Source organism: Peromyscus maniculatus, chromosome 5 (assembly GCF_049852395.1).
Source record: "Peromyscus maniculatus bairdii isolate BWxNUB_F1_BW_parent chromosome 5, HU_Pman_BW_mat_3.1, whole genome shotgun sequence".
Lineage (NCBI taxonomy): Eukaryota > Metazoa > Chordata > Mammalia > Rodentia > Cricetidae > Peromyscus > Peromyscus maniculatus.
In genome coordinates, this window is record NC_134856.1 from 88,513,473 (window position 1) to 88,584,434 (window position 70,962).

General features: G+C 37.3%; 2 protein-coding genes across 3 annotated transcripts; both read left to right on the plus strand.

Annotated features, from left to right (window-relative positions):
- Positions 1 to 11,849: 11,849 nt before the first annotated feature.
- LOC121820821 (estradiol 17 beta-dehydrogenase 5) lies at positions 11,850 to 26,249 on the plus strand. 2 transcript variants are annotated; one of them, XM_006987835.4, is made up of 9 exons: positions 11,850 to 12,007; positions 14,608 to 14,775; positions 16,953 to 17,069; positions 18,356 to 18,433; positions 18,816 to 18,938; positions 21,272 to 21,381; positions 21,656 to 21,821; positions 23,332 to 23,414; positions 26,002 to 26,249. In XM_006987835.4, exons 1-9 carry the CDS (start codon positions 11,924 to 11,926, stop codon positions 26,042 to 26,044), a joined length of 972 nt encoding a protein of 323 aa, XP_006987897.1. In that variant the 5' UTR covers positions 11,850 to 11,923; the 3' UTR covers positions 26,045 to 26,249. The 2 variants fall into 2 exon arrangements, with proteins under 2 accessions (XP_006987897.1, XP_042134118.1); XM_042278184.2 differs by having other exon boundaries at positions 11,950 to 12,060.
- A 332-nt stretch (positions 26,250 to 26,581) lies between these two features.
- On the plus strand, positions 26,582 to 45,745 carry LOC121820827 (estradiol 17 beta-dehydrogenase 5-like). Its single transcript, XM_006987836.4, has 9 exons — positions 26,582 to 33,927; positions 34,812 to 34,979; positions 35,903 to 36,019; positions 37,149 to 37,226; positions 37,633 to 37,755; positions 41,881 to 41,990; positions 42,237 to 42,402; positions 44,118 to 44,200; positions 45,501 to 45,745. Exons 1-9 carry the CDS (start codon positions 33,841 to 33,843, stop codon positions 45,541 to 45,543), a joined length of 975 nt encoding a protein of 324 aa, XP_006987898.4. The 5' UTR covers positions 26,582 to 33,840; the 3' UTR covers positions 45,544 to 45,745.
- The last annotated feature ends 25,217 nt before the right edge of the window (positions 45,746 to 70,962 follow it).

Genomic DNA, 70,962 nt, shown 5'->3' on the forward strand with positions numbered 1-70,962 from the left:
AACTTGGAAATATAAAAAATCCAATTGCAATTTGCTAATTAACATTGCTTAGTACTTGGATGGGAGACTGCACAGTCTCTCTTAAGAAGTTGTTTCTGAAGCAATGAAAGAAACAGCAAGGAAAAGAAATAAAATCTTGGAGCACCTGGACCTCAATTCACTACAGCCTGAGTCTGTGTGAACTCAAACAAGTTCTGTGTGAGGTTAGAGATGTGTGATCCCAATCACAGTCCATCCTCAATCTCTCTCAACAACCTTGTTTTTCTCTTACTACATACTAGGACTCTTACCTAAAGCCAGAGACTAACTGTTATCTTAGAGCCTCTATCTAGTAACTGATGAAAGCAGATGCAGAGATCCACAACCAAGCACCAGGCCGAGCTCCTGCAGTCTGATCAGAGAGAGAAGAGGGATTCTTGTGTGTGTGTGTGTGTGTGTGTGTGTGTGTGTGTGCGCGCGCGCGCACGCGCGCGCACGCACGCGCTTTTATTTGGTTACAGCTCGGTATTTTACTTTTTTATTTTATTTTATTTTACAATACAATTCAGTTCTACATATCTGCCACGGATTCCCTTCTTCTTTCCCCTCCCGCCCCCCTCCCCTTCTCCCCAGCCCACCCCCCAATCCCACCTCCTCCAGGGCAAAGCTTCCCCCAAGGACTGAGATCAACCTGGTAGACTCAGTCCAGGCAGGTCCAGTCCCTACCTTCCAGGCCGAGCCTAGCGACCCTGCATAAGCCCCAGGTTTCTAACAGCCAACTCTTGCAATGAGCATGAGCAAGAGACATCAAGATCATGATAGGGAAACCTACAAAGACAACCAAACTAGTGGGAACCCATGAAGCAAGTGCCCGTGGAAGCCAGAAGAGGGTGTCAGATCCCCTTGTAACTAGAGTTAATGATGTTTGTGAGCCCTCCATTATGGTTACTAGGAACTATACCTGAGTGCTTTGCATGAAGGTGTGGTCTTATCCTTTCAGCTATCTCTCCAGACCCCATCAAATTTATTAATGAGAATAGAGAGTATAGAAAAGTAACCGGTTTATGTTAATATTTCATCCGGTGCTATCACTGAATTTATGACTTCTAGTAGAATTCTTGATAGAAACTCTTGGATTTTCTTTGTATTAAATTGTATTAACAAATAGAAAAGGTTGGACTATTTTTCTTCCCTCTCCATTTATAATTTCGTTTCTTTCTGTTTCCTGACAAGATTTTGAATATTTGTAAAAAGAGGCACACATTGTTCTTGAACTTGGAGGAATGAGTCCCATCATTTTGCCATTTGGATGATGTTGGAACTAGAGAAATGCACTTCCCACAGATGGGACTGAAAGGTTTCCTTCTTCTCTATTTTCTTTCCTCCAAGATTGTCCAACTATTTTAACATTTAAGGTAAAAAAGGTATCTAGGTTTTCCTCTTAGTAACATTAGGAAGTGGGTGGATCATATTAAATATTCATCTGCATTGTGGCTCATTAGTTATTGAAAGTATGCATATTATAACAGTTGAAGGGTGTAATAAACTCCAGCATTCCGACTGTACTTTCAAAATCGTTTGTGCTCTGCAGCCTGCTGTATTGTGTTTGGATTGCACAGTTATTATTATTGTACCTTCATCCAAATGTGACAATTACAAAGCCAAAAAAGGAAGTCCATTGTTTTCCAATATGAAAGATAAAACATTTTTCTCTTAAAAATATTAGCTCTTGACTTCTATTGGATGATAAAATTTTGAGAAATACCCAATAATCAGTATTTATTACTGTGTATACTACAGGATATTCATGGATTCAAATAATGTAAGATTTAAAAGCTTTCTAATGTAAAAAGTTAAAAAAGAATCAAGAAAATGGGAGCCTGGGTGGTTTTAATTTAACATAATTTTAATAATTAATCTCCAGAAATTTTGTGACGTTGCTTGAAAAACTAAAGAGCAGATTTAGTTTAGCTAATATTTTCTGTGCCATCATACAATACTTTTTTTTACAAGTCGTCATTCATATAAAATAACATTTATTTTCATTTGTTCTCAATGTGGCATACTATTTAATGTCTCTCTTTCCACAAGTTGAATATCATACAATTAATAAGAATCTCAATTTTCTCTTTTTTTGGGCCCCATGAAGGCAAGAGAGGAGCAGGCTGTATTAAGCCAGATGAGTGACAAGCAGTGAATTTCACATATTAGTATATGGAACCCAATACTAGCCACTATATTCATTTCTGTCTTCAGCACCTAAGAACCCGGAGAGGGAATGACAGAGGTGATAGGAATGAGGATATAAAAAAAATAAATTGAAGACGTTTGTAGTCAATATGCTATGTCCATCACCTACCCATGTAATTCTGGAAGCCTCATCTGGTTTTCAGTTTCTGCAGGCTAAAGATATTCCATATTAAGAGGTAAGATAGTCCATCCTTTGCTTGGCATAAGTATCTGATTATACCATCACTTGTTGATTATTTTGGGCATGGCACTTCCTCTATTCGAGACTGCTAACCATGATAGTGTTAGAAATGAAAGTGGTCTGGGCAGTCAAGAACATTGCCAACCTTGTGTGGATTTTACTTGTAGTAGGGATGTCTTTTCTGCTTTTGAAATTCAAGAATACTTTTTCATTTATTTATTTTTTATTTATTATTTTTCATTTTTTGTTTGAGACGGGTTTCTTTGTGTAGCCTTGGCTGTCCTAGAACTTGCTTTGTAGACCAGTCTGGCCTCAAGATCACAGAGATCCACCTGCCTCAGCCTCCCATGTGTTGGGATTAAAGGTGTGTGTCACCACTGTCTGGCCTCTTTCTAACTTACAAAAACACAAGATGCACAGCTATCATTGTGGCCAAATTTACCAGAAATAAGTGTTAACTAATGACAGCTAGGGTGTTGCTGTTCTGCTCTGAGGTGACCCTTTGCATCTCATCGCAAATACTCAATGTGGGCTATTTAGAAGTTTTTAAGGGTGTTGCCACATTCATCTGTGGGGAATTTGTGTGACTATACATAATTACTTCATGATAGGGAAATGGAACTTGATAAATGTATATGTGAATTCTTGTTCCTTCTAAATATGTGGTGGACTTAAAGAATAAAGTTATTATTGGTCCTCTGAAAGGAAGTGGGTAAAGTGGAGAATTCACTAGACCTGAAGTAAATTTCTTCCTATATTATCTGCAGCCATCAAGCTATGTCAAGGGACTAGTTTCTGTTCTTCACTTCATTAAGACATAAGGAAATATCCAAAGGACATTAGCAAAAGATATGTGACAGAACTTCAATATTGGGCAAAATAGTGTAAAGTCATGTTACAATTTAGTTCAGCAATACAGCCTCAGCCTTGGTGAACCACCAAGGGGCTTTCACCTAGGAAGGTCAGGAAAGGAAGATGGGATTCAGGGTTATTGTTGTAATTTCATGCTAAAAAGAAAGATTCTAACCTTCTTAAAATAATTGAAAAGTGTAAGTTCATTTTACATTTTTGTTCCTTAGCAAACCAACAGAATTTCAAAACATGATCCTAATTTAGATCTCAGAGCTTTAGATTTGACTGTAATTAGTTCATGATTCCAATAGCTGTGAATTAATAGCAGACTGTATCTATGTGCTGAAACATTTGAGTCCATTTAGAAAAAAAATCACAGAAACTAACTGTCTTGGAATCCTCTCACATAACATCTACCTCAGACCAAGCAGCTGACATTCTGGTGGACATAAGACAGATATCCAGTCCCTCCCCTTACTGAGGGGCTGTTTGAAGTTGAGGGTTGCTGGGGAAAAGGGAAAACGCTTTTTAAAAAATGAATGTGACCACTTGTTGATTCCTAGGCTCAAGTGGATGGCCTATATTGGCAGCACTAATTGGACTTAGTGGGTTGTATATAAGAAGAAAGGACATGAAGATGGATTGGTGACATGTTGAGGGAGATATAGAGGGAAGTTTTAGGGTTAAATGGTAGACAGATTTTCTTATATTTCATTGTATATATGTATAAACTTCTCAAGAATACAGAAATCTTAATAAATTACTGTAGTTATATAACTGTATTTGCAATAGAAAGGTCTGACTTAGTTCTTTCATGCAGAGTTAATGATTGTTGAGGAGAGAGTTAATTGAGCTTACTGTCACCTGTCTGTCCACGGGCCTGTCAGTAATCTTATTGCTTTAGAATCTAGGAACTTTCAGCCTTAACCAGATAAGGTCAGAGGCTGCCCCTGAACTGCTTGCATAAGCAGGGTAATTTGTGTATACTTGCTTTCTATTGCAAGAGTGTCCTTGCATGCTCCAGTGAAAATCTTAGAAAATTATTTCAATAGCTTTTCTTGTAGAAAACAATTTCCATATGTTTTAAAAATCAAATGCAGGGATATGTTAGTGTGCCTGTGTGTCTTTCCTAGAGAATATTTACAGAATCATTCTCTTTTACTTTTTCTTTTCTATTTTCTTTTACTTTTTGAGATTAGAATTATAACATTTCTCCCTTCCTTTTCCTCCCTCTGAACAAGTGGTTCTTAACCCTTCTAATGCTGTGACCCTTTAAAACAGTTGCTCATGTTGTGGAGACCCCAACCATAAAATTATTTTTGTTGCTATTTCATAATTTTAATGTTGCTACTGTTATGAACTGTAACTGAAATATCTGTGTTTTCTGATGGTCTTAGTTAACCCCTGTGAAAGGATCATTCAACCACCTAGGTGTCATGACCCACAGATTGAGAACTGCTACTCTGAACCCTCCAATATATTTCTGCACTCTCCTTTAAATTCATGTCTTATTTTATTAGTTGTTATTGCATACATATATATTCTTAAATAAAACCTTCTCTGTCCATATAATGCTATATATATATATATATATATATATATATATATATATATATATATACAAATTGTCACTGAATAAACAATTGTGTGACTTTCCCTGGAGAAGACCAACTTTTACTTTCCCAGCTTCCCTAAGTTACCTGTAGATCTTTGTGTAGGGGTGAGGCCCCATGAGCTTTTCTCTGTCCACTTCAGCATGTCTGTTGGTGTCATTCTTGTTCAGCTCATGTTTAGGCAGTCATGTTGGTGAGACTTTATGGGTTTAGTCTCTGACATTACTAAGAGATACAATCTTATAGTAAACTCCATGATCCTCTGGCTTTTGAAGTCTCTGCCTCATCTTCTTCAATGTTCCTGAGCTTTAGGTGCAGGTGTGTTTTGTAGATGTGTCTGTTGTTACTTGTATCCATAATTCTTAGTTTTGGTTGTAGTTTTCTATAGTGATCTCTATCTGTTGCAAAGAGAAATTTCTTTGAGGAGAGGATCAAAGACAGATACACAAAAATTTAATAATTTTTTACTATTAAAAGAATATCCCTTTTGCTGAAGACATAAATTATTCATGTCATTACACATGGATAAATCAAATGTGTGCCCAGCCAGAAACTTCACCCTTACAGACTAGCCTTCAGGGTACTGGAAAGTACTTTGTGTGCTACCAGAGAGGAAAAGTATCAATATCACCCAGCTACAAATCAGTGACCTGCCTGCAAGATATATTGGTGCAATGATGGCACAAATGTTATGGAAATAATCAACTGCTTTTTAATAATTGGATTTAAGGTCCACTCTATGAGATAGAGCCCATGCTTGGCACTGTGAAAGTGGACAAGAATCTGCAACTAGATAGGTGCTACGTCCTGGGGAGGTAGAATCTACTATTATTTTGCTATAGGAAGACAGCAATATAATGATTTCTAATGGAATATTACTATACTTATAGATCAGTGTATCACTGAATTTTCATCAGAGAAGCTTATTTATTTTTTTAGTAGGTGGTAATTAGCACAAAGACCCAGATCGGTGTGAAAGATGAGGAAGAACGATTACAACATCCATTGGTGATAGGTGACTCCAAGAAAGCAGTGTTTTCCTCACACAACAGAGATAATGCACATATAAACTTACAGAGACCATGATAGCATGTACAAGATCTACACAGGTTCAAACCAGAAAAGCTTCTAGCGCTGAAAAGAGGAAGTGGAATTGTAGTTGGAAATTTCTCTGTGTCCTGGCTGGTTGGCGGTAAGGACAAATCTCTCCCACTGGTGTCCCCCAAGTAAGCACACAGAGGCTTATAACTGTTTGGCCATTAGCTCAGGCTTATTACTGATTAGCTCAGACTTATTACTGGTTAGCTCTTACACTTAAATTAACCCATAATTCTTATCTATGTTTAGCCATGTGGCTTGGTACCTTTTCTCCATTCTGCCTTGTCATCTTGCTTCCTCTATATCTGGCTGGCGACTCCTGACTCAGCCTTCCTCTCCCCAGAATTCTCCTCATCTGCTTGCCCTGCCTATACTTCCTGCCTGGCTGCTGGCCAACTAGCACTTTATTTATCAACCAATCAGAGCAATACATATTCACACCATGCAGAATGACATCTCACAGCATGGAATAATTTCTATACCTAACCAAGAAGCTGTTTGCAGTTGTTATCTGTTGGGAAAGGGCAAATCAGTTTTCTCCTATGGAGTGTCACTGGGTACATCAATCACACTCCAGGCCATCAGACTCTATGCCCAGATGAAGTTAGTCAATCCCGAACACATTACATTTATGTGTGTGTATGTGTGTGTGTTCTTTCTTTTATTTTGGTTTTGTTTTGGTTTGCTTGTTTTGTTTTGTATTTTTGACTTCTCTTTTCAGAGAGAAAGAGTGTGGGAGAGAGAGATCATGAAGTTGGATGGATAGGTAGGTGAAGAGGATCTGGGCATAATTGAAAGAGAAGAAATAATATGATTAAAATATATTGTAGGAAATATTTTTAATTTAAAACCTCTTCTCCCTCTGGAGACTGGTAACTGCTCTTATATCCCTGGGGAGGGTGGAGCCTCCTAAGCCCCTCCTCACCTCTCTAACTGGATGTTAAAAGACTCAGTATTGTTCAGTCAGGTCTTTTGTAGTTGATCACAGTTGCTGTCTTCAGGGGCATTGATCTTGTCATGCCCAGGTCTAATACACTCCAACCAACAATATATAAGGGTTCTCTTTTTGCCACACCCAAGTCAGCATTTACTGCTCCTTCTGTTATTCATGATGGCCATTCTGAGTGGGGTAAGAGGGAACCTTAAAGTAGTTTTAAAGCTGAACATTTTAAAAACATTTACTGCCAATCATAGTTCTTCGTTTGAGAACTTTCTGTTCAGTACCGTTTGGGAAGTTTGTTTTCTTGTTTGTTTTTGTTTTGTTATTTCTAGACACCAATTCTTAGTCATATATCTAATTACTATAGATTTTCTTCAATTCTATGGACTGTTGCTACATTTGACAGTATTGTTTGCTGTATAGAGGCCTTTTAGTTTTATGAGATTTCATTTGTCAGTTGTTGGTTAGTTTAGTTTTAGTTTTCCCTCAAGCTAATTGGAGTCCTATTTGAAAAATTGTTATCTTGACTATAAGTTAAAATTTATCCCCTACTTTTTTTCTCTTGCAGTTTCAGGGTATCAGGTCCTATATTGGGGTCTCTGGTCAATTTGTAATTGATTTTGTCCAAGGTGAGAGGTAAGGATGTAGTTTCATATTTTAGAAGTTGAAATCCTGTTTTCTAAGCAGTACTTGTTGAAGAGGCTGTCTTTTCTCCAATATATGATTTTGGCATCTTTACAAAAAGAATGGTAGCTGCTGTTGCATGGAATTATATCGGGGCCCTCTATTCTATGTGTGTAATTTTGTGTCAGTGTCATGACTCTTTGTTAGTATGAATCTGTAGCACAATTTGAAACCAAATCAGGTATGGTGATATGTCCAATAGTATTCTTTCTGTTTAAGATAGCTTTGTCTATTGTTGGCACTTGCACTACTATAAAAATTTGGAGATTGTTATTTTTCAATGAACATGAAAAAAATGTCCTGATATTTTAATGAGGTTTGCATTGTATCTGTTGGCTGCTTTTAGTAGAATAGCCATTTCATAATATTAATTCCTCCAATTCATGAACATGGGGGGGGGGGTCTTTCCATATTTTGGTGTCTCAGTTTTTTCAGTGTCTTAATGTGTTCATTGCAGTGTGGGGCACTTACCCACCAACCCCACAGCTACCCCAGAGTTTTCTTGAGTGTGAGCTGTTGTGGATATCGCTCTATATAAATAAAACACTGATGGCCAGTGACAAGACAGGAAGTATAGGCGGGACAAGGAAAGAGGAGAATTGGGGAAACAAAAAGAAGGAGGAGAGACACTGCAGCCACCGCCAGGAGAAGCAGCATGTAAAGACGCCGGTAAGCCACCAGCCACGTGGTAAGGTATAGCTTTATAAAAATGGGTTAATTTAAGATATAAGAACAGTTAGCAAGAAGCCTGCCATGGCCATACAGTTTGTAAGCAATATAAGTCTCTGTGTTTACTTGGTTGGGTCTGACAGGCTGTGGGACTGGCGGGTGACAAAGATTTGTCCTGACTGTGGACAAGGCAGGAAAACTCTAGCTACAAATGGCACAACAAGGTATAGATTTATAAAAATGGGTTAATTTAAGATATAAGAACAGTTAGCAAGAAGCCTGCCACGGCCATACAGTTTATAAGTGATATAAGCGTCTGAGTGATTATTTTATACGTGGATTGTGGGACTTCGGGGCTTGGTGGAGAGAAGCCCTCCAACAACAGTGAGCAAAAGGAAATATTAGATAGAAGGATTTATATTGCGGAGATAAACAGAAAGAAAATAAAGTATAGCCTCCAGAGGGCCTGGAACCTATTCCAACGGGCCCCGAAAGTCTCTGCCACAGGGTATTTATAGAGATGCCAAGGGGTGGAGCAAAAGACCTCCCCACTAGCACAGACAAGTGCAGACCATCTCAGACACCTGCACTCAGGCCTGTGGTCCTAATAATCCTCTCTATGCGGACCTGCTGGGTAAAGCCATGAAGAATCTGAAAACAGGCTCCCACATTGCAGAAACCTTCTCCTTGGTTCAGTTTATTCATAGATGTTTGCACGTATGTGCATGAATGTGTGATGTGTGTGTGTGTGTGTGCATGTGCGTGCGTGTGCGTGCGTGTGTGTGTGTGTGTGTGTGTGTGTGTGTGTGTGTGTGTTGTCAATGGAATTGTTCCCTGAATTCTTTTCCAGTAGTTTTGTCATGGGAAGATTACTGATTTTTTGAATGTTACTTTATATCCTATCACCTTGCTGAATGTATATCATCAGTTCTAAGGGTTTTTCTGATACAATATAATGAAATTATAAAAATTTCAGGTAAATGGATAAAACTGGAGAAAATTGTACTAAATGAAGTCACCCAGGCCACAAAAGACAATGCTGCTGATATGTCTCTCTGCTGGGCCCTAGCTTAAAATCTTTCATTTTGTGTGTTCAACCTAGAGTTCATGTGGAAACTAAAACACTAGAAAGTTCACTATCAAAAGTATGTATTTAGGGAGGGAGAATGACAGAATGTAGGTGAAATTAGAGAGAGGAAATACTTGGGAATAAAGATATGAGCATGTAGTACAATAATGGGGAAGGGGAAAGAGGAGCCAAGGGAAGAGTTAGCCAAATGAACTATGCACAAAGAGGTTACTTTGGACTTACAATTCTGCAGCACAAGTAAAAATATACTAATAGAATAATGGAACATGTGTCATATGAAAGAATGGAAGGTGAATACAGGAAGTTCAATATTTAACTGGGAAAGGGAGAAGACAGCTAAGGAGAAGGAAAGTAAGGAAGTATAATAACCAACATCAAGTGTGTAGTAAGAGACCCACTAGTTTATAAGCTAATTAGAGGTATAATTAAAAAGTAGAAAGGCATTTGAACAGAGTAGTGAACTATGAAGACAAAACAAAAATCTCAGTGCTTAGCACATTGACCTCCTTATGAGTTGTTCAGGAAGTTCTCAGAAGTACCCTGGAACAATACAAGCCATTGCCAAGTCTCCTCATTGTCTTCTTTAACTAGATGGTAAGACCCTATTAATGAATATACCATATGCTTCGGCTACAGGGCATAGAGAAATTAGTTTTGAACTGTCCACAGACTTCTTTCTCTGCTAGCTAGCTAATTTTAACAGTGCTGGAAGGTGCTATGTAGGCGGCTGGGGAAAAAAAAACAATGTTATTAAGTACTGGATGCTGAAGGTTGCAATACTGACCTGCCAGGCAAGATATGTCCACTGGTGCAAAAGTGGTCAGATTGTTTATGGGGGGTAATCAGGCTCTTTCTTGATTGTCTTTGAAGCTGCCGCATAGGAGGGAATTCACACCTGGTACAATAAACCTAATCAAAGCCTGTGGCTAAGGAAGTTATAGGCCCTAGATGAACATCTACTGATTTTGTTTTTCTCAGTGGTTATGATGTGATGTTACCTTCTGAATATTTATGCTTATGTTTATATATTTGTGCTACTTCCTACCTTGGTCTGAGAAGCTTTTTATTGTAGTGAGTAGAGGTTTAATACAGAGATTCATAACTATTCAAATGCTGAGAATAAACACCTCCCCTTTCCTCAGGCTCAGGGAACACCATCAGAAAGATTAAAAATAAATTGTGAGCTAGAGGATAAGGAGAATTTCAGGGAAATGCTGTCCTCTGGATAGGACATGGTGGTTGCATACATGAACCAGGAGTAGTTACAGTTAGCTGCACAAGATCAAGCCAGTTAATAATTCCACAATTGAGGGACAAAGGACTTTTGAGATTCCACCCAAGATAAGAGCTATTGGTAGCTGATGTCTGTGCTGTGAAGGCCAGACACTTTTCTTTGAGGATGTAGCCAGCACCTCCTCCTCCCCTCTCTCCCAGATTCACTGCTCCTCTGTCTCTCTTCATAAAAGAGCAGCCATCCTAGGGATATCAACTGAACATGGCATAACAAGATGCAATAAGACTGTGGATACACTCTCATATCAAGGCTGGCCGAGGCAACTCAGTAGGAGGAGAAGGGTTCCACAAGCAGGCAAATGAGTCAGAGATACCCCAACTCTCATTGTTAGGCGTCCAACAAAAACTCCAAGCTAAACAACCCTGGCGTGTATGCAGAGGGCCAAGTGCAGACTCATGCAGACATCGTGGTTGCTGCTTCATTCTCTGTGAGGCCCTGTGAGCTCTGCTTAGTTGGTTCTGTGTGGGCTGTGTTCTCCTAGTATGCTTGGACTCTCTGGGTCCAATTCTTCCTCCCTGTTTTCGGCTGTGTGTCCTAGCTCTGCTTAATGTTTGGCTGTGGCCTCTGTATCTGCTGCTATCAGCTGCTGAGGCAGCCTCTCTGATGATGATTGACTCCCTAATCTATAAGTATAGCAGAAAATTACTAGGAATCATTGTATCGAATTTTTTGTTCTTCAATGCTGTTTGGTTCTACCGTAGGTCTCTGAGCCATCCAGCTTCCAGATCCTGGAAATCCAGACAATGTCAAGCATGGGATGCCTCTTGTGGCTTTTGCCTAAAGTTTGACCAGTCATTGGCTGGCCACTCCCACAAGTTCCAAGCTACGATTGCCCCAGCACATCTTGCAGGTACAACAGATTGTGGGTTATAGGTTTTGTGCCTGGGTTGGTGTTCCAGTCCCTCTACTGGAAGACTTGCCTGGTTACAGAAGACGGCCAGTTCAGGCTCCGTATCTCCCATTACTAGGAGTCTTAGTTAGGATCACCCTTGTAGATTCCAGGAAGTTTCCATTACACTAGGTTTTTACCTCACCCCTGAAATGCCACCCCCGCTCCGTTTCAGTCATCTCTTCCAGTACTCTCTCTTCCTCCCTCCCCCTCACCTGATCCCTGCTGTTCCCATCCTCCCCAATCCACAGTCCACCTGCGAAATTTATTTTCCCTTCCCACTGGTTACTCATTACAAGTGAGCTGGGGCTGGGCCAAGCCTGTATTTGGTGTCCTGTGAAGAAAGAAGAAATAGTAACCTCTCAGTTGGAGGACCAAGAAGCCATGAATTCTAAACAGCAGACAGTGAAACTAAGTGATGGTCACTTCATCCCTGTACTGGGTTTTGGTACCTATGCACCTCAAGAGGTAATGGTAGCAGAAGGGGCTGAGGGTTCAACAAAATAGAGAGCTTGGCTTGGGTAAGTGGGGCTGATATGATATATGCAGTCATTTAGTTCTGATGTGATACTGTGGGGCCAATCTGCTTCTCCATTTCACCAGGCTAGAGCTATTCTTTGTGGGAGGACAAGGCGGACTGCACTCATCACCAGGACTGATGCACAAACTAGCTCCAGATTATTGAGAGCACTAGTTTTTCTTTTCATTTCTCTCTATCGAAATTAGGCAGAAAGAATGAAAAGAAGCCATCAAGAGCACTGCATGATGACCAATGATACTGAGTACTGACTATGTTTTTTCTTTAATTTTTTATTTTATTTTAAATTTATTTGTTTATTTTACATCCTGACTGCAGTTTCGCCTCTCTCTTCTCATCCCATTCCCTCCCCACCAACAACCTCCTGCCCCCCACCTCCCAATTCACTGCTCCTTCATTTCTGTTCAGAAAAGGGCAGGCCTCTCATGGATATCAATAAAACATGGCATATCAAATTACAGTAAGACTAAGCAACTCTCCATGTATTGGGGCTCAGCAAGGTGACCCAGTATGAGGAATAGAGCTGGGGCTATTGATCTCTGCATCTGTTTCTACCAGCTACAGGATGAAGCCTCTCTGATAACAATTGGGCTTTTAAAAAGTGTTTGTTATCCACCTCCAGTTCTTATATTGACATGTGTGTTTATATATTTACTCATTTTAAAACTGTACTATTCTTTTTCATGTGTTGGAGGGTTTTATGCCAAGTTGACATAAGTTAAAGTCATTTGAGAGGAGACAATGTCTAAAGTGTTAGAGACAGCCCCTGCTCCCACTGTTAGAAATTCCCTAAGAAGACCAAGCTACACAACTGTCACATATATGCAGAAGGCCTAGGTCAGTCCAATGCAGGCTCCCTGGTTCAGTTCAGACTCTGTGAGTTCCTGTGAACCAAGGTTATTTGATTCTGTGGGTTTTCTTGTTATGTCCTTGATCCCCCTGGCTCCTACAATCTTCCTGTCTCTCTTCAGCAGGATTCTCTGAGCTAGGGCAATTGGTCTCTGCATTTGTTTCTACCAGTTGCAGGATGAAACGTCTCTGATGACAATTGGGCTTTTAAAAAATGCTTGTTGGTCTCCCCAGTTCTTCTATCAACAAGTGTGTTTACATATTTACTCATTTTAAAACTGTACTGTTCTTTTCATGTGCTGGATAATTTCATGTCAACTTGAAATAAACTGAAGTCATTTGAGAGGAGAGAATGTCAGTTAAGAAAATGCTTCCATAAGATTTGGCTGTAGGGAATTTTCTAAATTAGTGATTGATGTAAGAGAGCCCAGTCTACTGTGGGTGGTATAATCCTGGGTTTGTGGTTTTGGGTTCCATAAGAAAGCAAATTGAGCAAGCCAAAAGGATTAAGCCATTAGGCAGCAATTCTCTCTGGCCTCTGCATCAGCTCCTGCCTCCAGTTACCTGCCTTGAGTTTCTGCCCTGACATCCTTGAGTGATAGAGTGTGACCTAAAAGCTGTAAGGTGAAATAAATCCTTTCCTCCACAAGTTGCTTTTGGTCAGGGTGTTTTACCACAGGAACAGAAACTCTAACTAAGACAATGAACATTGTGGAAAATATCTACTTTTTCCTGAATTTCCTTCAATTTTCCTATATGTTTACTATATCACCATTTCATTTTCATCCTTTAATGCACTTCTATATTTTAAATTAAAACTTAGCCAAGCAAAGGAAAAACTTATTTTTAGTTATATCACAACTTCCACAAAATACAAAATTGTAGCTTAAAGGAGGGCATGTACCTGAATATTTTTCTGTGTGATATCCTTAATTTACTAGGTATGAATCTTTGAGTACACATCTTGCTGATAGTTTTTGTTTTTGTGCAGATAAAATGGCTGTGTGAAAATAATTTACATCATACTACTGTCTACTCAATTCCTGTTGACAAACTCAACCTTAGATGATCCCTGGGAATGTTGACATCTTCCCATTTCATAACAAGGATGAAAGCTTTCCATGAACTGCCTATGCAAACAGTAGGACTCACGTGTATATGCTTTCATCTGGGATGCACTAGGGGTTGTTTAACAAGCTACAAATGAACAGCTTAGGAATGGAGACTCTAAAAAGTTTCTGTTTAAACTCTTGTATTTTGTAAATTCAGTGTTAGGGACTTTGATGTATTCTCTGTGACTTCGCTGGGAGAAGGCTCATCAGAGGTTCTATAGTGTTTCTTCTTTATGTGATCTCATGCCCCTTTTCCTGTATAAATTTTATGGATTCATATACCTAGGCATCCTTCTAGCACATAACAGTTCCTGAGGTATCAGTGCGGACCCTAATGCCAATGACTGACCTGTAATTGACTGGACAGATTGACTGGTTCCTGGGGTACCCACTCATGTGACTCAGTGGGAGAGGTCCAGATAAACTTGGTTGGATTCTTTTCTGCAAAAGGACACCTCACTGAAGACACAGGGAAACTTGATGTGGAAGAAGATGTTTCCTTTGTTCTTGTACCTTAAAAATTCTAAGTCATATCTATCTCTAAATGCTGCTTTGGGTTGCTCTTTTAGGTACCCAAGACTAAGGCTACAGAAGCCACCAAAATAGCTATAGATGCTGGTTTCCGCCATATTGATTCTGCTTCTATGTATCAAAATGAAGAGGAGGTGGGACTGGCCATTCGAAGCAAGATTGCAGAAGGCACTGTGAAGAGGGAAGATATATTTTACACAACAAAGGTTGGTACAATATACAAATTGACCCTTATTATTGCATACAATGCTAAACATAGAGAAAGCTTTAGCTTTTTTATCAATGTCTTTAAATTCATCAGTGGAATGTTAACTATCTTCTTTTTCTGAGTGTCAGAGCATGATTTAGAATGGACTGAAAAATTGGCTTTTTTGGGGGATTGCGTGAATAGCTATAAAACTTCTCATTGTTATGAAAACTACTTCTCTTTTTCAACAATAAGATGCACTATTATAAGAAAACACTTTTGGTGTTAAACAAGATATAATTAATTCTATAATATATGATATAATTATATAAGTAAAGTTATACAATAATCAAATACATTATATAAATATGAATATTTAATATGTAGCCATAACCTAATATGTATATAATTCAATAATGTGTTCCTTCTCCTATAACTAGGATATAATTGGATATTCAAAATATTTTCCATTCAGATATATATAAAAAATAGACATGAGTTCATCCCCTTTGAGTTGATGGGATAATCACATTAGATTTTCATTTTCTTCAGTAAAGATTTTGTTTCTATAAGAACAGAAATACTATGCACAGTAAGAAGTATATGAAATTACATTTATAAGTTATTAGCAGCTATAATCATTTATTATTATGGGCTATATATAATTGTGTATGCTATACTTTTCTGAAACTGCTACCATCACCACAGAGCTCAGTAGTACATTATGCTATGCCATTATGATGTCTCTGAAGTCACTAGGCAATTGGAGTAGTTCAGCTCAGTAATAGTCTATGGAATACCATTGCATGTTTGGTTCACTGCTAAACAAAACTTTGTTATGTAGCACATGGCTATGTGTTATATATTTGTATTTTGGTCTTTCTTTCCTAAGTGGTTTCCCATAAAAACCAAACTACATTTTTAAAATCTTCACATTTCCAAATGAAGATATTGAGGGTTGTGTTGTTGCTGAAGGCAATGATTTCAGTGTGAGTGGTCAGGCCATGTAAATATTTTGATTTTTTTCTTACTCTGACTCAGTTAAAAATATCTTAGAGATGATACTGTTTATTATGTAACTTTACGAAGAGGAAATTGAAATAAAGAGACTGGAAATATCTACAGCTCAGTATTAACTTACAATAATATTTTACAATACTCTTAATGCATGTTCCCCATTTAGTAAAATTGTCCAGCAAATCAATTTACAGGTTATATTGTCTTCACCCATGTGTACCCACAGAGACCAGAAGGGGGCATCAGATCCCCTAGAATTAGAGTTAAAGAAGATTGTGTAGCTGCCATATGGGTGCTGGGAACCAATTCAGGACTATCTACAAGTCCACTCTTGCTAACACATCTCTCTAACCCTCCATGGGTTATTTTGAGTTTGTACACTTTTATTCAGCTTCTCTTCAGGTAGGCACAGCAGCATTGTGCCTTGTTCCTGTGATGATTAGTGAAGATTGAAAGTGCACATGGCAACAATTATTCCTTCATCAACCATTTTACTAAAAAGACCTGAGACCCCAACTAACAATGCAGAGTGAGCAAATGTAGACCACCCAATTTTGTGGTTGTTAACACAATCTATCTTTCTGGAACAATTTTAAATGGCTATTTAGACCTAGGGAAACACTAAATAAGATGTTCTAGAGAATAATTCCTTCATTGCTGCTGTTTTTTTTTTTTTTTTTTTTTTTTAAAATAAAGTAGCTGTTCTCTTAGCGTTCTTGGGAATCCTGGGACATCCTGAAGAACTTTACATAAGGTTAATGAGATTATTTACATTACAAGCAATAGTTATGGGTGAAGTCAGAGTTACTTCACATATGTTAACCTAACACAGCACACCACAATGAATTATATGCAAGAACAGTTATAGTGTATTAGACTCTTAAAATGTTTTATTGATTTAGCAAAATATAATTTTGATGATTATTATTGAACATTATTATTACTTAATGAAAGTTTTGGAACTTGAGTAATTTTCTAGATTAACTTACAATGAATAAACATTTAAAGGAGGTCTATGGCTATATCAAATGAAAAAAAATTCAAGAGGAAGAGGAATAGTTTCTCCTATGGTCATCAATGTCACACCAGTAGAAAAATGTTTCTGTATTAGGTAAAGTAACACAACAAATTCTTGAAATTTAATAATTGAATGTTAGTTCCATTCTTTACCTTTCATAGCTTTGGTGTACTTTTCATCGTCCAGAACTGGTGCAGTTTGGCTTGGAACAGTCACTGAAGAAACTCCAATTGCACTATGTGGACCTGTACCTTATTCATTTCCCAATATCTCTGAAGGTATGCAGTTTGGATTACCAAAAATTTTTTATCTTTAATGTTAACATATTCCTGGTTGGTTGAATTCAACTTCTATAAAGTTTTAAAATATAATTCAGTTAATTTTAGAAAATACTCCAATTGTTTTATGCAAAGGAGTTGCTAGGATTATGTAAACAAAGACCTTAAGCCATAATAAATAGATTTGATATTATAAGTAGTCTTAAAAAGTGTCTCTGCTTTTCAATTCCTGACCTGTGTATTACTTTAAATTTGTATACTTTTTTTAAAGTTATTTTAATTTTACTTTATGTGTATGAGTGTTTTGCACTATGTCTGTGTGTAGTACCCAGTGAGTTCAGAAGATGGCATTGAATCCCTTGGGATAGGAGTTATAAACAGTTAAGAGCTGACATGTGGGTACCAGGAATTGAATCTGTGTCCTCTGGAAAGCAGCAAGTGCTCTTAACCATTGAGAAATCTATTCAGTTCCAAATTTGATTAGTTTTTTTTTTTCCAGCAATTTCCACTGGTGACAAATTTAGCCTTGAGGAAGTTTGAAGTTCTAGTTCATTGACAGGTGTTGGCTTCTCTGTATTTTACATCACCAAAACAATCTTGAAAGTATACCAATCTAGGACTGGAGAGATGGTTCAGTGGTTAAGAGCACTTTCTGATCTTACAGAAGACCTGAGTTCAGTTTCCAGTTCCCACTTAGGCAGTTCATAATTGTCTATAACTCCAGCTTTAGTGGACCTGACACATTTTCTAACCTTAATCAGCACCTTCACAGTTGTGAAACACACACACACACACACACACCAAACAAACAAAGAAACAAACACAAAAGAAAGCAACACAACAAAATATAACAACCTTTGTCTCTTCATCTTTTGTTCACTTGCCAGGCTTGAAGTATTCACAAGCAAGGAAACATGGGGGAAGATTTCTTGTTTACCATGGGCCAAAAATGGAGTTTATTGTTGGTGGAGATCACCACCATATTCTTGTCCAATTCCTAAGTGAAGGTGGCATTGAATAGAAACACAAGACAAACAAGATAGTGTAAGGACCCAGAAATTAGTTCTTTATTAAAATTTAATTATGTATTTTTTAAAGAATTATGGTGTTCAAGGACATTCTTTACAACTCTACATTCATAACATAAGTATTACATGAAGTATGATCCACCCATCTGCTGGAAGTCCTATTCACAACCTTCTATCAGCGAGTTTTGCTATTGTGAGGAATAGCTCTCAACAGCTACAGCTGTTGAGAGATTAGTTTAACATTTGTCTCTATTCCAGCCAGGAGAGAATTATCTTCCAACAGATGAGAATGGAAAAACCATATTTGACACAGTGGATCTCTGTGCCACCTGGGAGGTGAGTATTTGGATTAGAGGGCACAATGGGAAGTACAGAAATGGAGAGTAGGGTAAGAACTCCACTGTGAGAGTGAGGTATGCATTCTGTGTTGTAAAAACTAATGGTTTTATAAGGGCTTGTTTCTTAAGATTGGGGACCATGCATGACAGTGATATAGTAGTAACGAAGGGAAGGTTTGACTAAATTGACAACAAAGAGTCTGATTGACCAAGGATAGCTCAGGGTCCTCTTCATGGATGATACTATCATTTTCCTTACTCTTGTTTTTCCTAAGGAGTAATGCCAAGAAGTTTCATTTTCATTTTCTTACAGTGTTGTTTCTAATGTTATAGTCTTCCATTTATATTAGTTTATATTTTGGCATATTCTTTCTGTCTAGGCCATGGAGAGGTGTAAGGATGCAGGACTGACCAAGTCCATCGGGGTGTCCAACTTTAACCGCAGGCAGCTGGAAATGATCCTGAACAAGCCAGGGCTCAAGTACAAGCCTGTGTGCAATCAGGTGGGGATCCTCAGTCCCCATTCTTTCCCATTTATTCCTTTCTTTCTCTACTACTGCCAGGTGCCAATTGGAGGGAAGAAATAACATTAGAAACTTAGAACGAAGCTTTAAGATGATCTTATTCCCTAGCATCTTTCAATTTTTCTGATTTCTGCCATTAAATAAAGCGTGATAGCAAGTTCAGTGTGCCATGCCTTGTCTCCTGAGTTATTTTTAGCAACATTAAGGTAAATGGTAAAGTTTCTTTATTATAAATAGTGACCTAAATTCTATACATATTTGGTACATGTTTCATTACCAATTTTCATGTCATATTTGAGAATCCATCAATGATTTTTGTGTAAGTCATCAATTTTTGTGGTTTGGAAATCATTATTTCATTTTTAGCTACTCTGTAACATTTCTTACCTGAGGCATCCTTTGAAAAATTCAAACTAGTAAAATTATTTCTAGAAGAGAGACTAATCTTTTATAATTTTCATTATCAGTGTTTTGAGAAAGAAAGCTACTATAATGATTACCATTGACAGGGAACTCTGACTTTCCTCTTTACATGTTTATCTTCTCATTTATTCCCTTCCTTTTCTTCCCACAAACCCTCCCATGTGAAGGCAGAACTGAGAAAAGGTACCAAGCCATGTGGCTAAACATAAATAAGAATTATGGATTCATTTAAGTATAAGAGCTAGTCAATAGCCTGAGCTAATGGCCAAGCAGTTTTAATTAATGTAAGTCTCTGTGTGTTTACTTGGGTCCAAGCAGCTGCAGGACTGGCAGATGAGAGAAATTTGTCCTGACCACGGGCCAGGTGGGACACAGGAAAACTTCTAGCTACACTCCCATGCACCCCTTTTCCTCTTTCAAATTCAGTTCATAACCTTTATTTTGATTCATTTTTGTTATAAAAATATATTTATGTGTGTTTGCACATACATATTTACATATTTATAAATTCATGAATATAGGCTTCTCAGTCTACAGAATGTTACTTGTATATGTATATGTTTTTAGGACTGATCAGTTGGTACCACATAATCGATTGGCATGCCCCTACCTGGGGAAGACTGTTTCTCCTACTCTCAGAATTCCTTAGTTGCTTGTAGTTCTTTTTGCACATTAGTAAGAAATTATTCATTTTCATTTTCTGTAAATATTTGCTCTGAGTTTTCTTATTTTTCATTTTAATATCAAGAGATACATAAATGACACTATTGCCATGTTCACATACCTGTTTCTTTTCTTCCCCTTATGGATTTTTATGAATTTTTGTTTTAGTTTTCTATTTAGTAATCAAAATTCAGTATGTCCATTTTCTGCTCCACATCTGGAACCAGTGATGACTCACCATAGCAAAAACTAGTATTTACATCCATCAAGTAGGATATAGAGTTCACTCCCCTCAGAAATGTTACTTCCCCAACTGTTACTTCCCTTCAACCTAAGTTCTAAATTTAACCACGTAAATCTGGAACAATTAATGGGAGTAATACATAGGTAGAGGAGGAAGTGGAAGAAGGGTGAATAGGCTCAAAATGTATGACATATTTATGAAGATGTATCTGAAATTCCTCACTATGTGCAATGAATATAAACCAATTACTTTATCTAATCATGGACCTAGCAAGGTGGCTCAGTGGTTAAAAGGTCTTACCTCCAATCCCTTTGATTTTTGGGACCCCATGATACAAAAATCTTTTTTTTTCTTTTCTTTTCTTTTCTTTCTCTACACGTTTCTCTGTGTAGCTTTGTGCTTTTCCTGGATCTCGCTCTGTAGACCAGACTGGCGTCAAACTCATAAAGATATGCCTGTCTCTGCCTCCCGAGTGCTGGGATTAAAGGTGTGCACCACCACTGCCCGGCTCCACACAAAAAACTTTTAACCTCTATATGTTCACTGTGACATACACACAAATAACTACCAAACCCCAAATACATAAATAAATGTAAAAAAAATCTTACTACAAAGATGTTTATATTTTTTATTTTTTCCTTTTTGCCCTCTTCCTTCTTCACCTTTTGATTCTGTGTGTTTGTTTGTTTGTTTTGTTTTGCTTGTTTTATAGACATAGTCTCTAACTGTAGCCCAGGCTGGTCTGAAACCTATTATAGACTAGAATGACCACAAGTTCATTGCAATCTTCCTGTCTCAGCTTCCTAAAGTGTTGAGTTATGGGCATGAGTCGCCACAACAGGCCTGATAGTGATACATTCAATTCAAATTTCATTACATAGGTTAAACTAGCACACATTTTAAGTATTTTTTAACATTTCTTTGTAACATTAAATATGGAATTTTATGTAAATTAGTATGTTTCTATTTCATCCATCTATAGGTAGAATGTCATCTTTATCTCAACCAGGGAAAACTTCTGGATTTCTGCAAGTCAAAAGACATAGTTCTGGTTGCTTACAGTGCTCTGGGAAGCCACCGAGAAAAAAAATGGTAATATGGACAATGAGAATAAAACCAAAGGAAAACATGGTTGGTTAAATATTTTTTTAATCTTACAACACTTTTTTGGAGTTCATTATGTAATGAATTGTAAGCAGGGAGAATTTTCATTTTGGGGAGAATAAAAGACCATAATGGTTTTATAGTTCCATGCATTAAATTTGTTAAAACCCTGGTCTATATATCGATCTTCCTATGTGTTAGAAGTCTTCTAACAAATGAAAGAGTAAGGAGAAGGAATTTAACATTTCTACCTTCCCTCCAGGGTAGACCAGAATACCCCCATTCTTTTGGATGATCCAGTTCTTGGTTCCATGGCAAAAAAATACAAGCGGACTCCAGCCCTGATTGCTCTTCGCTATCAGCTGCAGCGTGGGGTTGTGGTCCTAGCCAAGAGTTTCTCAGAGAAGAGGATAAAAGAGAACATACAGGTAATGAGATGCTGCAGGTGTTAGGCACCTACACAGAATTGTCCTAATGGACTTGGTTTTTAGTCCTATAACACTAGTCAGAATCACAACGCATTTGTGCTTTAAGGGCATCTCCAAGGGTTTTTCAATCCTGTTCCTTAGAAGCATAGTTAGATTTTTATATCAGAATGACATTGGTAATTTAACCTTAAGTGAGTGGTATGCTCTTTTCTTCATTTTCTGAATGAGACAGGTGAGACTAGGTGACTTTCATTCTTCAAATTATGTGTATTTCCCTATACATATTTATATTTTAATGATCAGGTCTCTAATCACTTTGAATGCACTTCATGTCAACTATCTTTTCACATCTTGGCTCCTTTGAGAGTGGTTTTCTGCTCATTTCAAATAGGAGAACATTTATACCCTTAACACTAGTAGTGCTAGAATCAATCCACACCTACTACAGGCTCTTTTTGAAAAGTCGCTTATGCAGCTCCTTAGTTCATGGTGAGAGATTTGTGTGTGCTGACCTTATCTCAGGTTATTGTAATCTTAGTCAGGCTCTCTCTTGTTGCGTAGTCAAGTTGCTCATGCATGTGGGGAGCAGTGAGGTGTCTGCTCCACGGTACATATTTCATTGTCCTAAGTGGAGTTGGTTTCTCCCCTCTGTAGTGTTTATCCTCCTGCCAGTCAGTGTTCCTCATATTGTACAATCCACAATAGTTTCTGAATTCTATAATGTGTTTTCATGTCTAATCTTCTATCAGGTACACTATTCCTTCTTGTAAATACAACTGATGCCCTAAGACATGTGGCAACAATTTCTTCCACATCCTAATGTGAACAGCTCTAAATTCATTTAGTATGGACTGGACTCTGGAAGATACAAAGAAGAGGAGATGTTCTTGTAGTCTATTTCATTTTTGTATTCTCTAAATTCATTGATCTCACATTCTGCCTTTGTTAAACAACTCATTCCTAAATCTCATTTCCCCTTAAGTACTTAAATTAAATACTATTATAAAAGAGATTTTCTCTCTACATTATTTAGATTATTCATGGCTTTCTTTCTGGTTACCTGATGTTAAGCTTTCCTATGTGAAACACACTAAAATTCTTCTCCATTATCTTTGAAAATGTCATTCTCTGTTCTTTGCAGCTTATTATTAAATTCCATCAGAATTATTCTGTCATCATTTCAAATGTTGACTAAAACATACTTACAATTGAAAAATGGGTAATAAAATTTTTATCAGATTTTTAAAATATTTTTTATATTTCTTCTTCAGATTATTTGTTAATACCTTTGTCTGTGAGGCTGTACATTTCAATTCAGAAATTAATTTCCAGAATTTCCACACCTGGTATTCATCATGTACTTAAATGTTTTGGTGAACATGTGTTTAGTTTCTAGATTTCTTTAATATATTAATATTTTATCTGCACCATTCAGTCTGGTACATTTGAAATGGGCAGATGGGCAAATATGCAGTATAAAATAATAATGTAGTTCCTAATTGTTTTTTAGGTTTTTGAATTTCAGTTGACTTCAGAGGACATGAAAGTCCTTGATGGCCTAAATAAAAATATCCGATACATACCCGGTTCCATGTAAGTAATTTCAATAAACCTATTTTACTCAACTTTAATTTTCTGAAGTGAATATAACATAATTGTTATCATTTGCCCTTATTTAAACAAGGAATACAGAGGCCACGTTAAGTCAGGAAGGAGACAAATGCTTTAGCAACTGTTTCTAGCCTCCTGTGGATTCTGTCCATTGTGACAGGAGCAGGAGGAGTGGACCCTGGCTCAGGTCTCTAATCACTTTGGATTATTCCTTCTCCTAACTACTGCACTTACTTCTCTCCTCCGGTTTCAGGGAACATTCTATGTCTTCAGTGCTGGGTCTGTGCGTTTCATGTGTGCTTCTGAATTCATCTATCCTGTGATTTACCCTTGAGGCATTTAAACAAGCCTCTTGAAGTCTTTTCAGTTCAATATCATGTCATTTTACATATCACCTGCTTAACCTCTAATTATATTAAATGCATGACCACCAATCCTATGGTCTGTGATATTTCCTCCAGGTGAAACTGTTCATTGTTTTCAGGCAATTTAATGTTTTCAATGGTTTTAAAAACTTCACTTCTTTCATATTGCACGTTCCCCCCTCAGATTCTAATCACTGTGTTTGTGTTAATAATGACTGGCTTAATGAATTCTATAGCTCACTTGGTATTGGTTTTCTAGCCTATTGAGATTTCAATGTTGAAGGTCAAGAAGTTATAGGGAATAGAATTATAATCAACACTATAGCATGTAGAAAATAGTCCCAGAAAACAGTCCCACCTGATGGGGGACTTCTAGTCAATAAGAAACCTTACTCTTCCTTCATGATATATATATCTTTTACATTTGAAGTAGAAAGTATGTATGTATGTATATATATACATGCATATATATCTGATATATACCTCATATATATATACATCATATATACATACATATATACACATATGTATGTAGCATGAATCTTAAAAGTTCTTATTAATAAAAACAAACCCAGAGCCAGGTATTGGGGGTCAACGCTTAATGATCGGAGAAACAGAACAAGCCACAGCTTCCTCACCTTGCCAGTTCCTCAATTGATCCTGTTTCCTCAAACTGGAAGCATCTGTGTCCTCATCTGAATGGGTCTCAGTGGAACTGTTGCTCAAAAGCCTAAAAGCTTAACCAGCTCTAGTTCCTGGTCCTCATGCCTATACCTTTCTGCTTTCTGCCATCACTTCCTGGGATTAAAGGCATGAGTCACCATGCCTGGCTGTTTACAGTGTGTCCTTGAACTCACAGAGTTCTGGATGGATTTCTGCCTCCCAAGTAATAGGATTAAAGGCGTGTGTGCCACCATTTTCTGGTCTCTATGTCTAGTGGCTGTGACCCCAGATAAGTTTATTAGGGTGCACAATATCACCACATATGTATGTATATATGAATATATATTATCTATATATATGTATACACAAACATATATCAATATATCATATATATCAGAAGGCAGGAAAAGAAATATTTATTATATCAATGAGGGAAGAAATGGAATATGTATTTCTTCTAATACTGGGAAATTACTCTAAAAGAACATAAATATGAGAATTGATGAGCATAGTGTACACTAACATATATAAAAATTGCTAATATATTTTATCTTTATTAATGCTTTTATTAGTATGAAGAAAAATGAAGAAAAACAGATAAATATTACAAAAAGACCAAGCACCAAGCAATCACTTATATTATTCATGTGAAAAATTAATAAGTAATTCTTTTTATCTCCCTTACAGCTTCTGTTACTATTACTTTCTTGTGATTTTCTATAGTTATCTTCTTAGATACATATGTGCAATAGTCTTCCACTTATCTTTGTGCATTGCTTTGTATGACATGTGCATGTATGTGCCTGTTTGTATATGTGGATAAGTGCATGTGAGTGTACCATTGCATGCATCTGGTGGTCAGTGGACAATCTTGACTGTGGTCCTTGCTTTCTACCCTGTTTGAGACAGAGTATTTCTACTGTGTATGCTAGGCTACCTGTGGGTTTGTAGGAAGTTTCCTGTCTCCACTTTCCATTTCACCATGGAGAACTATTACAGATGCATGCTACCATGCCCAGCTTTATGTGGGTACTGGGGATCAAACCTCATGCCACCGGTTTGCACCAAAAGCATTTTCTCTACTCAGCCATGTTTCCAGTCCATTCTTTCTACTTTTGAATCAAGACTAGTACAGTGCATGTAGAAGGCAGCTAGCAAGTAATTTATCAATTAGAAAAATTGAAATGAAATTGACACCATCCATTTGTATCTTCCTGAAGTGCTTTTTAGTGCAGAGAGTGTAGCTTGGCTTGTTCTTTTCAAAACAAGGGGGTCAGTTTCTATTTTCATTAAGAATTTGTAATTGAAAGAACCAAATATCTTTTTTGATAGATGTATATTTGACAATTTGACTTTCTATTTTCTGTATAAGACTTAGGGAAAGGAGCATGATATGAATTACTTATTTAGCTTTGTTTAATGATTTATAAAATAATGTTCAAGGTAGACTGTATGAACTACCAGAAAATAAAATTTTGTATTTTCACATAACAACTTCATAGAAGTCACTCAAAACTAATATGATTTATTTGTCTTTCTAGCTTTAAGGGCCACCCTGAGTTTCCATTTTCAGATGAATATTAACATGGAGGCCTGTGCTGGAATTCCCTGCATGTGGATAGTATAGAGGAAGAGTACACAGTGGTGATGACTCCATAAGTCACCCTAATCCATGCTTCTGAGCAACCCTGGATCTGCTGAATTCTCAGCCATATGCAAGGAAGCAAACACAGTATATATTTGCCCCTTTCTGAATAGAAATAAAAGAATGATTTTTCTGCAGCATTTATATATGCCAGTTTATATTATTCACATATTTTAACTTCTCCTGACTCATTTGGATCCCAAAAGGATTTCTGTGGAATGTGTGTACACGGGATATAATGATAAAAGACATTTTACAAACATATCTAATGTCATCAACAGAAATATCTGGGAAGTAGGAGTTATCAAGTGTTTATTAATGTTTTTCTCTGGTATTTCAAGGAACAAAAAAGCATATCACTTATGGTGTAGAAAGTGAACCATTCATAGGAAGGGTGACCTTGAGTCCCAATGTTTCTCCAGAAACCTAGACACCGAAGTATCTTTGCTGGGGGTGGGTGGGATGGGGGTTGAGAGGAGCTGAGGGGAAACCAGCCTTCAAGGATCATGAATACTCTAATGAAGGGAGGTCTAGTAGAGACAAGCTGAGCCAGTCTTTGCTTGGAAATGTGAATCAATATCATTTGGAAAATGTATCTAAGAAAAGTGTACTTTTTTGCAGTGCACCCTCAAACTAGTGATGTGTGTCAAACTGGAGTCCAGGTATTCCAGGAAAAGCAATGTTCTTCCTCATGTGTAGGGACCTTTATTTAAAATTCTATGTCTTTAAAAAAAGTTTTAACTTTGTCAATTTATTGAAACCCATTTCAAGCATTTCCCCCCCTCCATTTGAGTTAAACTAGCTTTCATGAACAAAGGTAACCTAAATTTTAGAGGATAACTAAGGCAATAAGATAATAAGGAAAATATGCAACAATTCAGGAGTTGTGTGATCTAACTCACTCAGAGTTGTTCACAAAATATGACCAAATATAATTACTGACCAAAAGTTAGATTTCCAGTTTTAAGTCTGTTAAGTCAAGAACTTGGAAACTGCCATTTATTGCCTCACAATAAAGAAGAAATTGATGAACTAATGCTACCATGAGAAAGCCAAAACCACAGGCCAAAGTCCTTACCTGAAATCAAGATGAGAAAAATTACCATCACAACATACATAGACAACATGCAGTTTTTATCATGTCTTTAATAAGAAAACTAAAACAATAACAGATGATTTTAGGATTTCTAAATTTCTAGAGATTATTGTACCTGGAAGAAGGAGAAGATATAACCCATGATCTCTTTTGCTTTCCATGATCAGATCAAACACCAAACAATTCTCACACTCTCTGGTCTTCTGGATGGAGCTGTTGAGTGACATGCTACTAAAAAGACTGAAAGGCCAAATTCAATGGGAGCAAGTACACTAATTGCTCACTGCACTGGAGGGTACTTCTTCTGCCTGCTCCTTTAACACCACAACAGAAGGGTGCAATAAGACCACAGAGGATTGAGGTTGAAAGAGCTGACTCTGCAGTATTGATGGTAAAGGAAGTCTCTAGGATAAACCAATGGCAGTGAGGAGACAAGAGTTGAACCAAACATGGGAAAGTTTTGCTCTGACATCTATAGATGCAGTAAATAGCACAAACCAAGTCTCAACCAGATTCCCTCTACATAGCACACTCTACTTACTTTCATTATTCTTTGTTCCTACTACCTCATGTATTATTTCTACACTTAGCAAATAGGCTCACCAAGTGACAAAAATAGTCTCAATGTTTAAAACAAATATAATATAATATAGAGGTGTTGGGACAATATGACTGAAATTAAATGGCTATTGACTCTAGAGGAAAAATCATGTCAAGGGTTCAAATTCAGGAGAATGATGAAATTATAGAGGTAGAAATCCTAAGGAAGGTCAGAAAAACTTCATAAACAGTAACAGACATTACGACTACTTGGCAGGATGTTGTAACCTGTGTCTGGGGAAAAGTAAACAAATGCTCATTCACCACATTGAAAGCCCTCACACCAGGCCATAAAGAACACTTCCTTCTAAGTCCAGCTTTGTGAACCAGTGAGTTTATTAGATTGCCTTAGGGGACATGTATGAGGGCTTAGTTTCAGGAGTTCAGTGACCCGCAGGCAATGTTGCAGGATAGTGACCATGTGTGGCCAGCACAGGTGATGGCCTTCCAAAAGCAGCATAACTGGAATGTCCTCTTCAGTTAACCTTCTATTTCCTACAGAGCAACTCCCAAGACCAGGAAATGCTGGGGTAGAATTACACACATCATGGTGGGGATACAGGAAGAAGGGAGTGGCTGGAATCTTGGGTGAGGAACAAATGCCTTACTTCTTCAACAAGGGAAAATTAATCAGCCTGGATTTGTGAGGATCTCTAATGGGGAGACACATGTGCTCTGATTCCAAGATAGTTCGTCCATATACCCTGACACATACAAGAATTCTAAGGACCTTTGGTAAATATCAGTAGGGAATCCTGAAACTCGTATGTATAAAGAAAAATGAGAAAATGTTGCAAATCAAAAACATTGAAAACTATGGGACATTGCAAAAAGTGTGTCGTTGTTGTAATTAGAACAGCAAAAGAAGAAAGAGCAAACATGCCAGGAACTTTTGAAATGGTAGAAACCATTTCCGAAACAATGAGAAAAATGACATATTGGGGAGACTGGAAGAATGTGAAGGGAGATATATGACAAAACAAAAGAAAAAAACTAATTTATGACACATTGTATCTAAGTTCATAAAATCAAAGCCAAAGAATATCTGAAAACAGCCAGAGGAAGGATGACACAATAGCTTTAGAGCAGCAAGATACGAATACCATGAGACCACTTTGAAACCAGGAAGGCAAGAAGACAGTGGAGGAAAATATTAAAATGTTCAAAAAATATCCAACATAAAAGCTCACTGTATTGAGTGAGTTAATCTTCATATATTAAGAGGGAAAAAGCTTCATTGCTAGGGATATAGCTCAATGGCTAGAGCTCCTCTGGAATTATTCTTAAATGTTTTCCATTTATTTACTTATTTACTCATATACTTGTGTATATATATTGTGAAGAACATGTAACTCATTGTCCATATGCGCAGGTTAAGGGACAACTTGAATCTTTGTCAAAACAACAGATTTCTTTTCATTTAGTTTAAAAAAGTAAACTTTCTTATACATTTGGTTGTTATAAGTAAATGTTGTGAACAATCAAAGAGATTACTCAGGAGACACAACTGTTCAAGTAATAATAATGGTTCATTATATGAGTTATAGTTCATTTTACTGGTAAACAGCTGAAGGGTTCAACGTAGTCAATCAATTCAAGGGGAAAAGAATTAGTGTCCCTTTCTAATATAACTGAATGGATATTTTGCGCATTATATTAGCTTCTGTACACCATAGGAGGCAAGTTAGTTCTGTTTTATTTAGCACCAAAAGTGTTTGTTTGCAATGTTCTCTCTCACGTAGTTCCTTGATAAGGGTGACATGTGATTTAAGATCAAAGAATGGTTTTGTAAAACAATCCAGACACAAAAGAAGTTGATATCTTCCATAGTCCATGTGAAATCAGACGCAGAAAGCAGTAACTGTGCATAGCATATGTTTTAAATGTATGGATGAGAAAGCCATCATCTTTCTCTCGAACACATCATGTAATATACAATTCACCAATAATTACTTATCTAAATTCATAAATATAATTTCAACACATCATTAGTCATCACACATAAAATGCAATATCTTTGAAGTATAGAACCGGCTCCTTTCTTCACAGTGCCACCTTCAGTCTTCCTTCAGAAGACTTCTCCAGTCCTGTCTTCTCTTCATCTCAGCACAGTTGAACACCATCAACACGGCAGACTCCAGCATCTAGTCCTCTGTAGCCATACTCGACATTTAAACATTCAAATGTTGAGAAATTATTCATGCACAATACATAAACTTCCCAAATGCCAACTTTTCCCTACAACTTTAGTGGGTTGTCCACTTGCAGTGAAGAGTCCATTCTTGTTTGCCTGGATTCTTCTTATTTAGTAATAGGAATTGAACAACCCAAGGACCTTTTCAGTCCCAGACGATCATGACTTAGCCATTGGCATTGTAGATTCCCTATAACACCCATAATCATTATTTTCTAGAAGCCTCACAGGGCTCCTCAAATAATTACGCACTAGTTGTTTTATACAACAATATGAAAGCATGAAATTTAAACAGAAAATTGTGTAAGAGATATCCAAGAGAATTAATGTTCAATCTTCTATGAATGAGTCTTCTCCCAATGAATCCATGCAAAATGTACTAAATTCTCCAAACACTGAGGTTACCGAATCTATACTGAAGTTGTTTTAAATTGAAGCCATTTAGAGCCTCTACACCTGTCTTTAATTCACAGTTTATTACACAAAATCGTATATAATGATAATATAAAATAATAATACACCTGATATAACACATCCCCAAGTTCCTGTTTCCCAAAAGAAAGCTTGTACAAAAACAAATGATCCTCACTGTATGTAGTCCATAGAGAACTGTAATCATTATGCTATGGATTGGGGAGAACTCAATGTTCCCAGGTACCATCTAAGGTTCAGCATGTTACTTATGAACTACCTAGACAGCAGCGTGTGATGTCAACTTTCCAATGACACCATTCGATCTATATACCATATTATTAACATTAGCAGTAAGATGTGTACTCTAAGGCAGTGATCCATATATAAGAAGTTATATCCCTCCTACAAGGAAATAGTCATGTGGGAGTCAGCCTTTAAGCAAAAGTTTGTCTTTTATGGAAACTCTGATACATTAAAGTTTAATTGTGTTGTTATATATCAAATTTGAAAAACTGCATTAGGTAGGAGAAGCAAAAAGAAGTAATTATCCTCCTTCTCTGGATATCACTTCTCTTTCAGGTGTAAGGTCACTCACAGACTTACCAATGAGGAAGCTGGAGTGTTATCCTCAATCTTTCCATATTTGGCATGATATGCGCTCTAAAATGTAACCACCTCCATTTATAGTCTTCACAATATCTCCCTATATAAAAATTATCAAACTCTTGCACAGAAGATAAGGGTGAACTTGAAGTTCAGGAATTAGGTCCCTTATCACACAATTAAGTAGTCTTTGACCATAAATGGATTCTAAAAGTATAATTCAATGAGTAGAGTGAACTCTCACCTCCCATTTTAATTTCTGAAAACCTCTGGACCTTGTACTGTAAATAAAATATATTTGTGCATACTGATAATGTATAGCCATCTTTAGTAGATTCATGGTTCCATAAACTTTGGTAACTTTTCCTTTTCAAATAAGTTGCCCAGAGATTTTTTGAATGTATTTATTTTTGAGGTTATAAAATACTTACATAATTTCCCCTTCCTTTTCCTTTCTCTATCCCTCCCATATATCCCTTCTTGCTCTCTTTATTTTTTTTTTCATTTTTTTATTAAGAAATTTTCTATTCACTTTACATACCAACCACAGATCCCACCTCTTCCCTCTTCCCACCCCCAGCCTACACCCTTAACCCACCTCTTAATCCCCACATTTTTCAAATCAAGGTCTCCCATGGAGAGTCAGCAGAGCCTGGCACACTCAACTGAGACAGGTCTAAGCCCCCACTGCACCAGGGCTGTGCAAGGTGTCACATAGCAGGCACTGGGCTCCAAAAAGCCTGCCCATGCACCAGGGATGGATCCCAATCCCCCTGCCTGGGTTCCCCCTAAACAGTTTGAGCTAAATAACTGTCTCCCATATCCAGAGGGCCTAGTCTAGTCCTATGGGTGCTCCATAGTTATTAGTTCACAGTTCAAGGGTTTCCACTAGTGTTTCTGGTCATCTCTGCACATTTTCCCTTCATGACCTCGACGTCCCCTGCCCACAGAATCCCTTCTCTCTCTCATTGATTAGATTCCCAGAGCTCAGCCTGGTTCCTGGCTGTGTATCTCTGCATCTGCTTCCATCAGTCACTGGACAAAGGCTCTATGATGACAGTTAGAGTATTCACTAGACTGGTCACCAGAGTAGACCAGTCCTGGTATCCTCTGGATCATTGCCAGTAGTCCAAGGCGGGATCATCCTTGTGGATCCCTGAGAGCTTCCCCAGAACCCTGCTTCTTCCTATTCCCATGATGTCTTCATTTATCATGGTATCTTTTTCCTTGCTCTCCCACTCTATCCTTGTTCTAGCTCGACCCTCCCATTTCCTTATGTTATCAGCCCCCATTCTCTGCCCTCCATTACCCCACCACTCCCAGTTTGCTCATGTAGATCTCATCTATTTCTCCTTCTCTGGGCTATGTGTCTCTCTTAGGGTCTCTCCTTGTTAGCTAGCTTTTCTGGAGCTGTCTGGTTATACTTTGCCTTACATCTAGTATCCACTTACGAGTGAGTACATACTATCTTTGTCCTTCTGAGTCTGGGTTACCTCACTCAGGATAATATTTTCTAGTCCCATCCATTTGCCTGCAAATTTCATGATATCATTGTTTTTTTTTTAACTGCTGTTGTACTCCATTGTGTATATGTGCCACATTTTCTTTATCCATTTTTCAGTTGAGGAGCATCTAGGTTGTTTCCAGGTTCTTGCCACAGGAGACCACTTCCTAAATATAACACCAGTAGCACAGACACTGAGAGCAAAAATTAATAAATGGGACTCCCTGAAACTGACAAGCTTTTGTAGAACAAAGGACACAGTCAATAAGACAAAATGACAGCCTACAGAATGGGAAAAGATCTTCACTAACCCCACATCTGACAGAGAGTTGATCTCCAAAATATATAAAGAACTCAAAAAGCTAGACATCAAAATACTGAACAATCCAATTTTAAAAATGGGCTATAGAGCTTAATAGAGGATTCTCAACAGAAGAATCTCAAATGGCTGAAAGATATTTAAAGAATTGCTCAACATCCTTAGTCATCAGGGAAATACAAATCAAAACGATCTAAGATACTATCTTATACCTGTCAGAATGGCTAAGATTAAAAATACTGAAGACAGCTTATGTTGGAGAGGATGTGGAGCAAGGGGAACATTCCTCCACTGTTGGTGGGAATGCAAATTTGTATAACCACTCTGGAAATAAGTATGGTGGTTTCTCAGAAAATTGGGAATAAGTCTTCCTCAAGACCCAGCTATACCACTCTTGGGCATATACCCAAGGAATACTCAATCTTACCACAAGGACACATGCTCAACTATGTTCATATCAGCATTATTCATAATAGCAAGAACCTGGAAACAACCTAGATGCCTCCCTTTATTTTATAATCTCTCAATGGGAAAATGAAAAACTGTAATTTTTCTTCAAATTTAGTTTTGAGGCTTAAAATTTGAACAGCAACAAATCCATAACCATTTTGTTTCTTTTGTGTACATTTTCTATAGGATCTGGCTTTACTGTAACAATGAGACAAGAAAACAAGAATCTTGAATTTTATTTTAGTCTGAAGCAATAAATAATTTCTCAGTCAATGTCTCCTATTAATTCAAAATGCTTTATGGAAGATAGTAATGGGCAAATACAATGAACTCAATAAACTCTGAATCATAATATGGTAATTTTTGTGGGTAGTTTCTTCCATATAAGGAAGTGAGGTGGCTCTCATTCTCTTATCACATGTAGAACTTGTCTTAACTTCTTCTGTGTGGCATAGGCTAATCTTTAACTAGGCAGGTGGGGCAGGAACTCCCATAAGTTAAATGCCCTATGAAGGGGAACATCAAGCAGAGCCAGCTTATCCTGAAGAGTGACAGATGATGAACTCCAAGTGTCACCGTGTGGAACTGAATGATGGTCACTTCATTCCAGTGCTTGGTTTTGGTACTGCTATACCTTCAGAGGTAAAAACAGTGATGCTTGGTTTGAAAATTCAAAAGAAATAGAATAGGAATGAATGGATGTCCACCTGACTTGTAAAGTCACCCACTTCCTGGTGACACTGGGGTCCCTGGGGTTCTCAGTTTCTCCAAGGCTAGGGCTATGCATTGTGTGAGAGAAAGACTTTTCAGAGAAAAGGTGTGATCTCTGGCTGCTGCTTATCCTGGAACTGTGTTTTTCTTTTGTTTAAGTACATTTTTTTTCTGCTTCAATGCCTGAAAATGAATGTTATAGAGACTTTAAATATTTGGTTACAATGTATTTCTCCTTTTGGGAAATGTCTATTTTGATCATTTATTCATTTTTTTTAAAAAAATGAACTACATGATTTTTGCCAGTCTTTCAAATTCTTTACATAGTATATTTCAGTTACCTGTCATGTATGAAGTCAGTAGTTGGAAAATTTTTCTTCCTATGCTCTAGATTTTTCTCTTCTTTCAAATGACTATTATCTAAAAATGAAATTCAAATTATATTTTATGAAAGTCACCCTGCTTTCATATGTAGAATACTCTGCCCATTTTTCAAGCAAACTTATAGCTAGTAAAATTCTAAAGATTGAAGTAGAAAATACATGAAAAGCAGCATGATGTGTATAAACAATAAAAAATGGGAAATAAAAACAATGGCATTGGGAGTGAGAGTTAAAATGGGTATAGACCAGGATGGATGGAGCCAGCATGTGGTATTGGGTCACTGAATCCCCAGGTGACTTTGTAGGTCTAGCTTGGTTTTTTTGTTCCACCAGGCTAGAATTATTCCATGTATTAAAACAGAGAAGGACTGGACCCACGATTAGGAGCTGATCATGTCTATCTCTAAATGCTGCTTTGGGTTGCTCTTTTAGGTATCCAAGAGTAAGGCTACAGAAGCCACAAAAATAGCTATAGATGCTGGGTTTCGCCATATAGATTCTGCCCATATGTACCAGAATGAAGAGGAGGTAGGACTAGCCATCCGAAGCAAGATTGAAGACGGCACTGTGAAGAGGGAAGATATATTTTACACCTCAAAGGTATTGTGCATATGGTATCCAAATAAATGAACTATGATATCTGAAGGGGGGGTATATAATTTTTTTAGTGAACTAAACCTGTTTTATTCATGTGTTTGCATATTGTATGCAGTGGTGAACACAGAGTAAGATGATGACTTTCTCATCATTACTGTGTTTAGATTTAAGAACTTACTTTTGATTCCTCTCCTTTTTTATGTCTCACTTCACAGTTTCTGTCTCAGGTCATAGGAATATGATGTAACATGGACTGTGGAAGACAGTGACTTTGCTTATGTCCAGAACAACTTGCAAAACATTCTCATCACTATGAAAATATTTAGTCATTTTTATCAATAAGGGAGAATTTTTATAAGACAGAACTTTTAGTGCTTAGCAAGATATAACTAATACTGTTTAAATTATATAAAATATAACAAAATATTCAAAATATTTCCCTATAGTTGCATAAATTAAAGCTACATAAGAAAGAGAGAGATAGAGGCTGACACCTAGGCTCAACATCTGGCCTCCACATTCTATATAGCAACATGAATAGGAGTGGCCAATAGCTAACACCCCCCCCACACACACACAGAGAAAGAGAGAGAGAGAGAGAGACAGTGAGAGAGAGAGAGAGAGAGAGAGAGTAGTTTACCATCATGAATTTATTAATTCAGTGAAACATAATTTTAATGATAATTATTATTATTAAGTGATAAAAATTTTGGGTCTTGAGCAAAGTCCTAGTTAATTCATAACACACACATATAAGCTTACATAGCTAATCAGGTTAAAAGAAATTTGAGAAGTGGAATGTTTCCCCATAGGAACAAGTTTCAAATCAACAGAAAAAAATCTTCATATCAGGTGAAGTAAACAAAAATTAATGAATTGTTACAATCTGGAAATTCAATCCGATTTTTATTACTTAACTTCTGTAGCTTTGGTGTACTTTCCATCGTCCAGAGCTGGTTAAGTCTTGCTTGGAGCAATCACTGAAGAAACTTCAGTTGGACTATGTGGATCTCTACCTCATTAATTTCCCAATGGCCCTGAAGGTGGGTGATTTGCATCATTAAAAAAACCTCCTCTATGTCAGCATGACTGTGCTCTAGGCTGGTTGAAGTAAGAATCTATAAAGCTATACAAACTCAGTTTTCTTTATTTTAGAAATTAATTATATTAAGAAAGAATCCAAGCTATGACTAGTTTCAGGCTTTTAAGTATACTTGAGAAATGTCTGTGTTTGTTATTTCTTATCTATATATTACTACATGTTCATTTTGGTTTGTGGAGACAATTTCTACTGGTGTTGGTTATGTCCGTACTGCAGGTTACAGATATAGGTAATCAATCTATCTCTACCTCTCTGTATTTTAAAGCACCAGAATTAATTTTTAAAAGAGTCCTGATCAGACTTGAGTAGATTATTCTCTTGGTAAATTACTTGCCTGCAAGCATGAGGATATCAATTTGATGCCCAGAATCTATGTGAGGATGTTCATGTGAGTAATCCTAGTGCGGTAGGTGTAGAGGAAGGGGAGTCTCTGTGTTTTTTACAGATCAGACAGTTTCATTAAAAACATGAGTTCATCCAATGAGATATCATATCTCAAAAAAATCAAGGTGGATACTATCTTGAGGAACAATATCAGACATTGAACTCTGGCCTTCCCATTTATGTGCACACACATACACAAATACCTGCACAAACATATATAGTTGCACATATGCACATATATATTGAAAATAACAAAAATAACCTTGTTTGATCATTTCTTTTTTCATTGCTTTATGGTAATTATTCATGAACAATACAATGTGAAGAACACTGATTGTTCATCTTGAGTTAATGATGACATTCCTTCTCGCTGGTATTTATGGCAATGTTGCCAAGTTTCAAAGTGAGAGACAGTAAACAAACACACAGGTCAACTAGGATACCACAATAAAGACCCAGAGATGTAGTGTTTATGAACAATTATAATATATGCATGAAAATAGAACCTTACGACATAAGGACATTTCTTGCAGTTCTACATTTACAACTCATATCAAGTATAATTTCAGAAACTATGATCCATCTGATGGAAGACTGTTTCAACCACATTTCTTTCTGGGATCATTGTTATTGTTGAGGAAATGCATTTTTTTAAGAGATTACTTTAGTATTTATTTCTTTTCCAGCCAGGAGAAGAGTATTTTCCAATAGATGAACATGGAAAAGCTATATCTGACAAAGTGGATCTCTGTGATACCTGGGAGGTGAGTACTAGGATTAGACAACAAAGAAAAAAATGCACAGATGGAGACACTTGTCACAACTCCACTTGTGAGGGTGGCATGTGTCTTCTGTGATGTAAAACAAATCATCGACATAAAGGATAGTTTCCTTAAGAACTGGAGGAGCACGCATTGTTGCGATGTAATAGAAATTAAGCAAATAGCTTGGGGAAATGATTATGCAGTAAAGATTCTGGTTTCCTGAGGAGAGCACAGGACTCTTTGGTTAATGTTATAATTTTCTTACAACTTTTATTATTCTTAAGACTCAATTCCAGTTAAGTTCATTTTTATTTCTTCACAGTGTGATTTCTAACAGTAAAATTTATAGAAGTCTGTCTCCAACAGACTATTCTACCTATTCTATCACTACACATTTCCTTTCTAGGCCATGGAGAAATGTAAGGATGCAGGACTGGCCAAGTCCATTGGGGTGTCCAACTTTAACTGCAGGCAGCTGGAGATGATCCTGAACAAGCCAGGGCTCAAGTACAAGCCTGTGTGCAACCAGGTGAAAACACTCATTCTCTTTGTTCTTCATTCCCCTCCTCTTCCTCCTCCTTATTCTCCTCATCTTCTTCTTCCTTCTCTTTGCACTCCTCCTTCTTGTCAGTGGTTGATAGGTACGTTTGTATTGTTCATCTTCGTTTTGTGGAACACCAGAAGCTGACAGCAGAGTGTTTATGCATAGGACATACACAACACTAGATTGTGTTTTGCACTATGAGGTCTCGGTGGAATGTATTGACAGATTCTTTCCTTAGTTGTATCTATGATTTTAGAGAGATACAGATGATCAAGGTAGACTGTAGTCATTAATCACACTCCAAAGGAAGGATGAATATCTGTGGCATATGAAAATGAGCAATGATTAATGGGCAGGTGCTCTAAGGAACTGGGCTTAGATAAGACTGAGAAAGCCTGGGTGGCTAGTGAACAAGGATGCTGTGAAAGTAACATGATGCTGTTCTGGGTTCCTGTGGAGTTTAGATGCCTGACTGATTTTTCTTGCCTGGTTTCTGGCTTGTGGACCAGGTTTCAGCTACATTAAAAATTACTGCATACTTTGAAGCTCACCAGGGTTAGAGGCAGGGAGCTTCCTGCTTGTGATGATACTATTTGGGAATATGAAATTAACACCCAGGACCTTTGAAGAATACTTCAGCTGGCTTTGTTCTTGAGCATATTTCAATTTCTTCTGGTTTGCGGCATCAAATAAATTGAGAAATAAATTCTTTGTGTCTATGGTTCCATCCTCTAAGATCTTTTTAACAGCATTTATTGGACAAGTAAGAGTTCTATATAGGAAATGTGAACTTATTCCGTATTTGGTATATCATGACTAAGCACCATTTGTCATATTACGTTTTAAAAATTAATGTTCTCTCTATCAATAATTATATTTCTTCAATTTTTATAAGAACCAATTTAAAGCACTGTAAAATTTGAATTTCTGCTACAGAACATTCACGATTCTTTATCCCCACTTAAAACATTCACATTTCACCAGGTTGCAAATTACAGGTACATGTATACATAAACTCTGTTGCTTAGTTTTTCAAAGCTTGTTGCAAGTATGACTATCAACCTCTACTTTTTAAATAGTGTGGGTTGATCAGATATGTGTACTTTAATGAAAGATCCTTGTTTTATTGCAAGCTTGTGCAATTACATTTATGTCTGGAAGATTTATTGCACTAATTTTAAACATTTTTTTCCTTCAAAATGTCATTATTGTGATATGACCCCAAATTGGACTCAACTAAGTAGCATGTATTGATAAGCTGTCCTCCTGCTTAAGTCCATTTGACTATGTGGTAATGCTAATGTTAGGCAGATCTCTTCTTTTAAAAATATTTTTTCTTCCATTGTAGTCACTGTGACATAGATACATGAAAGGAATTAATATTTCATAGTCCAACAAAATATTAGATAACTCCTAAGTGATTTTTGCCAGAGATGGTTATTATGTTGGGGTTTGGAAATACCAACTGTCACTTTTACCCACTCTGCTCATATTCCTTATTGATTGTCTACTTAAAAATTCATTTGTGAGGTAGAGATAGACACATTATGAAATTTTACCCATTAGATAAAGTTAATACTTTTAGTTACAAATGTTTCAGAAGGAGTTACTATTGTAATTACCACCAGTACATACATAGTTTTACATTCTCTCTCTCTCTCTCTCTCTCTCTCTCTCTCTCTCTCTCTCTCTCTCTCTCTCTCTCTCTCTCTCTCTCTTCCATCTCTCCATCTCTTTCCCTCTCTCATATGTATGTGTCATGTGTGTCTTTCTCATGTGCACATACCATGAAATCATTTAATTTATTTACTGCATATATCTGAATTGATTTTTTGTTAATGCTGATATCTGCCAAAATACACTTTTGAGACCTCTACCAAATTTGTTGTTTCAGCCTCTAGGCTTTCCCACAAGAGTATTTGATCAAGTTCTTGTTTTATTGTGCTGTTTAGTAGTCAAAACCTTGAAAGCCTATTCCCTGTCCCACATTTAGAATCAGTCATGATTCCTCATAGAGAAAACAGTATTGACATATAAAATTTTGTAATTAGGATTAGTTCATCTAATATTTATTTTTTTTACTTTTCCAAGGAACATAGACATCAAAAGTTTTTTTATTGTTTGATAATTTCATATATACATAAAATGTTTTGTTTAAACATGCTCACAACTTCCTCCCCTCTAATTTCTCCCTTATTTCCTCCACTTTTCTCTCCCAACTTCTTGTGCTGTTCTGTTTTTTTGTCGTTGTTGCTTGCCCTTTTTAATTATTTTATTTTATTTTCAATATGTTTTAATTGAAATAAAATTGAATCACTTCTCCTCTAGTGACTCTCCTTTGAACCCCATGTCCTCCTTAAATTGATAGCCCCCATTTTATTGATTACTATTATTACATACGTATATGTATATGCATGCATGTATGTATATACACACATATTTACAGCCTATTGAGTCTACTTTTGTTGGTGGTATGTATATGATTTCAAGCCTGACCGCTCACCAGTTCTACTTAGTTTTGTCAGTAAGTGCATGAGTACATACTGGATCATAGATTGCTGCTTGAGTGCCCCATCCATGAAAAAAAACTCATTCTTTCTCTCCCAGCAGTCATCAATTGCCAATAGCTCATCAGATGGGAATGGGACTTCATGGGCATCTTTTACAGCCTTGCTGGGACATTGGTTGGTTTTAGTATGTGTAGGTCTTATACATGCTGTCACAACTGCCATGACATCAGGTGTACAATGGCTCTGCCACAGCTCAAAAGCACTGTTTTTCTTTAGTCATTCTGGTCTGCAATCTTTTTGCCCATTCTTCTGCAATAATCCCTAAACCTTAGGAGGGGCTGTAATTCAGATGCCTCATTTAAGGCTGAACACTCCACGTAGTCTCTTATTCTTTGCCCATTGACTAGTTGTGTGTCTCTGCATTAGTTACCATCTACTGCAAAAGAATATTCTCTGATGAGGGTGAGAGATGCACTACTCTGTGGTATAAAGATAAGTACTTAGGGGTTGTTTAATACTATCTCCATTTAGTAGGTAAGATCATAGTCAATAGAGGAGAACCTACAACCATTAAAACTTTTTATTTATTCTATGTGTCTTTTACATTACATATCATGATCCCATTCATTTCCCCATCCCTTTGCATCTGCCCTTTGCCCCTGCACCCTCCCAATAAAACAAAATTTAAGAGACAAAAGGAAAAATAGAAAGGGAAAAAATTTAAAAGTTAAAAAAAAAATCTCGGCACGGAAGCTGCAGTGTGACATAGTGAGTCACGCCATAGACTCTTTAGTCCATATACTTTACTTGCAAGTGTTCATTGCAAAAAGTCATTGCTCTGGTTTGAAGCCTCTGTTTTCTACTACACTATCGATGCTGGGTCCTCACTAGGACCCTTCCTGGGTATCCTGTTGTTGCCCTGCGTTTTGGAGATCCTGCAGCTTTGGGTCTGCGGGTCAGATTCCTTCACATGCTGCAGCAGGTCATAGATGGGGTGGATGTTGGGACAGGCCAAGTCATAACCTTGAGTCTTGGCCTGGGCAGATGAGAAATGGAGCCAGCTCTCCCATGTTTACAACTTCAGGACTGGCTCACCTACACCTGCACTAATAGGGTCTTGGCTCTCCTACTCTTACCATTAAAACTTTAAAAAACAAAAATCTGGGGGATTGAATGGAAATTGTAGAAAAGGGAAAAATAAAATGATGGTATGAATAGAGTCGAAGTATTTGATATTACTACATAAACATATCTTTATGAAAACCATTAATATGTAAAGTCAACATGTGTCAATTAAAACTATATGATCACAGCTCTATTTTTTAGATTCTCTATTCATTTCTCTCTTTTGCCTTTCCTTTTGTTTTCTGAGAAGTAATCTCTGACTGCAGCACAGGCTGGCCTTGAATTAGTGACACTTACTGCCTTGGTGACCTATGTTCTGGGATAACATGCATGAACCATCACATTAGCCTTAACATATTCAAATTCATATGTTATGATACACAGGTTTTCCTAATTTAGCTTATTTATTTAAAACGATCTTTGTAATAGTATGGAGTTTTATATAATATGGCATCTCTCCATCATCCTTCTGCAGGTGGAATGTCATCCTTATCTCAATCAGAGCAAACTGCTGGATTTCTGCAAGTCAAAAGACATTGTTCTGGTTGCCTACAGTGCTCTGGGCACCCATCGAGACAAACATTGGTAATGTTGACATTAGGAACTAAGCTTCTGGAAATAATTGACAGAATTCTTTCAGTCTTGCAATTCTATGTTTCTGGAGTTCATATTCAAATGAACTATGGGCAGAGAGAATTTTCACTTTGGAGAGAATGAAAGATGGTAATAGTGTTACAGACTGAGGGTCTGCATTTGAGAAACCATGGTCTCAGAACTGCTTAACATGACAAATACATTGAAGAATTCATTCTCTCCCCCCTGTTATTCTAGGGTAGATCAGAGCACTCCTGTTCTCTTGGATGACCCAGTTCTTGCTTCCATGGCAAAAAAATACAAGCAAACTCCAGCCTTGATTGCCCTTCGCTACCAGATCCAGCGTGGGGTTGTGGTCCTTGCAAAAAGTCTCAATGAGGCCAGGATCAAAGAGAACATGCAGGTGATGAGTGAGGCATTGGGTTTTTCTGGCCCTAACAAAATCACCCTATGTAGTACTTCTCCAGCTCAAAAGACTTGTTTGAACTTAGTCCTTCTATCTTACATTTCCAAGCAAGTGTACTTTATATCCATTTAAAACTTTTTATCCTGTGTGGAATCGCCGTTGTTTGAATTTTATATTTTTATAAGAGGCCTTATCTCTGGTTTTCTAATAAATAGATATACATATTTTTATGTCAGGAAGTTCAGCCATGAAGGTGGCATTAATAAATTACTCTGCTACCTCATGGTAGGAGTGAGAAAAGTGAATGACACAAATCTTGGCTAATTTCAGTTTCATGTACTCTGTAGATCACAGGTGTTTTCTGGAGTTTGTTTCTGTGGTTGCTGTTGTATTTAGGGTGTGTGGTATATTTTGTGGCTAAAGTGGGTTTTCTGTGACAGTCTAGCATCCAGGTTTATATGCAGCTGAAGATAATCTTGAATTTCTAATTTTCCTAATTCTACCTTCCAAGTCTGGGACTACTGGCATATGCCTCCAAACATGGCTCATTTTGATATGTGTGGACTTTCCTTAATAGCATCAATTTGCCAGATTTCACTCAGAGTGTTTACATATTTGTTTAATATTGCTTGGGACTCTTTGTTATTTTCGAGATCATGGACTTTTGACAATATTGTGGTGTCCAGTTGTTGATTGTGATAGGAACTCCCTGATATTTAGATGAGCTTTTACATATACTAACTTTTATAATTTTCACTCTGAGGGTTTTGTATGTCTAATATTTTATTTGTTCATAAAACATGCTTATAGTTTTTTGTAATAATTTCAGGGTTTTTTTGTTTTGTTTTTTTTTTTGAGACATAGTTTTTCTGTGTAACAACCCTGGCTATCTTGGAACTTGCTTTATAGACCAGCCTGGTCTCGAGCTCACAGAGATCCATCTGCCTCTGCCTTCTGAGTGCTGGGGTTAAAGGCATGCCCCACAAGCCAGCTTAATTTTTTTATGTGTTTCAAATATAAAGGAAAATTTAAGGAGTTTTACAATCCATGTCTATCATTTAAACTCATCAATTAGTATTTGATTGACATATTTTCTTTTTCATTATACCTTGGTATTAATTTTTAGATCAGTTCTAGTGATTTATAGACCCATTTTTTTCAATATATTAACAACTGTAAAAAATCCTGTTGATTAAACTGCCCAAACGGTATTAAAGATGACCTTCTGGAAACAAGTCCTTAGTTCCTTTGTATAAGACATTGTTAATATTAGAAGAATGCCCATTTAAATTGTATTCAAAATAACATTTTCATATTTTGAGTATTTGTTCATAAATGGAAATAAAACTATATAAATAACGATTACTGAATTGTGTTTCACATTCAGTAAATTGCACTCCTTGTTTAGATCATCTAAGCAATGACGTTTTCTTCTTTGAATGACATCAGATTTCTTTCCTCCTCTCCTTCCATTCAAACCTTCTTTGCCCATAAATTGTGGATGGATTCGATATCTGGAGGGGTTTTGAGTGATGCTGTCCCTGGTATTCACTTCTCACTTGAGTGTTTTGTTAAATATCATTGTATTTTGTGGGAGCTGAAATTTTTCAAGCATTTTGTCTGCACAGTTGGTTCAGTCTGTTGCATTTATAATGTGCGGGTTGGCAAACATACAGTCTAAATATGTAAAATGTTTCCTATCTGTGTGGTAGGTTTTTGAATTCCAGTTGTGTCCAGAGGATATGAAAGTCCTTGATGGCCTGAACAGAAATCTGCGATATGTAGCTGGAGTGGTGTAAGTCCCTTTGGTAACATTCTTTACTGCATTTATTTTCAGGTGGAATGCTTTTAAAGTTATCTCAATAAATATAAAGAAAGCAGAGGCAATCAGAGCCCAAGACTAGGAAAAAAATTTTCTGGAATTTTTTATAGTCTGTTCAGAGTTCTGACCTTATACCAGCAGACTGAGATGACCCAGGGTCACCCTGATCTGCTGTACCTGAAGATCTGTATTATTTCATGGAGTATGCTGCGTCAGCCAGCATCACTGCTGAATCTCAATTTTCCCTTTAGTCATCTGAATCTGCATGTCCTGTGCATATGTACTGGGCATCATAATTAAATGCATGCCCATCAACCCTGTAGTCCATGTTATAGCCTGCATATGAAACTATTCACTAGATTCAGGAATTCTAATGGTTTTTAATAGTTTGAAAAACTTCCCTTGTTTCTTGCTGTGCATTCAATCAGAACCTAAACACTCTCATTTTGAGATCAATCAGAAGCTAAACACTCTCATTTTGAGACCCACTAGCTTGATGTGTTCAGCAGCACAGTTGGTACTGATTTCCTGAAACAGAGATAGTCAGTTCAGAGGATTAGGAAATTATAAAAAAAGATGTTTAAGACTCAGAAAAGGGAGTCATTTGAATTGCAGATAGTAGATCTTAGTTTGATCTCCAGAACTAATATCATATTACTATTGTACTAGTATATACCAATATTATACCAGAACACACATTTTACTATTTTTTTGAATCACCTTTTTCTCCCTTTTATGACTGTTACTGTATGGAGATCCTTTACATGCATCTCCTTAGATATGGAATTTTATCTTGTATGACATTTTGTTTGTATTTCTGAGTCAAAGGCCTTATGTTATGTGTGACAGGCAGCTAATAAATGATCAATTTAAAAATCAAAATGAGACTGCTAGTAGTAATTTTATCTACTCAAGCCATATGTTCACACAGAGTATGTAGCTTGACTTCTTCATTTCAAGACAAATAGACCAGTTCTTTGTTTTATTGAGAAACTATACTAGAAAGAACACATTATCTTTGCTTCTTTGGTAGATGCATGTTTTATTATCTGATTCTGCATTTTCTGTTGAGTTTCAGGGAAAGGAGAATGAATACTTTATCTGTTGTTTTATTTCAATTAGAAAACAGTATTTATGAAAGTAATAAAGACAGACTCTACACCTTACAAGAAATAAAAAATATATACTTCCAAACTAATATCAGAATCATAGAAATTATTCCTCCAGAAACAGAATAATCAAATGCAGTATGTAAAAATTTTTGTCTTTGCAGTTTTTCTGGCCACCCTAACTTTCCATTTTCTGATGAATATTAATGTGTGAGGACTTCTGCTGCATGCCTCGTGGGATGGTCTGTGGACAGTGCTGTAGTAGACCACTCACATGCCAATGACTGGAATTTGTCACTTCTTCTCAGTAGCAATTCAGCCTGGAATTACCCCAGAGCTTGAAAGAAATAAAAAGGAAACAAAGAAAAATGTGTCCCATTCTGAAAATAAATAAAAATCACTTTCTTCAGCTTTTGTCAATGTCGGTATATTAATCAAATATTTTATCTTCTTCTGATCCATTATGACCATACACTGATTTGCTAAGAAGTTTATATCCAAAGAAGGTAACAATCATTTCACAGGCAGTTCTTGATGAACAGAGCTGTGTAGATGTAACCAACCGTCTTATTAAATAAGAAACACAGAAACAATGTAAAAGAGAAAGCCGAGAAGTCAGAGCTCAGAGCTAAAATCTCACCCTTCCTCCTGCTGTCCCAGCTTCGCGAAAAGAGACCTACTTCCTGTCGGTTCGTTTTTTTATAGTATGTTGTTCTGCCTTCTCATTGGTTGTAAGCCCAAACACATGACTGCCTCGTCACTGTCTGAATGTACAGCCCCCTAGGTCTTAAAGGCATATGTCTCCAATGCTGACTGTATCCCTGAACACAGAGAGATCTTATGGGATTAAAGGCGTGTGCCACCACCGCCACACTCTTGCTATGGCTCTAATAACTCTGACCCTGAACACACAGATATCTATGGGATTAAAGGCGTGTGCCACCACCGCCACACTCTTGCTATGGCTCTAATAGCTCTGACCCCCAGACAACTTTATTTATTAACATACAATCAAAATAATATTTCAGTACAATTAGATTACCACCACAGAGCTGGTCGAGTTTTCATCCTTTGAGGAGTTGCAGTAAGCAGGTGTTTCTTAATCTGTTTCTCCAGCTTAAGGATGAAGAAAAACACTTAATGTTGTCTGAGAGATGTGGTTTACATAATGAGAAGATGGACCAATAAACCCATGGCTCCTGTCCAGCCATTTGGGAATCAAAGCTCCAAGATTTGGAGATACAATGTCTAGTATGTGAGGGTTCAGGGATGTGAGAAATGAACCAGCCTGAGATCATGAGATCTCAAACCACAGTAGAATGTAGAGGGCAAAGGACTTATTATACTGCTTTTGGGTATTTTCTTATGTGTGTTTTGAGGATAAAAGGAATTTTTCAGAATGTACCCTGCCTAGAGCTCAACATCTGCCTCTCCACAGCCTACTGGGATGACAGGGATGGAAGAATATCCAGAAACGTAGGAGGCTTGAGGGGTAGCCTGTTGTCCCCTGGAACCTAGATGATCTAAGGCCATGGGAAAATATATTAGCCAACCTTTTAGCCCCTATATCTTCATTGGCTTTGGCCCTCATCTGTTACTGTGGAAAACAGAGATAAATTACACTAGGACTGAAGAATAAAAAGTGGTTTAAAATTTAGTTATAGAACTATCAGATAATGCTTGGCAAAGACATAGTGTTAAACAAATGTTGACTCTGTTCACATTCACCTTCCTAATTAGAAGCCTGACAAATTCAGTGAAAACTATGAACAACAACAACAACAAAAATCTCTGTTTTTGAAGCAAATTTTTGTAAATATACTATTTTCCTGAAAAATAAACCAATTCAGTTCTTAATAAAAACATAGGAAGCAAAATCTGAAACACAGAATGACAAGTTTTATTGTCTTAAATATCTACATTCACAAAAATGCACCAAAACATTCTCATATATATATATATGTGTGTGTGTGTGTGTGTGTGTGTGTGTGTGTGTGTGTGTGTTTCACCAGCAAATATAAATTATCCATTTTGCATTTTGTTAAATATATGGCTTACTATAACAAACATTTAGAAGTTGATTTTTTTTTTGAGTCATTAACTTTTTGAGTTTATATGATAGCCAAAGCAAGATAAAGCTACAAAGTCTGGCTTTAGTTTGTATTGTCCTCTTTTGAGTAATTTGCTACAGGTAAGCTTATTAATGAGTTTGATGGTGACTCAGGAAAGCAATCAAACCATGACTTAGTGAACACAGCTAACCACAACTTGGTAAACTTTAATCATGACTCAGCAGTAAACCAAACCATGAAGCATCAAAAACACCAACCATGATCCTGGAACATAGTAAACAATGACTCAGCACAGTAGTCAAACAACAGTAAGCAGAAAATGACTCAGCAAAATATCAAACCAAAGCTCATCAAAATAGCAAACTACCGTTGATATCTGCATCTGCTTTCATCAGTCACTGGATGAGAGTTCTATCATGACAGTTAGGGTGTTCGGCCATCTGATCACCAGAGTAGGTCAGCTCAGGCACTCTCGACCATTACCAGTTATCTATAGTGGAGGTATCTTTGTGGATTTCTGGGGACCTCTCTAGCACCCTGCTTCTTCCTATGCCCTGGGGTCTTTGTTTATCATGGTATCTCTTTCCTTGTTCTCCCACTCTGTTCCTGATCCAGCTGGGACTTCCTGCTCCCCTAAGCTCTCTTCCCCACTGACCCTTGCCCTCCATTACCCCACCTCCATCCCCAGTTTGCTCATGTGGATCTCATCCATTTCTCTGTCCTTGGGCAATCCCTTTGTCTTTCTTAGGGTCCTCTTTACTAGGTAGCCTCCCTGGCGTTGTGAATAGCAGTCTGGTTATCCTTTGCTTTACATCTAGTATCCACTTATGAGTGAGTACATACCATGTTTATCTTTCTGAGTATGGGTTACCTCACTCAGGATGATTTTTTTCTAGTTCCATTTATTTGCCTGCAAACCTTATGATGTCATTGTTTTTCGCTGCTGAGTATTACTCCATTGTGTATATGTACCACATTTTATTTATCCATTCTTCAGTTGGAGGGCATCTAGGTTGTTTCCAGGTTCTGGCTATTACAAATAATGCTGCTATGAACATAGTTGAGCATGTGTCCTTGTGGTATGATTGAGCATTCCTTGGGTATATGCCCAAGAGTGGTATAGCTGGGTCTTGAGGGAGGTTGATTCCCAATTTTCTAAGAAAGAGCCATATTGATTTCCAAAGTGGCTGTACAAGTTTGCATTCCCACCAACAGTGCGGAAATGTTCCCCTTGCTCCACATCCTCTCCAACATAAGCTGTCTTCAGTGTTTTGATCTTAGCCATTCTGATGGGTGTAAGATGGTATCTCAGAGTCGTTTTGATTTGTATTTCCCTGATGACTAAGGATGTTGAGCAATTCCTTAGATGTCTTTCACCCATTTGAGTTTCCTCTGTTCAGAATTCTCTGTTTATCTCTATAGCCCATTTTTAAATTGGACTATTGGGTATTTTGTTGTCTAATTTCTTGAGTTCTTTATATGTTCTGGATATCAGCCCTCTGTCAGATGTGGGGTTGGTGGAGAGAGAGAGGAGGGATAACATGAGCAAGAGATATTGATACCATGATTAGAAAAAGCACAGGGACAAATAGCCAAACTAGTGGAAACACATGAACTGTGAATCAATAGCTGAGGAACCCCCATGGAACTTGACCAGGCCCTCTAGATAAGTGAGACAGTCCATTAGCTTGAACTGTTTAGGAGGCCCCCAGACAGTGGGACAGGGACCTGTCCTTGGTGCATGAGCTGGCTTTTGGAACCTGGGCCTTATGCTGAGACACTTTGCTCAGCCTTGCTACAGGGTGGAGGGGACTGGACCTGCCTCAATTGAATCTACCAGGCTGGGCTGACTCCCCAGGGGAGACCTTGCCTTGGAGGAGGTGGGAATGGGGGTGGATTGAGGGCAAGACTAGGGAGTGGGAGGAGAGAGGACAGGGGAATCCATGGCTGATATGTAAAATTAAATTAATTATAAAATAAAAATATTTAAAAAATAGCAAACTACCATTCTACAGTGTGATGGATAGCTTAGTAAAACGGAGGTAGGTTTGGTGTTGGGATCAGGACTGTGAGTTAGTGGTTGGGTTAGAGTTTGGTGTAATATTAAGTTCAGAATTAGTCCTGGGTTGTAGATTTGGCTTAAAGGTAAGGTTTATGCTTAGGAGTCGAGATTAGGATTTAGGGGAGGGTGAAGAGTTAGGGGTAGAGTTAAATACAGAGATTAGAGGTTAGAGCTAGAGTAAAGGTTAAGGGTTAGGGTTAGGGTTATGAATGAATTAAAGATTACTGTAAGGATTATGTTGGGAGGTTAGGGCTTATCAGTTTAGTATTAGTGTTCCTGGTTAGTGCTTAAGGGTTAGGATTAAGGTTCAATCTCTAGCATCTATGTAATAAAGATGGACATAATTTCAGCACTGGAGAAACTGAGATACTATTATTCCTGAGGCTCATTAGCCAACCAGTCTAGTCTACTCAGTGACTTATAGGCCATTTTGACACTTTCTCTTAAAATAATAAAATTATTATTATAGTAGTATTAATATAATATAACAAGTTATACTCATTTCCAATATTATGAATATTGGGTAGCCAAGAAAATTAAAATATGGAAACAAAATTAGAAAGAGATGAATAAACAAAACTACAAAATATTTTTAAATTTTTATTTATTGATTGATTTTACATCCTGACTGCAGTTTTCCTCTAATTTTTTAAAAATTTATTTTATATGATGTGTATGAGAGTTTTTCCTTCAAATATGTGCACTGCAAGCATACAGTGCCCGCAGAAGCCCAAAGAGGGCATCATGTTCCCTGGAACACACAAGAGCTGTTTTTAATTTTTCTTTTATTCTTTGTATCTCAATTCCAGTCATCTCTCTGTCTCTTCATATCCACCCTCTGCCCTTGCGACATCTCCCCCAAAATAAAATAAAGTAAAATTTAAGAGAAAAAAAAGGAGAGGGTGAGGAAAATCTCATCATGGAAGCTGTAGTGTGACACAGTGAGCCACACAGTATACCCTTTAGTCCATATATCTTTACTGGCAAGTGTTCATTGCAAAGTCATTGATCTGGTTTGAGGCCTCTGTTTCTGCTATATTGTCAATACTGGGCCCTCCCTGGGACTCCTCTTAGGTATTTTGCTGTGGCCTTATGCCGTGGAGATCCTGCAGCTTTGGATCAGGGCTATGAGTTGGCACACCTCATCTTTGATCTGCAACAAATGCTCTTAACTGCTCAACCATTGCTCCTGTACTGACTAAAATATTTTAAAAGTAAAATAAGTACAAAATATAGTCAGAACAAAAAGTAAAACAGAAAAAAAAAACAAAGAGAAGAAAAAAGAGAGAAAGAAAAGAGTACTAGATTGGAAAAATTGCAGGATTGAGTGAGCTTATTTCTAAGGCTGCTAATATTAAGTCTTCCAGTGGTGTGGCTAGTGAGCTAAGGTTAGATTCTTTCCTGATTTACAATAGGTAAGCTTGTTCCACTTGAGTGTGGGCTAGACAGGCCAGGAGTAATTTTTCAGCCTATTCTTGACTGCATGTGTAATCAACTAAAACACAACCTGTCAGGCACTATTGCCAGGGACTTTCTTGGTTAGAATATTTGAAACAGAAAGAACCTCCATAAAAATGGGTGGCACCTTCTGGTGGCATCCCAGGCTAAAGGACACAGAAGAAGGAAATTTTTTGGGGGGTGGGGTGGGTTAAGGGTGTCTGGTTCTTTACTATCTCCCTGTGTGCTCAAAGGTCCTGCCAAAACTTTTGATGATCCTTGCAGCTAGGAAGGACGGTTTCCTCATCTCACATCAACTGTGAAAGATACAGATGCAGAGGACCAGGATCTCCCTCTAGCTGCAGCCTTAGCATGGCAGCATGTGCCCCCAGGGTTCTAAGAAAGATGCATAATGTGGCCTACAGAGTTTCAGATGAAAGCACATACTCTCTTGGGGGTCATTTCAGTTATATTTTGGATTAAGAATCTGTGGAAGTGAAACATTTGTTTTACTGGGACAATTGGTACCAATTAGCGGGCACTGAAAAATTGGCTATATTTCATGAAACCATCAACATTGAGGTGATTCTGCTGGAAAGTATTTCCTCAAGGTCAGTATACAGGAACTATGGTCTGAGGGCAGCTAAGGCTGAATCTCAAGCTGAAAGCTGAACTTGGTAATGTGTAAGAATCTATCACATGGTATTTTCTTGGCAGTATGGAAGCTGGGGATTTAAAAAAATCATGAAGAGCAGCCAAAGCTTGGCACCACGTGGCAGATTCACAGTCCTGAGAAGAGGACAGGAGGCCAATGAAAGTGTGACCACAGTTGCATTGTATATCCAGCATAACAGAGATCTCAGGACAGTGGACTGACTACAGAGACAGTGGCAGGTACAGAGTGAACTTGTCTTGAGTCTATGAGATAATATCTCTCTCTCTCTCTCTCTCTCTCTCTCTCTCTCTCTCTCTCTCTCTCTCTCTCTCTCTCTCGTGTGTGTGTGTGTGTGTGTGTGTGTGTGTGTGTGTGTGTGTGTGTTGATGTGGCAGAAAGGAAAAAGTGGAGCTGCCTAAACGCTTTGGTGCCCAGAAAATTGTGAATTCCAGATGTCAGATATTGAGCTATTTATACTGGCAGATTTCAGTTTTGCTTTTATCTGGTTATAACTGTGCACTGGGTTTTCCCATTTGGAATAAGATTTAACATGTATTTTACAGGAGCCTATAATAAAGAAACTGGGTAATTTAAAGAGGCTTTGAACTTTTATAGTGTAGAAAAAATTTGAAACTATGGGACTTTTAAGATTGGATATTATTTTAGGTTAATATTAAAAATGAGATTTTGGGGACATGCCACTGGCATAATTTTTAATTTTAGACGGTATTCTGCAACAGTCTTGCAATTCTATATTTGTCATCACTGTTGATGTAGTGATGGGTCATGAATAACTTTAAGTGTGTTTCTGAAATCATTCTACATTTGGAATGATGTGGTTTCTGATAAAGCAGTTTGTTTTCTCCTCACTGAATGGTCCTAGCATCTGCAATAAGATATATACAAAACGAAAACATACCTTGCAAAACAGAAATGCAAGAAACAGAAAAGCAAAGCAGCATGACCCTTCCAAAAACAACAATTCCTCAACTGCTGAAAGTCCTTAATTACTGATTGTAATTGACTAAAATGCCAGAGAAGGGCTTAAACTGTTCTGGTATTAAGGATTGTTGTCATAAAAAAAGGAGACAAAGAACAATTCAATTCAATCTCAGGCATGGGGAGCAAAGGTATCAACAGAGAGGGAAAAAAATTTGCTGATTGGATAAAATGATAACCATGTGAATTATACGCATTAGTGATTAATTCTGAGTTACCAATAATGCATCAGTATCATATTAAGGGAAAAATAAAAGTAGTTCCCCTTGGAGTCATTTAAGCAAAAAGTAGTACAGATTTCAGCTCTCTGCTCCATGTTCCCTGTGTCTTCTACATTTTCTGTTGTATGAGGCTGAATTGGTGCCTACCTGAAGGTTGAGCTTGTCCCTGTGTTTCCATCTAGTCTGTCTGTGTATGCCTATGGTGTCCCTGTGTATATCTCTGATATGTTATTTTTGTACATATTATCTATCTCTTCTACTCTTAACAGAGAACTTTACTCTCTTTATTGAACAGAACAAGAAGCATCACATGGGGAAGGAACTGGATACATTACAGAAATATTTAACATAGTTATACATGGGATTAAGTCACTGTCTCAAATAAATTCCACGTGGCTTTGATAACAAACATCACTATTTATCAATCAATAACTATAAAAGTTGCTTTCAACTTTTATAGTAGATCTTAGAAACTTCCATGTTTCCTGCTTTCAGCAAATGATACATCTTTATTATCTAGGTCAGGTTCCTGGAAGAGTATTTAACTAAGGATTGTAACTACACACTATCTTAGGTTGCAAAAGTTGATTACATGGGAAAACCAAGGCAAGTAAAGTTGATTATTATATTATTTTCTTAAAAGCTGACAAAACAACCAGGCTGACTACATAGTAGGATGATAGTCTTGAGTCTTTAAGTAGCCTCATGATATATTTTTAACTTTGACTGTGAGGTCCGGCAAAAGTTCCAGTTTCTTAGAATGTAGGAAATATTTCATTGTTACAAATCAATAGTCAGAAAAAGTAGAAGAAAACTTTAGCAATGGATTTTTAAGATTTTGAAAGAAAAAAAAAACCAAAATTGTTGTAAGTGAAAAAAAAAGCTCAAAAGGTAAAAGCTATATTGGGTCCAGAAATGGGGGTTAATCTCTTTATTCTCAGGACTTAAGAGGTAGAGGCAAGCTTATCTCTGTGAGTATGAAGCCATCTCGGTCTACACAGTGAGTTGCAGGGCATCCAGAAATATATACTAAGAACCTGTCTCAATAATTAATGATAATGATAGCAATAATAATATAAAGGGCAGTATCCCTGACAGAATCAATCAAGCAGAAGAAAGAATAGGAGCACTGCAGTTGTTTTGTTTTGTTTTTTTTCTTTTTGGGGACATGCCACCCAGCTCCCAAATAAATACACAGAGACTTATTCTTATGACTACCCAGCCTTAGCTTGGCTTGTTTCTAGTAAGCTTTTCTAACTTAAATTATCTTGTTTTTCTTCTTTTACATCTTACCTTTTGGCCTTTTAACCCATCTTTATTCTATATATTTTTCTTTCTTTGTCCATGGCTGGCTGTGTGGCTGGGTGACTGGACCCTGGCAGCCTCCTCTCCTTCTCCTTTTCTCACTCCTCACTCTCTTCTTCTCCTGAGCCTAGATTTCTCCTCCTATTTATTCTTTCTGCCTGGCAGCCCCACTTACCCTTTCTCCTGCCTAGCTATTAGCCACTCAGCTCTTTATTAGCCTAATCAGGTGTTTTAGGCAGGCAAAGTAACACAGCTTTACAGAGTTAAACAAATGCAACATAAAAGGATGCAACACATCTTTGAATCATGAAACAAATATTCCACAGCATAAATGAATATAACACATTTTAAACTAATATTCCACAACATTGCCCCTTTTATCTAAATAAAAAGGAAAGATTTTTGACATTAATATAGCAAAACTATATACATAAAAATAGTTATCAAGAATTATATTTATAATATTCAGTCCATTGATATTTAGCAAATTCAAAGAAAATACTCCATTATCTATCTTATCTTAGTGATTCCAAAGTTTTATACCTAATTTATTTTCTATCATAAACAAGTAAAACTATAATTCTAACTACTTAGTCTTTAATTCCATGAAAGACCCCAGAAGGATTTAATATTACTTAACAACAGAGATATCTGGCTGCCTGTATAGTCCACCAAGTTTCCTCTGCAATGTTGGGGTACCCATCTTCATCCTACAAGGCTAGAATATCTGGCAGACTTTTCAATGAAGCAGGAAATTTGAAGGACTGGTCCACCTTGTCTTGGCAAAGTTCAACAATCTTTTTGAGTCCTGCTTGTCCAATCTGAACAGCATATTGTCAGCAGTCAAGGCAAGAGCAGTTTCTTGCCCAAATGGCTAGCCTTGCCACATTGAAAGAAAACTCCATATGGAGTTCCTTCAATGCCCATCATTCTTTTATGAATTAGAATGGTGATACCAGGAGCAGGCATGTCTCACTGTCATGAAAAGCCCTATGTTAACAAAGCATATTAAATGCCATATCCTATAGGCCTTCGAATTGTTTTAAAATCATTTATATATCTAAATATATTTATTTAACCTTGAAAATATGGCTAATGTGACCACAAATTTGATTATTATGGAGTAATTACTAACCTCTTTTCTTAATTATATAGTGCATTTTTTAAATATGCTGCATAAGCATGATACTCAAACCAAAAGTAGAAACACAAATACGGTATAACAAAAATAACTAAATTTGTATCAATGTACCAGAATCCATGCCAATGCAAAATATATGAGATTAATAATTGTCTTTTTGTGCTACATTCCTATATTCCTCTAAATGACAACAGATATTCCAAAACTACCACATCCCAACTCTTGAAAATGTGGGTGTCATTTTTCTCTAGACTGGTTACTGTTGTCTTTGTTTTAAGACATCATTATGGGTCCCTGAAAAAATTGAGAATGGTCTAATCCTGGGAAGACCAGCTCTAACCTTTGTTGATATATATCATCTGTCAAGATTCAGGAGGTTTCCCACAATCAAATCTGATCCATATTAATCCTGAAGGAATCCACAGCCTCTCATTTCCTATATAAACAAAAGCATAACCTATTCTCCAAACCATTTTTGACTTCCATTTGACTAATATATTTTTTTACTTCCAAGTTAAACTTAAAGCATTCCTAATGTTTATTTATTAGCAATAAAAAAAATTCAAAATCAGTACAATACTATATAGGATCCAGACTTCCTGTGTATTTTCCATCAATACATGGCTGTTTTCTTTTACATTACTTTTACTCTCTTTTTAAAGACTTTACTTCATTATTTTAAAACTATTTATTTCTTTCTGTGACTGTCTATACTCCTTCTGTTTTTTTTCTTAAGCCTATGCACATTTTTTAAACACACTGGTATCTGTTTAGAGGTTTTTTCCCCATCTGTACCTCTTTTACTACATATCTTTAGTATTTTTTACTGCATGAGTTTTTAAACTGCTACATAGCATGGCTAGAAACTGCTACAAAGCCTCTGCTATGGTTTGGGTGGCTAGCTCTGCCCAATTCTCGGGTCTCTGAAAGCCCAGCCTACAGCTCAATGGGCCTGGTCAGAGGTAGGTGACCAAGAACTGCATTGAAGTCCACATATCTGGAATGCTAGTGCCCTTCACTGTGGCAGGTGCTTTTCACTTTGATTTTTTGTTTCTATTTAGCATGCAAAAGGCTGTTTAAGTGCTCTGCTGAATAGCACAATTTCTTAAAGGAGCCATATCATTTTCTTTTCTTTTTATTTTAAACTTTCTCAGGTGGAAATTCAGGCCCATGTTGGAACAGCAAAATAGTTGGTTGTTCTACCTTGACATTTTGGGGGCCTGCCACCCAGCTCCCAAATAATATGCAGACTTTTATTCTTACTTATGAATGCCCAGCCTTAGCCTGGCTTATTTCTTGCCATCTTTTCTAACATTAATTATCTTGTTAGCTATTCTCTCTGGAGTTCTGGGTTGTTGTTTGGTTATCTTTGCTTTACATATAGCATCCACTTATGAGTGGATACATAACATGTTTGTCCTTCTGAGTCTGGGTTACCTCACTCAGGATGATATTTTCTCGTACCATCCATTTGCCTGCAAATTTCATGATGTCATTGTTTTTGTCTGCTGAGCAGTAATCCATTGTGTATGTGTACTACATTTTCTTAATGCATTCTTCAGTTGAGGGGCATCTAGGTTGTTTCCAGATTCTGCCTATTATGAAAATGCTGCTATGAACATAGTTGAACAAGTGTCCTTGTGGTATGATTAAGCATTCCTTGGGTATATGCCCAAGAGTGGTATAGCTCAGTCTTGAGGAAGATTGATTCGCAGTTTTCTGAGACACTGCCACACTGATCTCCAAAGTGGCTGTACAAGTTTACACTCCCACCAACAATGGAGGAGTGTTCCCCTTGCTCCACATCCTCTCCAATAACCCACAACTCCAGAGAAGCTAGCTAATGAGCAAGACCCAAAGAGGGATGTAGATCACCCTGGGAAGGGAAAATAGATGACATCCCCATGAGTAAACAGGGTGTAAGGGGTGGTCAATGGAGGGTAGGGTGTAGGAGATGAGAACATAAGGGAATGGGATGGTCAAGCTGGAATAAGAATGGAGTGAGAAAGCAGTGAAAGAGATACCATAATAGAGGGAGATATCATGGGGCTAGAGAGAAACCCAGTGCTAGGGAAGTTGCCAGGAATCCCCAAGGATGACCCCAGCTTGGACTACTAGAAATAGTGGAGAGGGTGCCTGAACTGAACTGGCTTACTCCAATGATAAGATCTGTGAATACCCTAACTGTCTGTTATCACAGAGCTTTTCTCCAATGGCTGATGAAAACAGATACAGAGATCCACAACCAAACACCAGGCAGCATTCCAGGAGTTCAGTCAAAGAGAGAGAAAAGAGACCATGAGTAATTGCATCAGGATCATGATGGGGAAACTTGCTGAGATGACCAAACCAAACTAGAGGGAACTCATGAAAATTGGATCAATGGCTGTGGAGCCTGCATGGGACTGGACTAGGTCCTCTACATGGCAAGATATCTGGGGGCCACCTGGCAGTAGAATCAGAATCCATCCCTGGAGCATGAGTAGGCTTTTTGGAGCCCATTACCTATGACGTAACACCTCATGCAACATTGAGGCAAGGGGAAGGGGCTTAGACTTGCCTCTACTGGATGTACCTCCCCATGGGAAGCCTTGCTTTCTTGTGGGGGAGAGTAGGGGGTGGTTTGGGAGGGGAATGCTGTGGGGAGCAGGGTAAGAGAACAGGGGGATCTTTAATTGGTGTGTAAAATGAATGAAAAAAATTCTTAATAAAAGAAAGAAAAAATATCTTGTTTCTCTTCTTTTACATCTTGACTCTTGGTCTTTTAACTTTTCTTTATTCTATATGTTCTTCTTTCCTTCTTACTCTGTGGCTGGCTGTGTGGCTGGGTGACTGACCCTGGCAGCCTCCTCTTTTCCTTTTCTCACTCTTCACTCTCCTTTTTTTCAGTTGTGCCTAGATTTCTCCAATTTATTCTTTCTGTCTGACAGCCCTGTCTATCCATTCTCCTGCCTAGCTATTGGCCATTCATCTCTTTATTAGACCAATCAGGTGGTTTAGGCAGACAAAGTAACACAATTTTACAGAGTTAAGCAAATACAGCATAAAAGAATGCAACATATCTTGGCATCATTAAACAAATACCCCATAGCATAAATGAATATGACACATCTTAAACTAATATTCTACAACAGAGGACAAAATTAAAGAAATTTTATTTTGTAACACTGGTGAAGGAAAAAAATAAACATAGTCACACTCTCTTTGAGGACAAAGCCAAATAATAGGAAAAAAAGAGTTAAGATAAACAACAATGCATGGAAAGATTAGTCAAAGAAAGTATAGTTGGAAATTCTCCAGACCTATAGAAACAATTAGACATTTAAACTGATGAATTGTTTTAAACACCTAATAGACTTTTTAAGAGAAAACTCTCAGTGAAATTGCATAGTCAAGATGCCACAACACAAAATAAAAGCACAGCACTAATAAGCTAATGTGGTAAGGAAAACCACCAACTCACATATGTACAAAGAACCATTAGGATAACATCAGTTCTGACATCAATGCCCAGTTTCTTAGTTAGGGTTTCTATTGTTGTGAAGAGACACCATGACTATGGCAACTCTTGTAAAGGAAAACATTTAATTGATGTGGCAGCTTACAGTTGAAAGGTTCAGTCCATTATCATCATGGCAGGGAGCATGGCCGTGTACACGCATACATGGTGCTGGCTACATCTTGATCAGAAGGCAACAGGAAATGCACTGTCTTTTGGGAGCATTTTCTTTCAAACCACCACACCAAGAAAGTGTGGAGAGACATTCTTCAAGCCCCATAAATAAATAAATAAATAGCCACAAGCTAACATTACTATTTTCAGCAAAAGTTGTTTTTTTAAGATTAAAAGAAAAGTAAGGTGTTTCTAAGACAAGCAGTTCATGTGCACCAAGCTAATGCAGCATATGATACCTAAGTAGATACTGTATGTGACTGAGGAAGGAAGATGCTAATGCATAGTGTACTTAAGTGGATGGAATACAAGGATGAGGAAGAAAGACAATCTCAACCACAACAGAAGAGGAAAGAATGCATTTGTGAAGCAAATGGCTAAATAGAGGACAGCTAGGGAGGAATTTAGCATGTCCAATGGAGTAAGCTACCAAACTCATGATATGAACAAGGGAGAAAGAAAAGAACAAATAAAAGAAACAATCAAGAAATATACAATAATTATTAAAATCATCAGCAATATTCTTAAATGTAAATGACTTTAACTAATCAATGAAGATACAAAGACTGCCTGGTTGGCTTTGATTTTTGTCATAAGGAATACAATTTCTTGATCAGATTCTTATTAAGAGACAAAGCATTAAAAAGAAAATCCCCAAGTAAACAGAAGTGAAAAACAGGCTAACATAGCTATTCAGATGGCTGATAATACATATCTCAAATTCAACTAGTTAGAATAACACAAAATAACATGTTATTTCATAACAGTAGAGAGAACAAATCATCAAGAATATTGAACATGGGAAGATGAGATGGCTCACTAGGCAAAGATGCCAACAGCCAAGCCTGAAGAGCTATGCTCCTTCCCTGGAATGCACATGGTTAAAGGGAAGAATTGAATCCTGCAAGTTGTTCTCTGACCTCTACACTGTGCCATGCATGGCACATTCTCATATATAAATGTAAATTATAATGTGTCAAATATTGTGACACCCAATTTCACAAAACAAACACTGACATGTGATATATTAGATCGGCCCCGATTCAGTAATGGTGATGATTTCTGTGTACCATGGTCATCTCTATATAGATCAACTAAACTAAAAGTTACCAAAGAAACCTAAGAGATTCTACACCACAGGTCAACGGGCAGATCTACTAAACATTTAATGAAGAAGTAATATCTATATCCCTCAAACTGTTCTATAAAATAGAAATAGAATGAAGACGATAAGACTCATTCTATGATTCCAGTATTACCCTGATGCCAAAACTAAATGAAGATACAACAAAAAAATGATCTAGAGACCTATTTTCCTGATGAGCATCTATGCTAAGTACCTCAAAAATTCTTGATAACAAAACCTTAATGCACATTATGAAGAATATACACTTTGAATGAGCTGGTTTATTTCTAGAAATGATTGATTGGTTCATCATATGCAAATAAATAAGTGCAATTTAGTACATAAATACACTTAAGAAGAGAAATTACATATCAACCGATAAAGACATCTTTAGATAAAAACCAACAGGTCTTAGTTATAAAAACACCAAAGAAAACAAGAATAGAAAGAATATGCTTCAGAATAATAAAAGCCACATACAACAACTCATAGCCAATATCATAAGTAGAAAAGTTTGAGAGCATTTTTCTTTAAAATATAGAGTAGGGTAAAGGTGTATAATCTTTCACCTTGTTATCAATATAGTGTTCAACATTTTACCTCAAACAACAAGACAAGTCAAATATTAAAGGAGTAAAATTTAAAAGGAAAAAACAATAGCCATTTGGAGATTATATGATTGTATGTGTCAAAGTCTTTAAGGCCTCTATCAGAAAACTCTTAGACTTGATACAATTTTAGCAGAGTGCCCTACATAAAACCAACATGCAAAAACTAGTAGCTTTTCTATATACAAATAGAGAACTTAAAGAGGATTATGTTGGAAAAAACCAATTTAAAATCATTTAAAACAAACATTCAAACAAACAAAAACTACTACAATAAGCTTCAGGACACACACACAAAAAATGCAGCAAAATCTTGAATTATAGAAGATAGGAAGACATCCTGTGCCCATGGTTTGCCAGAATTAACATTGGGAAATATTTGTTGTACAGAAGGAAATGTACATATTCAATACAATCTCCATCAAAATTTTAATGGTCTTGTTCTCAGAATTAGAAAAAAAATAATCTTTAAATTCATATGGAACCACAAACAACTCTCAATGATAAAGCAAATCCTCACACAAAAAACTATGCTGACAATATCATAAGACTTGGTATCAAAATACATTGCAGAGTTATATATATATACTGAATGATAGTAACTCAATAAACCAGGCAGCTTGACAAGTGGAATGGATGAGGGGACTCAAAACTTATACCCATACATTCATCACCACCTGATTATTATAAATATATCAAAAACAAACATTGCAGAAAAGATAGTTTAACAAATGTTTCTAAGAAAACTGTATTTTGTATGTAAAAGAATCAAACTGAATTCCTATGTCTCAATACAAAGATATCATTTCAAAATGATTCATCAACTTTAATATGAGGCACAACTTTTGGAACTGCTGGAAAGAAATCATTGGGAAAATATGTCAAAATATCAGAAGGGGTATCAGCATAGATAAGGATCTGAAAACTAATCCAATAACATAAGAAATAATCCTTGCAGGGCTATAGTGACACATGCCTTTAATTCCAGTACTAGGAGGCAATGGTAGGTGAATCTTTGTGAGTCTGAGGTCAGCCTTTTCTACAGAGGAAGTTCTAGGACAGTCAGGGCTACATGGAGAAACCTGTCTAGAAAAAACGAAAGGAAAAAAAAGACAGAAAAGAAAAAAAGAGAGAGAATCCCAAGAATTGACATAGGAGACTACATGAATTTAAAAAATTCTGCACAGCACAGAAAATAAGCTTTAGGTTGAAGAGATAGTCAATAGAATAGAAAAAATGCAAAATACATACCATATAGGCTCTTTATTATAGAGGATTCATACCTAGCATATATGAAGAAAGTAAAAAACTGAAGAACAACCAACTAATGATTTTAAGTGGTGTGTGTGTGTGTGTGTGTGTGTGTGTGTGTGTGTGTGTGTGTGTGTGTGTGTGTCTTTGCTTTCTATTGCTGTGATAAGCACCATGACCAAATGCAACTTGCGAAGAATGGGTGGGTCTATTTCAGCTTTCAGCTTATAGTGTACCATGAAGGAAAGTCTGAACAGAAACCTGCATGCAGCAAACTGGACAAGCAGAGATGGTGGAGAAAGTTTTGCAGCCTATGGAGCCAGTCTGCAGTAATGTAGGGCTCCAAAGGAATTCACAGAGTTGGTCTACTAGAATTTTTTATCTGGGAGTTGGGGGTATAACGAAAAAAGACACTCACACTGTCTCTTGATGGTTTCCTTCTTAATTTTTTTCTGTATTCGTTCTCTCTGTAATTTTCTCCTTCTGTATTCTCTCTCTACAGTTTGTATATCCCAACAAAGTCAGGAAATATAGGAATTATGATATGCTTACACTCTTTTTTCAAGTGAATGATTACAATAAACACAAGTAAGAAACAGCATGTTTTCCTTATCTCTTACATGGTTAAACATTTTGCATATTACTGGTGAAAAAAAAATTATCCCCAGGAACCCATGTACATTCATACCCAAGCAACTTGTTATAGATTAAAAGAGTATCAGAAAGCAAGATATTCTTCTCAGTCAGTTCTTTTACTGGCAGGCTGTGCTTTATGGTTACAAAGAAAGGACCAATTATTTTATTGTTTATCTTGAAAAGTAGTCTTATAAGGAATCTCAAAGGAATCACAAACCGAAACTTTTATACATGAAAAACAATCAGTCAGCTCTACTTTAAGTCTTTAGGGTGCATACCCACTCATCATTAGTTTTTATACCAGGAGACTGAGGGCAGAAATGGGTAAAAGGAATTTATCATAATCTTTGGTCATCAACCAATCCTAGCAAGTAAGGCACATCAGCTAGTAATAATTGGGCTGCTTTGTTCTTGTTCCCTGACCTTAATGAGTCCTCATTCACCTATGTGCCATTCTAAAACTTTAGATTGTCTTCTTGGGCTTTTCTCTTCAAACCTATTTGACAAAAACATCTTAGTCTAAATTTAAGTTATTTTCAAAGCTTTGTTTCACCTATGATGCATTCTGAAACCTGTAAACACATCTCCTTAACATTAAGATTTAAAAAATTTAAATGAGTTGGACTACTGGAACTCAATTGTTTTCCTTAATCATTAACCTAAGCCACAGTATATATGGCTTCTCAATAGAAACTAATGTGCTCTAGCTGTGTGACACTTCCTTATTTTAGTTTTGATCATTAAAACTTTAAACTAACATTATCATCATCGACTAGACAGTATGGCTTAGGAAGAAATCATCTTCATCATAATCCACAGGTAATAATGCCTAGTAGAATGCGATGTATCCATGACATAAACACACTGCAATACAGGCAGTGGGGATCTCCCTACTCCCATGCACACCATGGCAAATACTAGAGAAAGATGGCAGTAGCAAATATGTAAAGGTTCAGCAGAAGGAAAAGACATTCTAGAGTCTGTGGTCTTGATCCTTGCCTACCCAAAAGTCACCCATCAGGGATTCTCCTTCTGGTGGACCTACACCCTGAAGTTAACTGCCACCTGCTGCTCCTCTGAAATGGCCACAGGCAAGAAAGGTTGCCTACTAGCCTGCTTCCCATTTTTTGCTTGGTCTGCTTTCTTACAGAATTCTGGACTAACTGCCCATGGGTAGTTCTACCCAAAGTGGACTGGACTTCCCTGTATCAATCACTAATTAAGAAAATGTACACAGACTTGCCTACAGGCCAATCCAATGGAAGCATTTTCTCAATTAAGATTCCCTCTTCCCAGATGACCCAAGGTTGCATCAAACTGAGAAAACACTAGCCAACACAGAGTATCTGTATGCACTTATCTGCCATGGCTGTCCTGTGGAAATCAGTAGACAACATGGGAGAGTCCCTTTTCTCCTTCCATCACATGTGTTCTGTGTGTGTGTGTGTCGGGGGTGTGCTGCAGATTGACTTTATCAACCTGGATCAGACTTCAGAGAGTCTAATACCAGATAGTTCATTGTCAGTATATTTGAAACACAGTACAATTTGGGAAAGGGTTTCTAGGCAGCAATCAACCCAATCAGTCCAATTTCAGATGTGCAATAAAGCTTAAAATGTGAATATATAGAGACTCTTTTACAAAGTATACATGACCATAAGGGTGGGTTCTCTAGCTAAAAGGCCTAGAACCTAGCGTGGTCTATGGCTGATGGCATAGAGGTCAGCAGGCCATGAAGTACTTGTGACATCTACTGTGGTGGTATTGTGTTCCCCAAAATATTGTGTACTCTAATAAATTTATCTGGGGTCAGAGAACAGACAGCCACTAGATACAAAGGCTAGAAAATGGTGGCACTCACACCTTTAATCCTAGCATTCCAGAGATAGAAATCCCTCTGGATCTCTGTGGGTTCAAGGCCACATTGGAAATAGCCAAGCATGGTGACACGCCTTTAATCCCAGAAAGCCAGCCTTTAATCCCAGGGAGTGGTGGTAGAAAGCAAAAAGATATATAAGGCGTGAGGACCAGAAACTAGAAGAATTTGGCTGGTTAAGCATTTGGCTGGTTAAGCTTCAGGCTTTCAGGCAACACAGTTCAGCTGAGATTCATTCTGGATGAGGATTCAGAGGCTTCCAGTCTGAGGAAACAGGACCAGCTGAGGAACTGGTGAGGTGAGATAGCTGTGGCTTGTTCTGTCTCTCTGGTCTACCAGCATTGACCCCAATAACTGGCCTTGGGTTTGATTTTATTAATAAGAACTTTTAAGATTCATTCAACAATCTACCCTAAAGGTAAGTATTGGTCTAGGGAGAGAAGAGTCTGAGATAATCATTCTGGGGAATTAGGGTGAGGTCTGTCCCTTCAGATAGCAAAAAGGTCACCAGCTTGTTAAGAACCTCCATTCTCAGCTTTCTGGATGCAATGAAGGTATTTGATTTTTATCTCTTCATTGTGGAGACACCTCTGCATGATTAACATTCCTGATTCTTTTAGTGTTTCTCTGTGAGTACAAGGACCTCTATGCTCCCAACATATCCAAGGATGAAACTCAGGTGATCAGGCTGGAAGCAAGCACATCATTAATCTCTCCAGCTCAAGGACTACAAAACTTAAACACCCAAACACCAAAGTATCCAATAAACAAATGACTGGAATAGGTAAAAATATCAGAAGAACACAATATTAATATACATGTGTTAGATTAACAGAAAAGTTGATGACAGAGTTAAGAAGTTAAGGGCAGATTCCATAGTTTACCATTCCAAATGTTAACTTGGGAGCTGGGAGAGATCTTATTTGGTAGAGTACGTGCTCCAGAACATGAAGACATGAATTCTATCCCTAAACACGTATTCTAAAATGCTGGATGTGAGCTGGACAGTGGTGGCTCACTCCTTTAATCACTTGGGAGGCAGAACCAGGTGGATCTCTGTGAGTTCGAGGCCAGCTTAGTCTACCAAGTGAGCTCCAGGAAAGGCGCAAAGCTACACGGAGAACCCCTGTCTCGAAACCCCCCCCCCAAAAAAAAAATGCTGGATGTGGTGGCTCACACTTGCAATCTTAGTGCTGGCACCAAAAGAAGGTAGTTCTTTGGAGTCCATTGGTCATCTTTCCTAGGCTACATGGAACAGTCCAAGCCAATGAGAGACTGTCTAATGCAAAGAGAAAGATGGATGACAAGTAGGAACACAAAAGATTGTACTCTAGCTTCCAATTGCGTGTTCTTGCAGTTGCAGGTGTATACATGCACACACACACACACACACACACACACACACACACACCTATACATGTGTACATTTTCACACAAGTGAGCATCCAGGCACATACAAACTAGCAAACAGGCTTCTGTTGTCCATTCTGGCTAAATGCATTATGACGTTTTGTCTAGTGTAGGACAATCTGCAGTTTGGGGTTAATCATACTGTTAAGGGAGTCATTTAAGATAAATGGGTGAGTTTAAAGTCATAAACTGGAACTCTTTCATGGTGAAAAGACCATTTGTTTTTATTCTAGTTTTAATATATGACTATGTAAAAACAAAAGCTCTGTCAATATGCACAATCTACCCCTGTGTCTTCTACCTTGCAACATAAATAAGCTCATTCCAAATCATATTTATTGGTAGCTCATTTTGTTTTGTACAATTTAAAGAAAACTTATCACTAACGTTGGTCTGGTCATCTCATTGTACAAAAGCCAAAGAGACAATGTGCTGTATTACACATTTATCATTTTTTTTCCCTCATGGTACTACCTATTTAGCATCAGTGTCTTTCTACCTCCTACACTTCACATAACGTTTTTATGTAATTAAGTTTTCTGAATAAATTTCTAACACATGTAAAAGCTCATGATGTATAAAGGACCTCTGAATCACAGACTGTTTTCTCTTGTCACAGCAACGTTAATCTTGCCTGAGGGCCTACTCTGTCTATTGTCAACTACCACTTTTATAATATATTTTGTATGGGAGAAGCCAGCATAGGCAGCTAATTTGTTGGCTTGTTGAGCTTTTATTCTTTACAATCCAGAAGTTACTTAAGATTCCACTTTGGGGGAATGTATTGAGGACTTTCATAACTCTGGGGTTTTAGATGAACATGGAAAGTATCGTGCTCACTCTGATGTAAATGTTTGTTAAAATCCACCAGAAAATATATTGGCCAAGTAATTCTCTGTATTGGAAAGGTTTCTATTACAAGCTTTGCCACTCTTCTTGGTATTCCTATTCAGTTGGCTAGAGTTTTTATGGAGCAACTTCAAAAGCTTGGAATGAGATAAAATAAATAGCACTGTCCTAGTTTATTTTACTGTTGCAATTTATGGGGAAAAAGGACTTATTTTGTTTATGAGATATAGTCTCTCCTAGAGGCTACTGAAGCAGGGGTCATCCATGGTGGATTGTTGCTTACTGACTGGCTTCCATGGATTGCTCAGCTACCTTCATTAAACAACCTATGGCCATTTGCCAAGGGATGGCACTGCCTACCATGGGCTGAGATCTTTAATATAATTCAGTAATCATGTAAATAATCTTCAGGTATGTCCACAAGCAAATCTAATAGAGGCAATCCCTTAATTGAGTTTCCCTCTTTCTTGGTGATTCTGGTTTATGTCAAACTGAAAAACAAAAACAAAAACAAAAAACAAAATAAAAAAAAAACCCAACCAGAACAAACACTAACTTTCAATGCACTTGATACTATCCTTCACAATCTTGTAGGTAATAAGATTTAAAAAATAAAGACATGAAATTCAAGAGGGAGAATATTGGGGGATATATGGGGGAAATTGGTGGCATATATAAACATATTTTATTGTATACATGTATAAAATTTCAGGAATAAAGAAGACAGTTTAACAAATATATTTTGTCAATAGAAAAATGTAAAATGCCAAGTTTTCTTTAATTAATAAATTTAAAACACTAAGTTTTCTTTAATTAAAGAAGTTTGGCTCTTTATTGAAAGTCAAAATTTGAAAATGCTGTGTAGTCTTTTTTCTTTGTTTTCCACTTAACATTCTAATATGATAATTTATGAATTCCAATACTATACACTGATTGACTTCACCATAAAAATAGTGAAATACATCTTTTATTATTATAAAATGATCAATTATTAATCAATGTCTCTAGTAATTCAAAATAATATATGAATGACTCTAAAGGATGTTTTTAGAAAAAACTTTAGCTTCTGATTTTCTTAAGAACTATCTTTCTAATTTCCCATGTTCTTGGATCTGTAGAATTAATATAGTAAAAATGGCCATGCTACAAAAAGAAATCTACAGATTCAATGCAATCCACATCAAAATTTTGACACAATTAATCACAGATCTTTAAAGAACATTTTTGGCTTCATATGGAAACACAAAAAACCAGGATAGCTAAAACAATGCTGAATAATAAAAAAATTCTAGAAGTATCTACATTCCTGATTTCAAGTTATATCACAGAGCGATAATAATAAAAACAGCATGATATTGGCACAAAAACAGGCACATAGATCAAGGGTACCAAATTGACAATCCAGATATAAATCCATACACCTATGGACACCTGAGTTTTTTTATTAAGAAGCCAGAAATGGAATAAAGACAGCTTCCTCAAAAAATGGTGCTGGTCAAACTGGAGGGTGAGTGTAAAAGAGCCTGAATAGATTCATACTTCTCACCCTGCCCCAAGTCAAACTGAAAATGGATCAAATACAACAAACAAAACCAAATACACTGAACATGCTAGAGAAGAAAGTGGAGAATAGCCTTGAACCCATTGACACAGGAGAAGAATTTCTGAACAGAATACCATTAGCACAGGCACTAAGACTGACAATTAATAAATGAGACTTCATGAAACTGAGGGTGTGGATAAAGGAGAAAACTCATCAATTACTGGTGGGAGTGCAAATTTGATCAGCCACTATGGAAATCAGTGTGGCAGTTACTCTGGAAGATAGGAATTGATCTACTTCAGGATCCAGCTACACCATCTGTGATGGATATTCTCAGTTTTCAGCTTGAATATATCTGGAATTAATTAATGTATAGCTAGTGTCTGGGTATACATTTGAGAGATTTTTTTCCTAATTAAGTCTTTTGAAGTGGGAACACTCACTTTCAATATGGATCTTTTGAGGTAGGAAGATACGCCTCTAAAACAGATCTTTTGAAGTAGGAAGATCCACTTTAGTCTGAGCCACACCTTCTTCTGCCAGTCTATATAAAGAACACCAGAGGGCTCTTCTGATTTGGGGCACAAGAATCTCTTAACCTTTTCTTTTAGTAATATGTTTGGGTTTAGAGGGGGAGTGAGTCAATTCCATCTCCAAAGCTAGCTTGGTATATTTGGGAATTTGGGTGAAGCATTTCTTACTACTTCCTGCTGGAGGGGGGCACTGTATCTTATGGGGACACAAAAAAAAATTTAGGATTATGGAGTAGTCCATGAGGGTGTATTATCTGAGCCAGTTGCCTTGAAACCATTCTGGATATTGGATCATCTGGGCCATGGTGTCATTGGAGACCTTTCAGGTGGTCTTGACTGGTCAAACCTGATGTATCTTAATATGGAACAAATCCATAGCCTCTGGCTTTCTGTGGAAACAAAAGTAGAGCCTCCTTTACAAAGCAACATATCCTTACATCCAAATTTTGAAGTCAAGGTAACTTTAAAATATACATATTGACTTAACTCAACAGCTTTTACGATCAAATGTTTTTCTGCAGTTAAAAATCCCAAAGACAACACAATCCAGATTCTCTGTGTAATATCCATCTGTATGTGGCTTATTTTAATATTACCTTTACTGTCTCTTTAAAAACTTTATTTTTAAAAACTATCATTTTTATATAACTGTATATATTCCTTTTTTCTCTCTCTTCCAAGCCTACGTACATTTTTATACACATTGTAAACTATTGTATCTGAATCTGCCTTATTGTGAACCTATTGCTTTAAACTGCAGCATTTCTAAGAATGAAATGGTGCTGTGGCTGCTGGCTCTGCCCACCTCAGATTCCCAACATGGTGGTGGTATATTTACCACCAGCTCTGGGAGCCATCAACTCTCAGAAACAGTGAATCTATGCTTCTATCAAAGCACTCTTTTTTTTTTTTCAGAGTTAAAAGCCCAAGAGGTCAGAGCAGTAGCTAAGATCAGAGACTAAAATCCTTTCTTACTCCTTGCTGCCACTGCTGTCCTTCCCCTCTGAAAGAGACCTAGTTCCTGTGTATCTGTCTTTTTATTGACTTTCTGTTCTGCCTTCTCATTGGTTGTAAACCCAGCCACATTACATCCTTGTCACTGCCTGTCTATACAGACCTCGAGGTCTCTATTGTTGGCATTGAGATTAAAGGCATGTGTCTCCATGCTGGTGGTGTCCTTGAACACACAGAGATCTGCCTGTCATGTGAATGGGATTAAGGGCATGTGCTACCACTGCTAGACTTCTGCTATGGCTTGCTATTAGCTCTAACCCCCAGGTAACTTTATTTATTAACATACAAATAAAATCACATTTCAGCACAAATAAAATATCACCATAGGAAGGTACTCTACAGCTACCAAAGAAGAAATCTAAACATCAAACTATCCACAAACCCTTTGATCTATAATGGTGTCCAGCCTGCAAGACATGCTAGGGCAAAGGTGGCACAAAGCTTGTGGGAGTAACAAAGCAATGTCTGAGTTGACTTAAGGCCCATTCAACAAGGTGGAATCCATACCTTACATTGCTTGAGTACATTGAACCTGAGACTAGATAGTCTAGAGACCTAGGTTAAAACCAAACATTACTACTCTAAAAAAGAAAGCATATCAATAAAATGACTCCTAACGACATTCTGATATACTCATAGATCAGTGCCTTGTTCAACCATCATCAGAGAAGTTTCCTCCTGTAGCTTAGAGGAACTAATAGAGATACTACTACTAGACATTACTCAGAGTGTGAGATACATTGGGTGTGCTAGTACAATGGTGGCAACTCCAGCTACAAATGGCACCCAACATGTTGGCAAGAGTTTCCACCTAAACCTGAAAAAAAAAATCTAAAATGGAGCTAAAAACAGCTTCCTAGTTATCTCTCTCCTTAGCAGCAGCCTGCGGGTTTGAGCTACTATATGGTGGTTCATGACATGCATATGGTCTTGACCTATGCTATGTTACACAGAGGTGTCTCCAAGCTGCGCACTATGCTGTCTGTTGGATATAGTTCTTGCTAGTTTAAAAAAAAAAAAAAAAACCAGATCAGGCCCTCTGGATAAGTGAGACAGTTGATTAACTTGATCTGTTTGGGAGGCATCCAGGCAGTGGGACTGGGTCCTGTACTCAGTGCATGAGTTGGCTGTTTGAAACCTGGCGCTTATACAGGGACACTTGGCTCAGCCTGGGAGGAGGGGACTGGACCTGCCTGGACTGAATCTACCAGGTTG

Coding starts and splice junctions, on each gene's coding strand:
- LOC121820821 (XM_006987835.4), top strand. CDS start 11,924: ATGAATTCTAAACAGCAGACAGTGAAACTAAGTGATGGTCACTTCATC. Junction 12,008..14,607: donor GTACCTATGCACCTCAAGAG/GTAATGGTAGCA, acceptor TTGCTCTTTTAG/GTACCCAAGACTAAGGCTAC. Junction 23,415..26,001: donor CGATACATACCCGGTTCCAT/GTAAGTAATTTC, acceptor TTGTCTTTCTAG/CTTTAAGGGCCACCCTGAGT.
- LOC121820827 (XM_006987836.4), top strand. CDS start 33,841: ATGATGAACTCCAAGTGTCACCGTGTGGAACTGAATGATGGTCACTTC. Junction 36,020..37,148: donor ATTTCCCAATGGCCCTGAAG/GTGGGTGATTTG, acceptor TTTCTTTTCCAG/CCAGGAGAAGAGTATTTTCC. Junction 42,403..44,117: donor GGATCAAAGAGAACATGCAG/GTGATGAGTGAG, acceptor TCTGTGTGGTAG/GTTTTTGAATTCCAGTTGTG.